This window comes from Phocoena phocoena, chromosome 16 (genome assembly GCF_963924675.1).
Source record: "Phocoena phocoena chromosome 16, mPhoPho1.1, whole genome shotgun sequence".
Lineage (NCBI taxonomy): Eukaryota > Metazoa > Chordata > Mammalia > Artiodactyla > Phocoenidae > Phocoena > Phocoena phocoena.
This window is the reverse complement of record NC_089234.1, coordinates 31,476,485-31,537,432: the sequence shown is the minus strand read 5'-3', so window position 1 is coordinate 31,537,432 and position 60,948 is coordinate 31,476,485. Positions and strand designations below refer to the sequence as shown.

Here is a 60,948-nt window from a genome sequence, read left to right as displayed (position 1 = left end):
GGGGGGAGCTCGTTGTCCTTCTATTCCAACATCTTAATCTCGGGCCACACTGATATGCTTTAAATTTAAAACCTTTACAACTGGATAATGATCAGAGCTTTATGGGGAGTGTTAGGCCTCTTTCACTGTAGAGGACTTTGCAAAATGTCCTCTCATGTCTTAGCAAGAGCAAAGAACCTAAAATGTTAAAGTCAGAAGCAATCTCAGTCATCACTCAGTTCATTTTATAGATGACGAGGGCAGTGACCTGCCTTAAGGCCACTCCACTAAAAAGCAACAAATCAAGAACCAAGAACCAGAGCCCAGGGCTTCTGACTTCAAGTCATTTGCATCCAGTCGAATATGATGTAGACATTGAAAGGAATTCTGGAGGTTCCGTTATGGAATGTTCACCAGAATATATCGTATGACAAAAGCTAGGGACACAACACGGTGTAATGTGTTACCATTTGTGACAAAATGGGGCAAGGAGATAATGTACATGCATGGTTTATAAATATCTGGATATCCCTGGAAGGAAAGAAAAGCAAATAGTAATAATGTTGCCTCTAGGAAGAACTGGGATCAAGGGAGGGAGGGAGAAATGCTAGTCACCGGATACAGTCTTCTACTGTTTGAATGGTTTACCTTTTGCATGCATTCATTTGAATAATGAGTGAACTGTTTAAATAAACAATTTAAAATCAGTAGCTTTTCACTGTCTAAAGTTCAGGGAGTTACAAAAACTCTGCAGACTCTGGTACCCGCTCATCTCTTGCCAAGCCCATCTTGTGCCTTATGCTGCAGGCACATGGGTTCCTTGCAGTTTCCTTACTCTGCTCATTAAGTAGAAGTTCTGCCTTTTTAACTGCTTTCAAGACTTCCTATCTCCTCTACACTCCAGGCATACCCTGTCCTTCATGTTCATTCCAAACATGCCTTTTCCTTAGGGCCTTTGCATTTACTGTTCTCTCTGCCTGGAACACTCAGCCTCCAGATATCTGCATGCTCCCTAACCTCCCTCGGGACTTGGCATACCCTACTTATCATAAAACAATATCCACCCACTGTCACTTTCGTTTCTCTTTTTTATGTTTATTTTTCTTCATAGCACTTGTCACTATGTGACTTTGTTTGTTGTTGCTGTTCACTTATTCTCATTAGAATATAAACTGTATTCTATATAGGGAGCAGACTCTATTTTATTTAGGAATTAAGTAAATACCTAAATTGTATCCAGCTTGCCCTAAAGGAATTAATGAAGAAATGTAATAAACCTGAATTTTGCATTTTAGGGACACATTGGGAAAATTATATATATATATATATATATACTCTCTCACACACAGACACACGCACATACACGCTAAAATGAATACACATACACATTCCAGTCCTTTTATCATATCCAGAAATCCAGAAATTGTGAGAATGATTTCTGAACACATATCTCCCAGTGAAAAACAGCTTGAAAGTAGAAGCCATGAAAGACAGCCTACTTATTAAACTGATGATTATAGTCTGTGACCCATTCTTCTGAAAGTGTTCTTAAATAGGCTCCAGACATTTAAGTTACTGGGAAGCCAAATTATTGTCATAAAGTTGCTTAGGGCAATGAATTGGAACCTGAGGAGGTAGGTACTATTTAAATGCCATTATAAATGGCATGGAGCTTTTAGCCTGATGTGGCCATCTCCTCTCTAGGAAACTAAGATAGGCCAAGGCAGCCTCTCCCCGAATGATGCTGGGCTAGACTGGGCTCTGCCAACTTCTGCTTCTGAGTTTTCCTTGTCTTGCCATTGGTTCCTGAAGCCCCACTCTCCTGAGCATAAGCATTGTGTCACGTGGCTCACATACATATTTGTAGCTGTTCTTCACGTATATGAAGAGGTCATAACTAAAACTCAGATTCATTCAACATACATTCATTACTTAATTGTAGATCTCTATCATGCATCTTTTGGGACAAAGGATTCCAAGTAAAAGGGTTAGGGTTTCATGATTTATTTTTTAATATTAAAGAGGTTGATGTACATTCTCAGAAGTGAGGAACACTGTCCTGGTCTGACCATCTACTTCTGTTGTGATATTCCACTAAACAAGTTAAAGTACAGTTGATTAGATGTCACACTTAAGGTCTTACATCACCTTAACTGGAGTTTTTCCACAGTTTTTTTTTTTTTTTTTCCTGATTTACGACCACAGATGGTTAATTACATCCGCTACAGATTTGACAAGCTAGGTTACTAAAGGTAATCTTCACCGCCTTCATTCAAAGCTTTGGGAATCTCTAAAGCAAAGGAAATAAGGAGGACGAAGAGATTAATTAGGTTTCTAGAAGGAATAGGTTTCGAGGTGGAACTTGAGACAGAATTTCACAAAGAAAGCAACTTTAGGGGCTTCGGAAACGGGTAAAGCACAAATGGAGGGACTGATAATCCCATCCCTCGCATGTGCGGGGCTGTTGTAACGCGAGATGAGGCCGACTCAATCCACTCCGAGAAGGGTTTATAAAACGCCAATTTGAGGCATCGGAACTTTCCTCCTCCGCATCGGGGAGCCATCGAAGGTTCTCAGCAGGTGAGAGGCATGACCGGATTGGCCAACGGAAGGATGATCAGCATTTTAATTTCTCCGGCGCTCTCTTCAGACCTCTGCCCGCACCTCAGGCCGGCTTTGCGGTAGGTGGTGTTGGGGCTCTCGGGCAAAGCGAAGCGCAGGGCAGCGTAGCGCAGACCGGCTATGCTGCCGCGTCAGGCTGGGGCCGCCAAGCCGCTGCCGGGCGTTGCACCTGGGCCCGGCCCGGCCGCCCATTGGACGGCTCCGGATGACCCGGCTGTATCGCGAGACGAGATTGGCAGTAGCGGGGCCGCATGTGCCCCCGCGCTGGCTTTGTACGCGGAGCCGCCTGCCGGTCCTTTAACAATGGGCGGCGCGAGCGCCCCGGCGCTGGGCCGGAGCTGAGGCCGGCGCTTCGCGGCCGACTGTCCGCAGCATGAGCGGGGCCGGCGTCCCCCGCACGCTGGCGGGGCTGGGCCTGTGAGGGCCGCGGTTCCGGGTAAGGGAGGCCGCCGTGGGAACCGGCAGGCCTGGGCTGGCGGCGGGGCACCGGACCCGCCCGGCCCGGCCTTTTGTTCGCCTTTCTGGGGCCGCGCGATCCCGTGCGCTCCTCTGGATGAGGAGGCGGCGGCCTGAGTGCGCGCTGGGGTCGGCCGGGCCTCGAGGAAGTTCCCGGGGAGGAGGGCGCCCCCGACTGTCTGCGGCGGGCACCCGGAGCCGCGCGGGCGTTTGTCTCCGGGTTTCTCGGCGGGAGGTTTTCACCTCAGGGGGGCTCACCTCAGGGGGGCTGTGACTGGTGTCAAGTCTCCTCTTCTCAGGGCCGGCTGGAGAATTAAAGCCGGGGCTCGGGGAGCCCGAAGCCGGGCCTCCAGTCCGGCTTTTCTGAGCACGCGTCCGGGTCCGCGCCTTGGGAACTAGGGCCCAAGTTGGTCCCAGTTTGCCCGGCGCCCGGTCCGGCCGTTATCCAAACAAGCCGGCTTCTCCTGACCGGTGGCTCGGGCCTTACGTGCGGCGTCAGGGAATTGGTTTGGATCGGTGCTGGTTTTAGGACGAGTCAGGTGAAGATGAACAGTCGCCCAGGGTGGCCTGAGGTCACACGCCTCGGGGAGGGGGCGCGGAGGGGCGCGTGGAGGGAGCTGGCAGTGACCGCGTCTGGGGTGTGTCTTACAGACTGAAGTTGCCGCGTCTGGCCAGGCGCGCCGCCCGGTCCCATGGAGCTGGAGGGTCAGTGGTGGCGGGGACAGCTGGCTGCAGATATCCATCAAGCTCTTCGATACAAGGTAACCGCGATGCCCCGACCTTTCCATTCGGTGTCTTATGCCAGTTAGTATGAATCTCGGCTCCCTGGAAAGCCCAGTCCGGGTCTTTAGCCACTAGTTTCCAGACCAGAAAAGGTGAGTTTGCCTATTTGCTCAAAGTTAATTAACTTCTTGGCTTCTTCCCTGGGTTGTAGCAAAAGAACCTGAAACTTGAATGAGGAGGGGGTGGGGCGTGGTAGTCGGGAGAGGGAAGGTGTGAAGGGACATTCTGATGTCCTTGTTTCCAGATGGAACACGGATTTGATACTGTATTTAAAAAGATAAGTGTGCTTGGCTTTTAATTGGGCAGAGCAGCCCTCCTTTATTCTATAGTTGCTGTTGCATGCAGCTGTCTGTTACGTCACATTTGTACAACAGTAAATTCCCCAGCCTTTCCACTAACTTGCTGTGAGACTTTGGACAAGTTACTTAATTTTCTGCTTCTCAATTTCCTCATCTGTTAAATGAATAACAGAACGTGCTTTATGGGACGACTGTGAAGATTAAAATGAGGTAATACTGTAGATGTGCTCAGAACAGTGCTTGGCATATATAATAAGTACTAAGGAAGTGATAACTATTTGTTATTCTCTACCCCCGAAACCCCAAGACTTGGGGGGTGTTCAAAAAGCCTTAAGGTAGGAGTTAGCTGCTCCTTCAGCTAATATCAAAGGCCAGGAGTAGACCTGGGGAAAAAGTACACCTTTTTTGGGGAAAAAGTACACCTTTCTGGCACAATGCAAATTTTGTTTATTGTTGCTCCTAAGTAACTATTTTATTCTGTATGTCACATCTCAGCGAAATGTGTCAGCTCTGCATCTTTGATAACCAGAAGAGAGACCAGATCCAAAATTAACTCTAACTTAACTTAATTTCACTATGGATAGAGAGAGCCACTCATTATGTATAGAAAATTGGAAAGAAGCGAAACAGCTGACTCTTTAATAAAAAGGCTGCTCACTGTTGGAGCTGAGAGATCCTGGGATGATAATGAACTTGTATCTTGATTTTTTTTTAACCAGGTTAAGTAGATTAGAAAACCCAATTCTGACTTAAATTGTTACAGTTGTACCCTTTTCTGAAGTTTGAGTTCTAAATGCTGCTTATTAATTCTGACATTCAGTCTCTTAGACACTAAATACACCTCAGCCCCCTAAGAGGCTGTTTGTACTACAGAAAAGTCTCAACTATGGCATGGTTCTCTGGAATGTTAAGAAGAGAGTTGCGGGTTTTCCACTTTGAAAATTGTCCAAATACCTTTGTTTTTTTATTTTTTTTTCAGATGTTGTCTTTCAGTTTTAAATGCTCTGATTTTCTAAGTGTCAGCTCTTTATTCCTCTGGTATGTGGTGAAAATAATATTTGATGTTGATACATATGTTTTGTAATGACATGAAACTTAAAAGATTTTTCTTGGTGATTTCCATGGTTTTCGATTCTTACATTTTATGAGTAATTTTAATCCTGAGTGATTACCTGAATTAATTTTGTTAGTTGAGGTTGGAAATGGATTTTTTTTCCAGCAGATTTGTTGAATGTTTTTGTGTATTGAGCTCTGGGGAGGATCCAAGGAATAAGACACAACCTGTACTAAACTTACTTACAAACTATCAGAGGACGAGATAGCACAGGGCCTGAAAGAATGCTACTGAAAGTTGTCTTGGGCCACCTGCGGCATGCTACTGTGGGTTGTCTTTATTTTATCTTTAAGCATTGTGTAAGCCACATTCTTGCTATTTGACACAATGGCCACACTTTATAATTTGTTAATCAGTAAAACTTGAACCTGTGGAACTGGAGAGACCACTGTTTATAGTATACTGAAGTCAAGGAAAGTTAAAATGAACTTTTCTCACAGAGAATACATGTTAATTCCAGGCTATTAATTAGGTGATTTGGTTGGGTAATCATATGCTTATTCAACATATTTGCATGCCTACAGTGTGCAAGGTGCTATGCCAGGGGTTGGAATGATAATAGTGAATGAGACAGACATGATCCCTACCTTTATGGAGTCTAATCTCATACAATTTAGAGCATCTGAATTTAGGTCTTCCTTAGGGCAGTTGCCATTCAGGCACAATGGAAGGTATCTGTGTTTAGACCCAAGGTCTGTGGAGGAATAATTGGTGTGACCAGCCTTGCATCTACTAGGGAAGAGTAAAAATTACAACAAATGAAAATCCTCTTTAACCCCAAATGCCAGCTGTATTGTTTTTGTAAAATACAATCACTTCTCCCCCCCACCACCCCCAACAAAGCAGCTGTCCTCTTATACCCTGTGTCTTCTCTTTCTTCTCATTGTTTTGCTATGTATACTAGTGTCTTAGGATGCTTGGGGAAGTATTTTCAGGAGCCTTTATGACAGATGGGAACAATGCTAATTTTGTGAGAAGCATCAAGAAAATATCCCACAGAGTTGTGAGTATTCCTTCTATGCCTTTATTTCCAGCCTGACTGGACAGTTAACCCATTCTGGGAAGGGGATGGCATTTAGGGTGGTGAGCTAGTGGGGACCTGAGATTGGAGATGGAGATGACATGTTTAGGTCTCTCTGTGCTTTGGTCCTGTGGGATCCTGAGAAGCAGACAGGAACAAGAGTATTCAATTCTAGGGGATCAGGAATAGACATTAGAAAAAACTCATAAGCTGAGAAAAGCATAGGTCATTTTCTCATGCAAATAACTGCACTACGTGGACAAGGAACTAAATCTGACAGCCATATGATAAGCCCTTGTACTTTACCATTTAAAATAATATAAAGAGAATGTATTGGACACATTGTTAACAGTCTCCTAGTGATGGCCCTTGGATTCTTGCCTTTGTTGTCTTCATTTGGCAAAGTTAACATTGTTAAAAATAAAGTCCACAAGTGTCTCTTCCAGCTAAGTTTCCCAGTGCATCTTTTTTTTTTTTTTGTACGCGGGCCTCTCACTGTTGTGGCCTCTCCCGTTGCGGAGCACAGGCTCCGGACGCGCAGGCCCAGCGGCCACGGCCCACAGGCCTAGCCACTCCGCGGCACGTGGGATCCTCCCAGACCGGGGCACGAACCCGCGTCCCCTGCAACTGCAGGCGGACTCTCAACCACTGCGCCACCAGGAAAGCCCTCCCAGTGCATCTTTAAGGCCTTGTTCAGGCCTCTTTTACAGAAAGCCTGCCCTGGTTTTGTTTTTTCCTAACATCCCACCCCGTGAGCTGGGTTAGTGTTCTATAATACCCTGTCATTACTATATTATATTCTAATAATCTCTGTATTTTGGTTCACCTGCTGGAGAGAGGCTTGAAACTGTATTCCGGCTTTTATCCCTGAGGTTAAGCACAGTATCTGCTACATGGGAGATGCTCAATAAATGTCACATGATGACAGCTAAGAAAGTTGAAATTTGAAATGGTAACTCATTTACACCATTGTAAAAATCTACAGAAATGGTAAAAAAGAAGAGAAAAATCCTGGAGACTACATGAGAAATTCACATGTTCCCTTTATTTAGAGAAATTAGTATTTTTTCTCTTCAAAGAGTTGAGCAAGCCTAAGCCAATGTGTTTTCTTTTTCTTCAATAGCATTTGTTGATTCTTTTTTCACTTACACAAAAATTAAAAACATAAAATAGCCCATTAGCCTATCTCCCAAGTAACTCCTACTAATATAATTTTAAGTGATACATGCATATGGGTTTAAAAATTTGGGGATAGTATCTGGTGTTTTATTTATTTGTTTATTTACTTTGGCTGTGCTGGGTCTTCGTTGCGGTGCACGGGCTTCTCTAGTTGCGGCACACAGGCTTAGTTGCAGTATGTGGGATCTTAGTTCCCCTACCAGGGATCGAACCCGTGCCCCCTGCATTGGGAGCGCAGAGTCTTAACCACTGGACCACCAGGGAAGACCCAGTATTGGGTTTAAAATGAGCTTTCCCCAACCCTTACTATTCCCTGATTCCCTAAGGTTACCAGCATTATTGGTTTTTTTCCTGAAAAGATACCCAATAAATTAGTATATTTGCAAATATAATTTTTTTGTTGTTGATACAAGAGGTTGTAATACATATTCACTGTTCTGTACCTTCATCCCACCCCACCCTCACTCAGTTTGTCAGAATTTTCCATATCAACACATATAGGTCTACTGCCCTTTATTTTAATGTCCACATTGAATCAATGTCCCTTAAGTTTATTTAATTAGTTCCTTGTTGCTAGACATCAAGCTTTTTAAAAAAAATTATGCTTATTTTGAGACCCCCTATACCCTTTACCCAGTCCTCCCTCCCCATCTCCCCCCCCTCCCCCCATGGTAACCATCTTGCAAAACTATGGTGCAATTATCACAGCCAGGATAGTATTGATATTGATACAGTCAAGGTACAGAACATATTCTGTACATTTATCACCACAGGGATCTCCCATGTTACCCTTTTATAGGCACACCCTCTTTCCTCCCATCCTCATCCTCCCTTAACCTCTGGCAACCACTGATCTGTTCTTTATTTTTATAATTTTGTTATTTCAAGAATGTTACATAAGTGGAATTATGCACTATGTGATCTTTGGGGATTGGCTTTATCCACTCAAAATAATTCTCTGGAGATCCATGCAAGTTTTTGACATTAACCTTTTTATTCTACCATTTTGCTATTAAAAAGAGTGCTGCAAAGGACCTCCTTATATGTAGGATAAACTCCTAGGCCTGGTGTTGTTAGCTTAAGGGGTATCTACAGTCTGCATTTTCAAAAATTTATATTACCTAGTTCTCCTTCAGAAGGTTATATCAATTGTCAGTGTCACCAATAATATATGGGAGTTCCTATATCCACTCTTGATAGCATAAGCAAAAAGTTAATAAAATGTAATCTGGTAAGTGAAAAACTATATAGTTATCCCTCAGTATCCATGGGGAATTGGTTCCCGGATCCCTGCGGATACTGAAATCTGAGGATGCTCAAGTCCCTTATATAAAATGGAGTAATATTTGTGTATATCCTACACACATCCTCCTGTATACTTTAAATCATCTCTAGATGACTTAATCATCCATGTTGTAGCATATATCGGAATTTCATTCCTTTTTAAGGCTGAATAATATTCCATTGTATGTATATATTGCATTTTGTTTATCCATTCATTTGTTGATGAACACTTGGGTTGTTTGTTTCCACTTTTTGGCTGTTGTGGACAATGCTGCTATGAACATGGATGTACAAATATCTGTTTGAGTCCCTACTTTAACTTCTTTTGTGTATATACCTAAAAGTAGAATTGCTGGATCATATGGTAGTTCTACATTTAATTTTTTTTGAGGAATTGCAATACTGTTGTTCACAGTGACTGCACAATTTTATAATTCCTGCCCATACACAAGGGTTCCAATTATTCTATATCCTTGTTGACACTTGTTAGTTTCTGTTTTCTAGATTTTGTTTTTTGGGTTTTTTTGACAATAGCAATCCTAATTGGTATGAAATGGTATCTCATAATGGTTTTTATTTGCATTTCCCTAATGATGAGTGATTTTGAGCATCTTTTTATGTGCTTATTGGCCATCTGTATGTCTTCTTTGGAGAAATGTTTAGTCAAGTCCTTTGCCCATTTTTTAATTGAGTTGTTTTTTTTGTTGAGTTGTATATATAAAAGAGTCCTTTATTTAATCTGGATATTAACACCTTACCAGATATATGATTTGCAAATAGTTTCTCCCATTCTGTGTGTTGCCTTTTCACTCTGTTGATAGTGTCCTTTGATGCACAAAAGTTTTTATTTGATGAAGTCTAATTTGTCTTTTTTTTTTTTCCTGTGCTTTTAGGGTCATATCCATGTTCCTTCCTTCCATTGTGATACCTTTTGGGTTTAGTGTGGCATTATGCTGAGCTCGTAAAATGAATTTAGAACCCTTCCATCTTCCTCTGTGTTCTAGAAATACTTCAATAGTATAGAAATTTTCTAATTTTTAAAAAATGAGAAGCCTGATTAGAAGATACTAGTGGATGTATACTAGTCTGTACCTTCCGCATCCCTGCATGTATAATACAGTATGCATCATACGAGGAACATACCTGTTACCTTCTAACCAAAAGCTTTGAGCTTCTTGTAGGGGGTGTGTATGTATGGTTTGGTTGGTGTTTTGGTAATGCTGCTTTCCTGAAAACACCTGGTAGGGAAAACAGGATTCCCTTATTAAAAATCTTGTTAGAATACATTTATTCCATAATGCAAGAAACACCTATAACTGGTTATGTCAGATGTGGTTAAGAATAAGGAGAAAAGTTTGGTTTTAAATCTTAAATGCCATTCATTATCCTGCCACTCATCTTTTTCATTTTTGTGTTTTACTCAAGAAAAGTGTGTTTTAGGCACTTGTATCAGTAATATATTGGGGGAAAAGTGTCACCTTTGCACTGTGGGAATAATTCTTCTATATGCTATGTTAGACTAAATGTTGTTCCTCTTGATTTAGGAGCTGAAGTTACCTTCCTACAAAGGCCAGTCCCCTCAACTAAGTCTTAGAAGGTATTTTGCTGACTTGATTGCCATTGTGAGCAATCGTTTCACCCTGTGCCCTTCTGCCCGACATCTTGCTGTCTATTTGCTGGACCTGTTTATGGATCGGTATGACATCTCTATCCAGCAGCTGCATTTAGTTGCACTTTCCTGTCTGCTTCTAGCAAGTAAGTATGAATCTGATATACATGACTGGAAAATTCCATTGTTTATAATAAAATAAGTTTATATAGAACTCAGTGAAATATCACCAGATTCCTTTCATTCCAGTTTACTAGTATCGGAAAGTTTATGTTGAAAATGCTTTTTGGCATAGTAGTTCTTAACCAGACATATTAAAAAGTGGCTCTGGAGTCTTAAAAGCATGTGTGCCTGGTCCTACATCCTAAAGATTCTGATACAGATGTCTAAGCCATTCCAGATCTACCGACTCAGAATCTACATCATGGGGCCTGGATATTTTTTAACTTTTTAAAAGTTCCAAAGGTGATTCTGATGTACTTTTCCAGTTAAGAACCATTGTCTTAAAGCAGCAGTTCTCAACCAAGAGCAGTTGTGCCTTATGGGGAGTATTTGGCAATGTGTGGAGACAGTTCTGGCTGTCGTCACAACCTGGGCGGAAGGTAAACATCTGCAATTCACAGGACAGCCCCGCACAACAAAGAATTATCTAGCCCAAAATGTCAGTGGAGCTTAGGTTGAGAAACTCTAAAAGGTACCATACTCTCCCGTTGTTAGAATACCTTCTACTGGGTACGTAATGAGTTGGATTAACGAACTGAAGATTCATGTGCAACTGCTATAAATGTGAAAACATCTGCTTTTGCAGTAGGCAAAAACTATGTAGTAAGCTGTAAGGTAGAATCTGATAATGAGCCTTTTGGTGCCTTTCTCTTAACATCTTCCTGTAACACATTTCATTGTTTGTTAGTACCTTGAGAGAAAGAGGGTGAGTAAAGGCATTGAAACTGAAAGTTTTCTTCTTTTAGTAATGTGAAAAGATGGTATTTGATATTGAAGTTGAATCCACTATGTAGTTTTTATATTATTCATGTCATTACAATAGAAATTTAAGTCCCACTTAAAGTAGCATGTAGAAACACTGACTGCCTTCACCTCTAACCTCCACTTGAGGGTTTAGGATCCAGTGTGATTGCTGTCTAAGGAACATTCCTCCTCTACCCTGCCACCAGAATTCTTTCTAAAACACCTTTGCACTTTGACTGCAAATAAACCTAAACCAAATGCAGGCCTGTGTGGTATCATTTATGAAACCAATCTCTCCTCAGATTTTCTTTTCCTGCCCTTATTTTTCCTTTCATCTGATGACCTCAACCTCTTATCTCCTTGAGCAGGTCTTTTTGTAAGTTATTTCAGCTCCTTTGTGGATCAGACTGAATATAAATAAACATAGCCCACTGATGACTTTCCACTGCCTGTGGGTTGAAGTGGAAACTCCTTATTGTAACATTTAGAACCTTTCATCTGGACCCAGCCACCTTTCTAGACTTGTCTTCCAACCCTGTCCCCATGTAACTTAAGTCAAATTCTTACCAGAATAGTATATTTCCTGAATATCTATATTTCTCTCTTAATCTATTATCCTCTGAGATCCAGACACATCACCTGCTCTCTCCCCACCATCCAGAAAGCCAGAGGTAATGCTTGTACATTTATAAGTAACCTTTAATTTAACCTTTAATTAGGGTTTCATCCTCATAAGCAATCATGTGTACAGTTCTGTATATGTTTCATCACTAGCTATGAAGCCCTTTGTGGTTTAATAGTTTGCATAGGATTGGAAAAACCCATACTTGACATGTCAAATGTGTGAGTATCCACATGGAATGGCTTCCTGTTATCCCGAGAACGTTAGTTTATTATAGGATCAGTTTATAGTAGAGAGACACTGGAAGTCAAACATGCAAGTTAGGTTATTTTAAAAACTTGGGATCATTAATGAAAAATTGCCTGCTATGGTTATCACTGTCCTTTTACCACTACCAAGCCCTACCTGGTCTATGCCTATGGACTGTGAAATTATGAGTGATGCATAGTCAGTTCGTAGACTGACTTACATTTGTGACTAAAATTACTAGTAACTTACTAAGTTACTTGGGGATTATAAACTAGATATTCATAAACTACATGTCACTACCAAAGTTCACCGAGGTCTCTAGTTGAATGACAACTCTGGCCACCATGCAGTGCTTGACATTGGTGTCAGGTTTCTGCAATTTCCACAGTTTGGGGAAAGGATACTTTATTTGTGCACCATCTTAGATTGGTTGGAATGGAGTTTTCAGTTGTTCTTGTTTTTAAATTATCTATTACTGTTAGTTTAACGTCGTGATCAATTTATTTTATTGAAGGTTATTTGATTTAATCCGTGTAGTAGTATGTAGTTCTTTTGGCTCATTTTCCAGGAACTAGGATTTGCATTTGCTGGGTTCAAATGTGAACTGTTTACCACCTGTTACTAAAAGAGTCAGATACCTCCTCCCTTTGTTCTACTGACCCCACCCCTTTTTCCCTGAGAGAGAATCCTTTTACATTGTTCCTCTTCCACTGGAGAGTGGGAAAGTGTGAGATAGGTGTCCCCCAGGGTCTCTGCTCCTCCCAAGTAGGCACTGGTCAAACGAGTTCAAGCTATCAGCTCTTCACTAGGGTCAGGAATCAAAGAGACTGGCCTTTAGTAGCCCACTGCAGTCTCTCCTCCCTCCCGTCTAACTTTACTACAACAGAAGTGCTTAGGATGCTTATAAACTAGTAGCCTGTTTTCAGTATCTAATGTCTGTTTTAAATTTGTGGAGTTCATTCTAGTGTTTCTTACACTCTGTCATCTTATATTTGGATTCCGATGTCAGCTCTCCAAATAGTTATCATAAACTTTATTCAAATAGTGCTTCTCTCCTCACAGAATGGATGTCCCCCTCCCCTAGCTGCTCCCTGCTTTGGGATGGGCAGCCTTTTGTGTAAAAGTGAAAAACAACTTACAGCTGACAGGACTGGGTGACAGCTGTATTTCAATTATTAAATAGGTCGGAAGGCTTTTGGGAGTTTGGCTAAAAATGGAGCACAGCTTGTAAGTTCAGGTACTAATGCATATCCTGCTGCCTGGGTGTACATACTATTAGAGGTAGGAAGAAAGGGCCTACAGATTGGGGAGAGGCGTGTAGTGTTTTAGAGCGGGGATTATAGGAAATCTATATGGATATAGGTTTGAATCTCGTCAGCAATATGAATTTCAACAACTTGAACTTGAGTCTCAAGTTACTTCTCTATAAAATAAAAATAGACACCTTACCAAGTTGTTGTGAGGATCAAGTGGGGTAATATGTTTAAAAGCATGTATGAAATTGACACATAAAAGTTAGCATTGTAATGATTAATTCCTCCATAAGTGTTCTATAATCTTCACTGGCTCCCTAGCCCCAAAGGTTTTGGCTCATTCCAGAAAAGACTGATTTATCCTGGGAAATTCTCAAACTCTAACTCTTTGACATGTACACCCTGGCTTCCCTTGCCTTCTGTGATCAGCATTGAACTCGTAGAGAGCGTGGAAACAGTCTTAAACATGAGGCTTTTGATAATTTGCTCAAGGTATTGTGTAACTAAGATTTTGGAGTCAAGATGAAGCCAAAATGAGATTATAGGCTTTTAATAGTAAAAATTTGTGACAAGAACTTGTTTCTCCTTGCTCACCAATACTGGGTTGACAAAGCTTTTTACTATTTGATGGGTGAAAAACTGTATTTCACAGATGATTTTGTTGATATATCAATTTTTAGTGAGATGAGAACCTTTTTTCTTTTTCCTATGAATTGTCTCTTCTGGTTCCTAACCCATTTTTTAATTAGATAGATAGTCTTATACATTTGTGAGAGTTCTTGGTAAATATTAAGGATGACTTTTTTCCTACTTAGTAATAAAAGACTAGAATGTGGGTTGGCAGAGATTACAGTGACATCTGATCCATGCCCTACTACCACATATCTGCCATTCACTCCTGGCTTTGAAAATGTGCTGGTTTCCATGGCTGATCTGAACATTTCCCATAAAGACAACCTGATGTTTTGTTTCTGTGGCCCCTAATTCTTTGTTTTCTGGGAAGTAGATGAGAATTTCCTGTGCCTTTATTTCCTGTTTGGGGGCCTTTATCAATATAATCACATGGCTTCTGGTATTTCCTTTCAATTGAAGAAACTGATCTTTGTGATCTGTGTGTGGTATTAACGGATAAGTAGATTTAAAATAGTCACACACATAGCGTTCAGCACAATAAAAACTGGATATGAATGCAGGTACTCATTGACGCTGTCACACATTTTGAAATCCTTTAATATCCATGTATCTGAGTGTATTACTATATATAATGAAAAGGTTCCCAAAAAACTTGAACATTAATTAAAATCCCAAGTATGGTTATTTATGCAGCATGCAGGTTATTTTTTATCTTTGCAAATCAAGATGCAAAGGCTTTCATGCTTGTAATAGCCAAGTACTTTATAAATATAAAAACCCCATGGATGCTTAATAATATAAAAGTTTGTCTATTCTGGTAGTTGTTGTCCCCATTTAACCTGGTGTAGTACTTTGGTCTAGAAGCACAGATTTGGGAATTCAGACATAAATAAGTCTTCCATTTTGGGTCTGACTCAATTGACTTTAAATGAATTGGCCAACCTTGCTACCTTGGTTTCTTGAGCTGTGAAATTGGTCATATACAACTGTTTTCTGTGTTGAAAGTTTCAAGGAGATAATATGAAACATTCTTGATCCTTGCATTAAACAGTGGATTGTGGTATATTAATTCCTTCAAAGGAACATCAAGCATGATATAAAAAAACTCATTAATATTTTACAATACTCCTTTGAAGTATACTGCCAGTATTGCTGCTTCTACACAAATAGAGTACTTTGAAAGTCTTAATGATTCATCCAGAGGGACTGAACTGAACTAAATTCCTAGGTCATTCTCCTTCTGAAGAATTCCATTTGGTTATACTGAGAACAGTGGGTTCATCTCCTATATTTATGCAGTGATCATGCTGGATGACTGTCATTAAGATCACTTTAGTGCTTTCAGCTGTACTAATAAATGCCTCTGGCAAAACTTGTGAAATTTATCTTTGTGTGATTTGATTTGAATTGGGAAGGACTATCTAGATTCTTGAAAAGTCCGAATTATGTAAGTTTTTTGGATCATCTCTTACCTGCAGCGATGTTAAGAGTAGTTTAAATCTAACAAAGTTCAAAATTTCTGGAGTGGGAGCGAAATTTTAAACTTCTTTGGGACTAGACTCTTCTTAAAGTTATGAGCTTAGAGTCTCTTGGCATAGGAGACAAAACCTTCTACTCTCGTTCACCCTCCCTAAGCAAAGACCAGGGTAGTTAGCAGTGCTTTTTCCCCAGCCCCTAAGGCAGGCTGACTTGAACAGACCTCACTGACTCCATTATGTGGAACATCTGGGCTGAGTGATTCTGGCCACTACCATTTGTTGTCAGAACTTCAATGTGTGGTGTAAACCCATTCCTTCTGGAAGAGAAACTTCACAGGGAAACTCATTTGGTTTCTTCCGGTTTGGTAGTCTTCATGGTCTTCCCCCCAAAATGTTTTTAAATGGATAAAATTGTAAGATTTCTAAAGAAATCAAATATATTTAAATAGTTATCAAAATAGTAGAACAAAAAATTTATATAGTAATGTATAACATATTCTAACTAATTATGAACAAGTGCAAAAGCTATTGTGAGAAATCTATAATAATTGCAATATAATATGACTATTTTATACCTTAATGTAAAATAGAACATAATGCTAGGAGGTAGAAAGCTTCAGTTTTAATTTCCCTTCTGTGGATAATCATGGAACAAAGACCCAAAGAGACTTGACGATAACTCTTTTGGTTCTGTTGCTGCATTTGGAAAATCATAATAGTACTTGATAGCTTGAGTTTTCTCCAGCCATAATTTTAGAAACATCTAAAGTGAATGATTTATATATAGTAAATGCTTGCTTGGAAATTAAAGTGTGAGGTGGTACATAATCCATAGAAAACTTATTCAGGGGCTGGAGAGGGCATTTTATTCCTCAGCTGTGCATATGGATGAGTATTTCGTGAAAAGAAGTTAATGCCTTCAAATAATGACGTTCAGCCATCAGAGCATCTTTACTCCTATTCTGCTTTGAGTAAGGGGATATAAAAGTGGTATAAAATATCCTCCCTTTTCTTAATAACAGACTTGGCTAGGTTTTTGTTTTGAATTTAGAACAGGAGGAAAAGGGTTTTTTGTATAATGAGAATGCTTATGTTAGATATTCACCCAGTTTTTTTCCTCTAATCTATTTGTATCTCTCTGGAATTGAGATTATGCTGGAAATATGCTGAGATGAAACACTTGAAGCTTAGCTATTTTTGATTTTAGATAACTATGACATTAAATTCTTTAAACTTTCTTCTGTTCTAACATAATTTTCTTTTACCAACTACTGCCTGACCCCCAAAAGAAAGTTCCTGAAAAGATTCAGCTGGTGAGATGATGGAGTTATTTTTTCATTGGCACATAGGACTGTTTTCATTACACAGTAGGACATCTATCAAAATGTTTACACATTCCGGGTTTTTTTGGTTTTTTTTTAGGGGAGGGTGAAGGGTGGGGAACAGAGGCACTGGGAGAGAAAACATGTAGATATGAGAACCACAGAGTTCTGGCACAATTGTATCTGCCCAAAGTAGGGGAAATGTCTTTGGATCTAAATCTTTGCACTAGGACAGCAGATCCCATTTAAGTGACTAGACTTATACTGATCACTCGCCTAACATTTTCTCTCTCGCTCTTATCTTCCTTTGCTTATAAGGTAAATTTGAAGAAAAAGAAGATAGTGTGCCTAAGCTGGAGCAGCTCAACAGCCTGGGTTGTATGACTAATATGAATCTAGTATTAACAAAACAAAATTTGCTACATATGGAACTATTATTATTAGAAACCTTTCAGTGGAACCTCTGCCTTCCAACAGCTGCCCATTTCATTGAGTATTATCTCTCCGAAGCCGTGCATGAAACCGATCTTCATGACGGCTGGCCAATGATTTGCTTGGAAAAAACTAAACTCTACATGGCCAAGTATGCAGATTACTTCCTGGAAGTATCTTTGCAAGGTGAGTCATTGTGGATGCCAGTAAGTGACTTGTGAGCTTGTGACTTGCGCATTCTGTTGCTTAGGTTCATTTTTGATGTCTCCACAGATTATGCCTTTCTAAATTATGCACCTTCTTTAGTAGCTGCAGCATGTGTGGCTTCTTCAAGGATTATACTTCGTCTTTCTCCAACGTGGCCTACCAGACTGCATCGTCTTACTGCTTACTCCTGGGATTTTTTAGTTCAGTGCATTGAACGGCTATTGATGTAAGCCTCTTTGTTCTTGTGTTTGTAATTTCTTATTAACATTCTTCATGTATAAGGGGCCCTGGGAACAAGTTCTCAAAGGCCCAGAGCTTTTAGGATACTGGCTCTGACAGCTGCCTGCTGCCATGGGCAAGCCCCTGTATGAGCAGTACTTGGTGGAAGGGGAATTCCTTTTGGCTGTTATCCAGGTAGAGGTTGCCATTGCTAGTATGATTCGGGTACATAATAAGGAAAGGGGGTGCTCTTGCGTGAGCCCACCACTCTGAGATCATCCAGGCAAATCTTGCCTCATTCCCACATCTTTGAATTGTGGGACCATCAGGACGTCACCAAAGTGGCAGTCATATTTAAGTACTTATTGTGGCCATAGCTCCCAAGCTGAAAATAGCCCTTAAAGCTACCAGCAGCCAGTTCTCAAGGGCTCTACCAAGGAAAGGAGCTTTTAGAAAGCTAAGAGTGAGATCTTTCTGTTGTTGAAATTATGGTTGCAGTGACTGCTACCTGGGCAGTGGGGCAGTCCAGTGAGTCAGCTGTTAAGGAGTTGGGGGTGGTGCATGGCTTTCCTGCAAATTTTTCTCAAGTTAACATTATTAACAGTTTCCTTTCCATGTTGCAGCGCTCATGACAATGATGTGAAAGAAGCAAACAAACAGAGAGGACAGGCAGGACCTCAGCCAGCACAACTAAGTGTGTTCCAGACAGCCTCCCAGCCCTCTCGGGCAGTTCACTTTCAGCAGCCTCAGTATCTCCATCAGACGCATCAGACCTCGCTGCAGTATCGCCATCCTGTATCGGAACAACCAAGCTGTCAGCAGATTGTATCTACCACACACACCTCATCTTACACACTACCGACATGTCCTGCTGGCTTCCAAACTAGTGTTCAGGGCCTTGGGCACATGCAGACTGGTGTTGGGATGTCACTGGCAATACCAGTAGAAGTTAAGCCCTGTCTGAATGTTTCTTATAACCGGAGTTATCAGATAAATGAACATTACCCTTGCATTACTCCATGCTTTGAAAGGTGATTTTATGAGAAGGTAAGACTGGTAACCCAGACTGTTTGTGACTCAAAGCTCTGGGGCAAGCTTTTTGTAAACTTCTCTTCAAAAGGAAAGGGATCCAAATGGCATCAGAACTCTTCCGACACCAGCACCAGGAAGACTGAATATCCCTTCCAATGCACCATGAATATCTGGGAGGACTAAGCTAACACTGCAAACACTTTAACAGTGTGTATGTCAAATGCTGTTAAAATACATCCTTATATGACACAAATTTTAAAGCCCCAACTGATGGTCCAAATATTTCAAAAACATTCAACACAACAGAAAACTTGGACAGACTTCAATTTGCCATTTTGTGATTTGACCTGTGGTGGCCTCTGGGCCTAATGTTGGCTTATATGTCAGAAACTAATGTTTATCTGTGGACTTGCCAAACAGTCTTCTTATGAAGGAAAGTTACAGTATTAATTTTTGAAGAGGTCCTTTTTTTTATTCTGCAGTTTTGAGTTATATTTTTGATCTACAAATGAATTTCTGACTAAGTTTAAACTCATGAATTGCTATGCTATACCAGTCTGTGCAGTTAAAAAAATTTTTTTTAGATATTCTATATAACTTCCTTATCACAGGTAGTATAGGTATCTGGATTTATGTACTAAAATTAAGGGTGGAGTAGCTCTCTTACCTTAAAAAATCATGGTCATAAATTTTTTGTTGTTTTTTCCCCTAAAGATCAGCCTCAAATCTTTAGATTTAAACACATTTAACTCAGGGAATTTGAACTACTTGGAAACTCTTAACTGTAATGCAACATGCTTTGGGAATGTTATAGTATGAACTACCTTAATAACATAGGTTAGTATACTCCTGCTAGAATGTGTTTTCAAACGAGAACATAATTGTATCCTAGAATGAATGAAGTGGTGGTTCCTATCATTCATAATGCATATATAAGTTTTGCATTTCTCAGTGCAATCAATGATTTATACTCAGATTTGATATTATTCTAAAAAAGTTTTTTCAAGGGAAGGCAAAACTGTAAAATGTCAGTACTAGAATAAAGTCCCATAGGTTTATTTTGAAGTGGAACATGGCCAGGGTAGTTCTCAGGTTGTGCTAGAGCAGCACTTTGTTACATGGAAGACAGGTTTTATAAGCAACCTTTGAATCCAGCTAGTCAAGAGTAAGCAGGCAAAGGTGACTTTCATTAGATTGGCCCCACGACTGCCCTGGGACATTTCACTGTACTGGTGATGAGTGAAAACAGCAATAAGTCATTACAGCAAGGGCAATTTGGGGGTAAAGAGTTTGGAGGGAATAAACTGAAAAAGTAAAAAGAAATCATTGTAATAACTGAAACTGTATACATTGTGCTCTTAACTGTGGGAGAAGAGATATTTGGTGGAGGGAAGCTTTCTGATTTAAAAATTAGTAAGTTGTGTCTTTCTGTTTGTGTTTTTTTAAAGGTAGCACTTGAATAGAAGGGAAACTGCATGGCAGGTATGTAACTGCCACAATATGCATTGAAGACAAACTTATTATAAAGATGTTGTGGGTATGCAGCAGGAGTCTCAGTAATCAAGCCAATGGCTTTTGTTAGGAAGGGAAGGGACTCAACACAGCAGCGGATCGATCCAGATGGCTCCAGTAGATGAATGTGGGTGGGTGGCTTCTGTCAGCATGAATTCTTAGAGAATATCCTTTCCTTTAAAGAAAGGTAACTTTTAGAGTACATAAGTACATAGGGCATGATGTGGAGTTATTAGTCTGGTAGATAAAATGAAAAACCACTCAGGTAAGAACACTCACTCATGGCAGTTTTCAAGCATGAAAATTGTTTTCTGAAAGTATCACCACTTTCTCTTTACAGAAGGCTGCTAATTGGATTTTGGTAGTTCTTACCTCAAGAGAACTTGAATTATTTGGGGGAAGGTGGGTTCAAAAGAGAATATATCATTCACATTCAGAACCTAGCAACCTGGACCAATTTTCAGTATTTTAACTACCTCAATAATACTATGAATGTAAGATACTGGGACAGAGATCCCAACTTGAAACAACAACTGGTGCCTATGGTAATTTAATGTCTTGTCAAATGCTTTTACTGACTGGTTTAAATGTCATTCTTGTTATAGAATATGCATTTTTAAGAATCCTATAATAACACTTTCCCAGTTTATATTTAAAAAAGCTAAAGAACACTGGATTAATTTGGGGGGGGGGGCGGTGTAGAGTAAAATAAATAATTGGTTCCTGTCGCTGCATACCCAGGGTGGGGTGGGATGGGGTGGTTGGAGAACCAGAATTATTTTTAAAACATTAGGTTTCAATATAAATACAACTCACAACTGCTAGCTTCAGGGGGTGTGGGTGGGGGAGTGGTGTGGGTTTTGTTTTGTTTAATTTATTGATTAGTCTTTAAAGTAGGTTTTTTTGTTTTTTGAGATTACCGGACCATCATTAAATGTGTACTGTGAAGAAATTAATGATATGCATAAAGGGCTTTACCAAAGTCCACTAAATAAACACTAAAGTACGGACTGCAAACCAAAATGTATCTGTTATGACATTAATTGCAAATAGCGAGTATGGTGCTGAAGTCCACGCCAATGGAATTAGATGAGTGCTATGCACTTAATTTTAAAATAAAACTAGTTTTTGGTAAAATGGTTTTGGTGTTTTGTTTTAAATATAAATATGGATATCTGCAGCTTCATTAAACCATATCATGTAAGTCAGACTTGGAATCATACTTACTAAGAAAAGGCTATCCAGATGGAGAATATAACCATAGTAGTGGGAAACATTTGTCCATTCATTATGTATTCCATACTGAGCACCAAAGCCAACAAAAAGTATATTTGACACCGCCTTTTTGGACATTTGAACATAAAATCAGTTGTTAGTAATGTTAGAATTGCAGCATATAAATTAGGAAACGATGCAAGCTGCAGAAAATCTGAAGTCTGATTTCAAAAGTAGGGATGCAGAAACTGGTCAAAGGTGTCAAAGGTGTGAGAGGGTCAACAGTAATAGTCTTCATTTAAGCATCATTTGCTACTTAATTCAACTGAAAATTTAGCAGATAAAATTTGTTTTGAAGAGTAAAATTTTTTAACAGGTTTGTACATGTGGGTTAGGAATTTATATCCCTCAGAAGTATTTTTTTAATTAGTTCTGTGTACTGTCGCTTACTCACACCTCAAGAGAGTCAGTTAATACTCACTGTTCTTTAAGGCTGAATTTAAGAAAAAGAGCAACAAGCATTCCAAACCAGGGGAGGTAGCTGTACACTGAAGTAATTCTGAGCCCCGTGTGATAAGCTTATGTTCATCAATAACTGGCCTTCTCAAGCACATAGTGATAGACTTACCACCTCTCTAGCCTCAAGCAGCTTACATTTAGCTTGATATAACTAGCTCACTTGAAGTATTAGAATGGTTATAGTCTGGAACTAAGTTTAAAATTATCTTGGTTAAGGGATCACTCAACTTTAATTTTAAAATCTCAGATTAAAAAAAAAATTTTTTTTAATTAATAAGTACAGTCAGTTGAAAACATCCAGACCAGGCTCCTGCTCCCTATGAAGATGCCTCTCATCCCTAACCCACTGCCACTTTTTTTTAAATTAAAATTTTCTATGACATTTTTTTTTAAGAGCAGTTTTGGCTTCACAGCAAAACTGAAAGGAAGATGCAGAGATTTCTCCCTGCCCCACACATGCACAGCCTCCCCCATTACCAACATCCCCCACCAGAGTGGGACACTTGTTACAGCTGATGAGCCTACACTGAGACACAATCACCCAAAGTCCATAGTCTACATTATGGTTCACTCTTGGTGCACATTCTATTACCACCATTATAAATGTATAAAGGTGCAATGGCATACAATTATAAATGTATAATGGCATCTATCCATCGTGTATTTTCACTACTAAAAGTCTGTGCTCCACCTATTCGTTCTTCCTCATGCCATTCCCCACCCCCTACCCACTGGCAACCACTGATCTTTTTATTGTCTCGGGACTTTTGCGTTTTCCAGAATGTCACATAGTTGGGATCATTACAGTATGTAGCCTTTTCAGATTGGCTTCTTTCACTTAGTAATACGTATTTAAGTTTCCTTCATGTCTTCCCATGGCTTGGTAGCTCGTTTTAGTGCTGAATAATATTCCACTGTCTGGGTGGATCAAAGTTATTTATCCACTCACCTACCAAAGGACATCCTGGTTGCTTCCAAGTTTCAGAAATTATGAATAAAGCTGCTATAAACATCCATGTGCAGGTTTTACTGTAGACATAAGTTTTCAGCTCCAAGGAGTGAAACTGCTGGATCATAGGGTAAGAGTATGTTTAGTTTGTAAGAAACTACCAAACTGTATTCCAAAGTGGCTGTAGCATTCCCACCAGCAATGAATGAGCTCTCTTGCTCCACAACCTTGCCAGCATTTGGTGTTGTCAATGTTCCAAATTTTGGTCATTCTAACAGGTGGGCTTTAATTTGCATTTCCCTGATGACAAATGATGTGGAATATCTTTTCATATGCTTATTTGACATATGTATATTCTTCTTTGGTGAAGTATCTGTTAAGGTCTTTAGCCCATTTTTTAAATCAGGTTGTTGTATATTTTGGAGAATAGTCCTTTATTAGATGTATTTTGCAAATATTTTCTCCCAGTCTGTCTTTTGCAGAGCAAAAGTTTTTAATTTTAATGAAGTCTAGCTTACCAATCTATCATCATTTAGGAAAGAGAATTACAGATACTGAAAGTCTGGCTAAATAAATAGATCATTGAGGGTATTGTATAACCGGGGTATTACAAATGTAAATAACTATGGGAACAAAAATAGAAACCTCACAGAAACCTACACACAGAAAACAAAGCAAGGAGTTTATATAGTAAAATACTTTAAAAGGTATACAGAAACTATAACAATATGACACAACTAAGACCATATATATCCAATTAATAAATGTAAATGAGCTAAATTCAACTATTCAGAGAAAAAATTTCAGACTGAATCACAAAGCAAAACTCAAATCTGTGCTACATAAAAGACCTACAACAAAAATGAAATGATTCAGAAGGGTTGAAGATAGAAGGATGAGTAAAGAGATACTAGAAACAAACAAGTAGCAACATCTTAGTAATAGATATGGCTGGATTCAGTCCCAAATTAAACCAGACTGGGGGGGGGCTACTCTGTAATGCTAAAGGTTACAATTCACAATAAAAATGAACAGTTATGAATATCTGTGGATCAAATAACCTTGCAACAATATTACATAAAATCTACAGAGGATATAAGGAAAAATAAAAGAAAAACATAGGTAGTAGGAAACTATAATTCATCTCTCTCGGTCCATGAGAGGTCAGTAATTAAAAAAATAAGATATAGAAAATCTTAACATATTGTGGTATACTTAATTGACATATATTGAGAAATTCTGAGAAGGGAAATGGTATAGACCTGGCATAACTAAGGCGGATAGGATAACAAAGGACACTGACAGAGCCTGTCACCTATGCCAACAGCAAAACTCTCGGTCTTCCAAAGAGGCTTAGACAACTGACACTGCTTTTTTTTTGACTCATCAAGGTGTCTAAAATCAGAATTTAGGTCCCAGCCAGCAGAGACCTTAACTGGTCTCTGCTGGCTGCCAGCTAATCTGCAGCTCACCCCCAAAAAACAAAATCCATGGTTTCCAAACTACACAAATTCCCATTTTTGCTTTTGCTAGATGAAATTAATCCATTACTGGTTTCCCTTGTGTACAAGTAAATAGTGTACTAATAATTAACTATACCTAAGTTTTCTTTGATAATATTAAGCTCTAATGTGAAGTTTCACAAAACTTGACTATGTATTAACCCATATAGAAAACAATTTCAAAAAGTAAAGTTAATGTAGAAAACATACTCTCACGAAAGTGCAATGAACAAAAAATATATAATAGGACCTCCCAAAAAATCTCAAACAATTCTTGGATTAAATAAGAAATCCAAACCAAAATTTCAAGAGTATGTACAAAATCACTATTGTGAAAATTCTACACACCAGGAACTCCAGAATAAACCTAAAACAGTGCTCAGAAGAAAATTAACATCCAACTGAAAAAGTATGAGAAATAACAAGTAAACCAAACAAAAAGAGAAGGAAAGAAATGCAGAAGTTAATGGATTATTTAAGAGAAAAACAAAGAAACTAATACATACATGCATGCAATGCAGCTGGACAAAAGAAAATACAGTTTAAAAATTGGAAAGGAGGAGGTAAAATTAGCAATATTTGCAGACATGATTGAACACCTGGAAACTCCAAGATAACTGAAAAACTAATACAGAGAATAAGTGATTCAATACATTGTCTGGGTACATAATTAAAATAGCTTTTATGTATACAAACAACCACCAGTGAGATTTACTGAAAGATATACTCAATTACAATGGCCACCAAAAGAAGGTAAAACGCCTAGCAATAAATATAAGAAATGTGCAAGATCTACATGAAGAAAACTTTAAAATACTTGTGAGTGACACATAAGAATACTTGAACAAGACATACCATACACTGGGGTAAGGAGAATCGACATGATAAAGATGTCATTTCTCCTTAAGTTAATCCATAAATTTAACAATCTCACAGGCTTATTTTTTTAAATGAACTGAACAAGTAAGAATAACCAGGAAATTTCTGAGAAAGGGATAATGAAAGGAGATAAGCCCTCTAACATATTAAAATACATTATGAACATGCAATAAACAAAACACTATGGTACCGACAAATGAGTTGACAGATAATTCAATGAAACAGAATAGAAATTCCAAAAATAAACCTAAATATATATGGGATTGAATATGTGATAAAGGTAGCACCTCAAGTCAGTGGAGGAAAACATGGATTATTCAATAAATTGAGTTGGGTCAATGGGTAGTCACCCGGGGAAAATAAAACTGATCCCCATCTCAAAACATATAAGAAATCTAGAAGCTATAAAATTTAACTATATAAATTAAAACTTTTTTCTGCATGGCAAAAATCACCATAATCAAAGTTAAAAGACAAATAATCACATGGGTCAAGTATTTGCAACTGATCTCTAGGCAAGGGCTAATTTTCTTAACATACAAAGAGGGAAAGATATAAACAGGCAGTTCCCAGAAAAAGAAATACAAATGTCTCTAAAGGAAAGATGTTTAACCTCATTTTGAAGTTTGATGACAGTGTTGGTAAGGGGGTAGGCTTTATCTTACATGACTTATGGTAGTGTCTGATTAAATAAAATTCTATGAAGGGCAAATTGGCAATGTGTATCAAAATGCAAAAATATTTTAACTCAGAAATTCCACTTCTAGGAATTTATCCTACAGGTAGAGTTACATACATGTGAAATGAGCTAGGCACAAATTATTTTACTATTTTTGATAAGAGCAAAAGATTCATAATCAACTTAAATATTCATCAATAAAGGACTTTGTTTTACTATCATAAATGCATTTAAAAGAACAAAGTTGAAAGAAATTAAAGATGATACCAACAGATGGAGAGATATACCATGTTCTTGGATTGGAAGAATCAATATTGTGAAAATGACTATACTACCCAAAGCAATCCACAGATTCAATGCAATCCCTACCAAATTACCAATGGCATTTTTTACGTAACTAGAACAAGTCATCTTAAAATTTGTATGGAGACACAAAAGACCCCGAATAGCCAAAGCAGTCTTGAAGGAAAAAAAGGAGCTGGAGAAATCAGACTCCAGCTTTGTAGTATGACTTCAGACTATACTACAAAGCTACAGTAATCAAGATAATATGGTACTGGCACAAAAACAGAAACATAGATCAATGGAACAAGATAGAAAGCCCAGAGATAAACCCACACACCTATGGTCAACTAATCTATGACAAAGGAGGCAAAGATATACGATGGAGAAAAGACAGTCTCTTCAATAAGTGGTGCTGGGAAAACCGGACAGCTACATGTAAAAGAATGAAATTAGAACACTCCCTAACACCATACACAAAAATAAACTCAAAATGGATTTGAGACCGAAATGTAAGACCAGACACTGTAAAACTCTTAGAGGAAAACATAGGAAGAACACTCTTTGACATAAATCACTGCAAGATCTTTTTTGATCCACCTCCTAGAGTAATGGAAACAAAAACAAAAATAAACAAATGGGACCTAATTAAATTTAAAAGCTTTTGCACAGCAAAGGAAACCATAAACAAGACGAAAAGACAACCCTCAGAGTGGGAGAAAATATTTGCAAACGAATCAACGGACAAAGGATTAATCTCCAAAATATATAAACAGCTTATGAAGCTCAATATTAAAGGAACAAACAAGCCAATCCAGAAATGGGCAGAAGACCTAAATAGACATTTCTCCAAAGAAGACATAAAGATGGCCAAGAAGCACATGAAAAGCTGCTCAACATCACTAATTATTAGAGAAATGCAAATCAAAACTACAATGAGGTATCACCTCACACCAGTTAGAATGGGCATCATCAGAAAATCTACAAACAACAAATGCTGGAGAGGGTGTGCAGAAAAGGGAACCCTCTTTCACTTTTGGTGGGAATGTAAATTGATACAGCTACTATGGAGAACAGTATGGAGGTTCCTTAAAAAACTAAAAATAGAATTATCATATAATCCAGCAGTCCCACTACTGGGCATATACCCAGAGAAAACCATAATTCAAAAAGACACATGCACCCCAATGTTCATTGCAGCACTATTTACAATAGCCAGGTCATGGAAGCAACCTAAATGCTCATAGACAGACAAATGGATAAAGAAGTTGTGGTACATATATACAGTGGAATATTACTCAACCATAAAAAGGAACGAAATTGAGTCATTTGTTGAGACATGGATGGATCTAAAGACTGTCATACAGAGTGAAGTAAGTCAGAAAGAGAAAAACAAATATCGTATATTAACACATGTATGTGGAACCTAGAAAAATGGTACAGATGAACTGGTTTACAGGGCAGAAGTTGAGACACAGATGTGGAGAAGAGACGTATGGACACCAAGGGGGGAAAATTGCAGTGGGGTGGGGACGGTGGTGTGCTGAATTGGGCGACTGGGATTGACATGTATACACTGCTGTGTATAAGATTGATGACTAATAAGAACCTGCAGTATAAAAAAACAAACAAACAAAAAAACCCAACTAATACTAAACTTTCTTTGGGTTATTTGTATGGAAATATGTTAATATAAATGTTTCAGACATTACATGAAATCTCTAAAAATCTTATATGTTCTGGTATAATGTTATAAGTCATAATTCTAGTTATTACTTTAAAATGTATATCTCAGAAATAACAACAACAAAAATAGAACAAAGTATTTCTCTATATAAACTGATGTGGACAATCTCCAAGATATATCAAAGAGTGTAGAGTATGCTACCATTACACCAATGCTCACAGGATCACATGAGGTTTCTGTTTGTTAATGTTCACTGCTTTTTTTTCTGATTGGTCAACATAGAAAATTTGGAAAATGAAAAATATAAAGCAAAATGGCATAATTAATAACCTCCTTTTGGTATCCTTCCTGTACACACATATACACTTACATGGTTTGCATACTGAATATTTAATTCTTTTTGTATTTCATAATACATCTGCAATGATTTTTTTATGAAATTAAAATATACTCAAAGTATATCCAAATATATTTTAGAAGAATTGTTGGTGCTAAATTATGTGAATACAATATATTTTAATCATTTCCCAATGTTTTGAAACAATTAAAAACGCTCTAATGAACATGTATTTTACCACTTTCCTACAATGGATATTATTATCAAATTTTTTCATCTTCGTAAATATAACAGATGAAGATATCTCATTTTTGTTTTCATTAAATTCTGAATGCAGTTGAAAAGCTTTGAGTAAGTTTATTGGCCACTTATAATTCTTCTATGAAATACCTATGCCATTCTTCTATGGAATGTCGATTCATTTGCCGATTTCTCTTCAGTTGTTCTAATTTTGTTTTAAAAAGCATTTCATATAGTCAGGAATTAGCCTGCTAGCTATTTTACCTGTTACAAATATTTTTACCAGTTAAAATTTTCTTTTAAAGTTAACTTGCTTATAGCGTTGGGGGTACATCTTCCTATTCCAAGAGTAAGATATACCTATCTATTTATTAAAATCTTTGATGACTCTCAGTACAATTTTAAAGTTTTCTTCAGACAGATCCTACAGATTTCTTGTTGTATTTACCTCTGTGTATCTCACCTTTTAAAAAAAATTATCACAATTGTGAATGGGAATCAAAAACTTGCATTTTTAAAAGGCAATACAGAGTATTCTGGTACAGATAGTCTTGAGACTGTACTTTGAAAAACTATGCTTCATATAATGCAGAAACAAGGTACTTCTGTTGTACATGCGTTTCTTTTCCTAAAGGCTCCCAAGACACCAGGTGACATCTTTTCACCATAGAAGGCCACCTCATTGTAGAAGGGCAGGGCTAAGTGGCACGCGCTGCAGATTGCAGCCACGTCCTTGTATTGTCTGCAGATTATTCCTGTACCTACCTCCATTCCTAGATGTTAGGTTACTGGGCTAGCATCGCATCCAGGAAGGGTGACAACCATGGCTAAAGTCTGGATCTCTTATATGGTTAAGTGGCATCAGAACTGAGCTAGTGTCAACATATGTCCTCAAGTGCTCTTTGAAGGTTATTCTTAACACAATTGCTAGTACTCTTATTAAACACTACCAAACTACTAGGCTTCAGGCATTATGTGTGGCATTAGAGGGAATTCAAAGATGACTGCTCCAGAAGTCTTCATAAGCAAATGCCACCACTCATCTCCATCCCAACACACCAAAGGCAATAAAGTGCCTCAGCAAATGTTTTGTGTCTTTGCTTCTGGCGCAGGTGCCTCATGGATTTTAGATAGTAGGGAACTGGCTCGCTATAAACTGAGGTGATAGGACCATATCCTTCAATTTCACACCTCTCTCTCTTCTTTCACACACCAGAGGGAAATAGTGTTCATATCTTTAAGAGAATAAAGCCTCTACTGGTCCTATTATCAAGGCATCACAAAATGTCATCCTAGAAACCATGATCTCCAAGAAGTATTGAGAAACACATACTGAAAGGATTGTTTGGGTATGTGCCGCACATTAGCAATTAATACATTTAGGAAGACATGCTTTACAGAGATTCCTCCCAGCGAAGTGTGAAATGAGAGTAGTTGTTGGATTATTGAGAGGCTCAAAGCCTTCCCTTATTCACAAATCACTTTAGGGTATTCCACTGGGTATGTTTAACTAATTTAAAGAAAACTAATCTAATTTGATCATCTTAAAGGAAGTTTGTCAAAGGCTTTAACATAGTTATTGCTGAGCAGTGGGCCTGTGGATGATTTTTATTTTTTCCTCTGTAACTTTGTCTGTGTTCTTTTTCTACAGTAAATATGGATTACTTTTACAACTGGAGAAAATACATTTTGTTTATCTATCTTTTTAGGGAGAACAAAAAGCCTCTCAGATCAAGTAGACTGAGTTCTTCATTATGCCTCAAAGAGGTTCTAGATGAAAGCCTTAGAAAGTATTTCTGCAGGTTTCTTTTTAATAGGATCCCACTCTCAATGCCCAAAGATGTTTTACTTAGCAGCGAACAAATAAAGAACCAGCAGGCCTTCAAGAAAAGTCATTTATATATCAACTTCACAATAAATCAATTCACTCTATAACTACAGACACTCTAGGTCAGGGGTCCCCAACCCCCCAGGCTGAGGACTATCTCACAGGGCTGTTACGAAGATTAAAGGAGACAATCCAGGTAAACTTAGAAGAGCAACTGGAATACAGTAAGCACACAGTCCATGTTAGCGATTATTATCATTTCTGACCTTGGGTTGGGTTTTATTGGGTAGGTGCAACAGAAGGACAAGAGTGCAAGAATGTAGTGGTTGAAGTGATGGGAAGCGGAAAGCAGAAGAAACTGATAGAGAAAGAGTAGTGCAGTCAAGGGCTTGGAGTCCTTGAAGCTGAAGTACAGATGCACTAGAAGTCATTCAGTTAGAAAGTTGGGAGAATGGGCAGAAAGTTGAGTTTATTTTAAGCTTTTAAGGGTGAAGCTGACATAAATGATGACAAAGTCCAGGGAGTGAGTGGCGTTGCAAAAAGGTAAAGGTCATTGAATTTAAGGAAGTCAAGCAACTGAGGGGCCAGGATATTGCCTGGGTTACCCATACAGAATTTTTAGTCACCTGGCTTAAAGGTGGGACTTCGGGAAGTAAGGGAAACTGAAAGCCAGGTACCAAAAGTCTTTGGTGAATGAAAGGAAATGAAGGAGAAAGACATGAACATGAAGGGTCAGAAAGTGCTAGTGTGAGCATGTATAAAGATCAAAAATGGGAAGTGAGGAAGGCAGTGGCACCTCCTGACCCCAGCTGAAGCTAGTTGGTGGGAAAAGACCACAGACACAAGGCTGCTAAATATTCTGCAATGCTTATGAGAGTCCAGCGGTGATGAACTGTCCTATCCTATGTTAACGCTGTCCCTGTTGAGAAACACAGCCACCAAGTTGCTTAGAGGGCTTTCACAAAGGAGCCTGTCTCTTCAAGGTATCAAAGCTCTATGAAGCCCCTCCCCTCCCCTTTATTTAATATGCTCTCCAGATTCTGGGAAGAATCACTGCTGTCTCTCTCTACTCCATGCATACATACTTTCATCACAGTATGGATCATCCTTCATCAACAGTTATATGTTTAAACATCATTCTCATATAGGTATTCCCAGGCTGTGGCAAAGTGTAGTCATCTTTTCATGTCTATCTCTTAACCCTGTGTAAGCACTTCATAAATGTTGTTTCTTAAACAAAAGACTTCTCACAGTCACCAAAGTAGGAGGCAGAGCATAAAAATAATATTCTGCCAATTAAAATGGGCCATCAAGAATTTAAGCAATTAAATATAAAGATTGATTTTCTAATAAAGATTAGAAAGGAAATTTAATATTTCTTCACCAACTTGTAGGATAACATTTATGAACACTCCATATTAAAAGAAGTCATGGGGGGAGAACTTCAAGATGGCAGAGGAGTAACATGTGCAGATCACCTTCCTGCCCACAAATACATCAGAAATACATCTACATGTGGAACAACTCTTACAGAACACCTACTGAACACTGGCAGAAGACCTCAGACTCCCCAAAAGACGCCAGAGGGTGACCTACACGCAGAGGCGAGGCCAAATCCTAAGCTGGACCTCAGGAGCTGTGCGACCAAAGAAGAGAAAGGGAAATATCTCCCAGCAGCCTCAGGAGCAGTGGACTAAATCTCCACAATTAACTTGAAGTACCCTGCATCTCTGGAATACCTGAATAGACAACGAATCACCCCAAAACTGAGGAGGTGGACTTTGGGAGCAACTACAGACTTGGGGTTTGCTTTCTGCATCTAATTTGTTTCTGGTTTTATGTATATCTTAGTTCACTATTTAGAGTTTATTATCATTGGTAGATTTGTTTATTGGTTGCTCTCTTCCATTTTTTTTTTTTTTTTTTTTTTTTTGCGGTGCACGGGCCTCTCAGTGTTGTGGCCTCTCCCATTGCGGAGCACAGGCTCTGGACATGCAGGCCCAGTGGCCATGGCTCACGGGCCCAGCCACTCCACAGCATGTGGGATCTTCCCGGACTGGGGCATGAACCCGTGTCCCCTGCATTGGCAGACAGACTCTCAACCACTGTGCCACCAGGGAAGCCCTCTCTTCCATTTTTTAATATACACAGACATATATATTTTCTTCCTCCTTTTCTTTTTGTGTGTATGTGTGTGCTTCTTTGTGTGATTTTGTCTGTATAGCTTTGCTTTTACCATTTGTCCTAGGGTTCTGTTTTTTTTGTTGTTCTTCTTTTGTTTTGTTTCTTTAGTAAAGTTTTTAGCACTTGCTATCATTGGTGGATTTGTTTTTTGGTTTGGTTGCTCTCTTCTTTCTTTCTTTCTTTTTATTACTTAAAATTTTTTGTATTTTTAATAATTTTAAAATATTTTTTATTTTAATAACTTTATTTTATTTTTTTCTTTCTTTCTTTTTTTTCTCACTTTTTTTCCTGAGCTGTGTGGCTGACAGGGTCTTGGTGCTCTGGCTGGGTGGCAGGCCTCAGCCTCTGCAGTGGGAGAGCCGAGTTCAGCATACTGGTACACCAGAGACCTCCCAGCTCCATGTAATATCAAACAGCAAAAGCTCTCCCAGAGATCTCCATCTTAACACTGAGACCCAGCTCCACTCAATGACCAGCAGGCTACAGTGCTGGACACCCCATGCCAAACAACTAGCAAGACAGGAACACAACCCCACCCATTAGCAGAGAGGCTGCCTAAAATCATAATAAGGTCACACACACCCAAAAACACACCAGCAGACGTGGTCCTCCCCACCAGAAAGACAAGATCCAACCTCATCCACCAGAACACAGGCACCAGTCCCCTTCACCAGGAAGCCTACACAACCCACTGAACCAACCTTAGCCACTGGGGCAGACACCAAAAACAACAGGAACTACGAACCTGCAGCCTGCAAAAAGGAAACCCCAAACACAGTAAGATAAGCAAAATGAGAAGACAGAAAAACACACAGCAGATGAGGGAGCAAGATAAAAACCCACCAGACCTAACAAATAGAGGAAAGGCAGTCTACCTGAAAAAGAATTCAGAGTAATGATAGTAAAATAGTAAAAATGATCCAAAATCTTGGAACTAGAATGGAGAAAATACAAGAAATGTTTAACAAGGACCTAGAAGAACTAAAGAGCAAACAAACAACGATGAATAACACAATAAATGAAATTAAAACTTCTCCATAAGGAATCAATAGCAGAATAACTGAGGCAGAAGAACGGATAAGTGACCTGGAAGATAAAATAGTGGAAATAACTACCACAAAGCAGAATAAAGAAAAAAGAATGAAAAGAATTGAGGACAGTCTCAGAGACCTCTGGGACAACGTTAAACGTACCAACATTCGAATTATAGGGGTCCCAGAAGAAGAGAAAAAGAAAGGGACTGAGAAAATATTTGAAGAGATTATAGTTGAAAACTTCCCTAATATGGGAAAGGAAATAGTCAGTCAAGTCCAGGAAGCACAGAGAGTCCCATACAGGATAAATCCAAGGAGAAACAGGCCAAGACACATATTAATCACACTATCAAAAATTAAATACAAAGAAAAAGAATTAAAAGCAGCAAGGGAAAAGCAACAAATAACATACAAGGGAATCCTCATAAGGTTAACAGCTGATCTTTCAGCAGAAACTCTGCAAGCCAGAAGGGAGTGGCAGGACATATTTAAAGTGATGAAAGGGAAAAACCTACAACCAAGATTACTCTACCCAGCAAGGATCTCATTCAGATTCAACGGAGAATTTAAAACCTTTACAGACAAACAAAAGCTAAGAGAATTCAGCACCACCAAACCAGCTTCACAACAAATCCTAAAGGGACTTCTCTAGGCAGGAAACACAAGAGAAGCAAAAGACCTACAATAACAAAGCCAAAGCAATTAAGAAAATGGTGATAGGAACATACATATCGATAACTACCTTAAATGTAAATGGATTAAATGCTCCAACCAAAAGACATAGACTGGCTGAATGGATGGAAAAACAAGACCCATATATATGCTGTCTACAAGAGACCCACTTCAGACCTAGAGACACATACAGATTGAAAGTGAGGGGATGGACAAAGATATTCCATGCAAATGGAAATCAAAAGAAAGCTGGAGTTGCAATTCTCATATCAGACAAAATAGACTTAAAAACAAAGACTATTACAAGAAACAAAGAAGAACACTATATAATGATCAAGAGATCAATCCAAGAAGAAGATATAACAATTGTAAATATTTATGCACCCAACATAGGAGCACCTCAATACATAAGGCAAATGTTAACAGCCATAAAAGGGGAAATTGACAGTAACACAATCATAGTAGTGGACTTTAACACCCCACTTTCACCAACACACAGATCATCCAAAATGAAAATAAATAAGGAAACACAAGCTTTAAATGACACATTAAACAAGATGGACTTAATTGATATTTATAGGGCATTCCATCCAAAAACAACAGAATACACTTTCTTCTCAAATGCTGATGGAACATTCTCCAGGATAGATAATATCCTGGGTCACAAATCAAGCCTTGGTAAATTTAAGAAAAATGAAATCGTATCAAGTATCTTTCCCAACCACAATGCTATGAGACTAGATATCAATTACAGGAAAAAATCTTTAAAAAATACAAACACATGAAGGCTAAACAATACACTACAAAATAACTAAGAGGTCACTGAGGAAATCAAAACATACCTAGAAACAAATGACAATGAAAACACGATGACCCAAAGCCTACAGGATGCAGCAAAAGCAGTTCTAAGAGGGAAGTTTATAGCTATACAATCCTACCTCAAGAAACAAGAAACATCTGAAATAAACAACCTAACCTTACACATAAAGCAATTAGGGAAAGAAGAACAAAAAAACTCCAAAGTTAGCAGGAGGAAAAAAATCAAAGGTCAGATCAGAAGTAAATGAAAAAGAAATGAAGGAAACAATAGCAAAGATCAATAAAACTAAAAGCTGGTTCTTTGAGAAGATAAAATTTATAAACCATTAGCCAGACTCATCAAGAAAAAAAAGCAGAAGACTCAAATCAATAGAATTAGAAATGAAAAAGGAGAAGTAACAACTGACACTGCAGAAACACAAAGGATCATGAGAGATTACTACAAGCAACTATATGCCAATAAATTGGACAATCTGGAGGAAATGGACAAATTTTTAGAAAAGCACAACCTTCTGAGACTGAACCAAGAAGAAATAGAAAATATAAACAGTCCAATCACAAGCACTGAAATTGAGACTGTGACTAAAATTCTTCCAACAAACAAAAGCCCAGGACCAGATGGCTTCACAGGTGAATTCTATCAAACATTTAGAGAAAAGCTAACACCTATGCTTCTCAAACTCTTCCAAAATATAGCAGAGGGAGGAACACTCCCAAACTCATTATACGAGGCCACCATCACCCTGATACCAAAACCAGACAAAGATGTTACAAAGAAAGAAAACTACAGGCCAATATCACTGATGAACATAGATGCAAAAGTCCTCAACAAAATACTAGCAAACAGAATCCAACAGCACATTAAAAGGATCATACACCATGATCAAGTGGGGTTTATCCCAGGAATGCAAGGATTCTTCAATATAGGCAAATCAATCAATGTGATACACCATAGTAACAAACTGAAGGAGAAAAACCATATGATCATCTGAATAGATTCAGAAAAAGCTTTTGACAAAATTCAACACCTATTTATGATAAAAACCCTCCAGAAAGTAGGCATAGAGGGAACTTACCTCAACATAATAAAGGCCATATATGACAAACCCAAGGGCAACATCGTTCTCAATGGTGAAAAACTGAAACGATTTCATCTAATATCAGGAACAATACAAGGAAGTTTTAGCCACAGCAATCAGAGAAGAAAAATTAAAGGAATCCAAATTGGAAAAACAGAAGTAAAGCTGCCACTGTTTGCAGATGACATGATACTATACATAGAGAATCCTAAAGATGCTACCAGAAAACTACTAGAGATAATCAATGAATTTGGTAAAGTAGCAGGATAAAAAATTAATGCACAGAAATCTCTTGCATCCCTATACACTAATGATGAAAAATCTCAAAGAGAAATTAAGGAATCACTCCCATCTACCAGCGCAACAAAAACAATAAAATACCTAGTAATAAACCTACCTAAGGAGACAAAAGACCTGTATGCAGAAAACTATAAGACACTGATGAAAGAAATTAAAGATGATACAAATAGATGGAGAGATATACCATGCTTTTGGATTGGAAGAATCAACATTGTGAAAATGATTATACTACCCAAAGCAATCTACAGATTCAATGTAATCCCTATCAAACTACCAATGGCATTTCTCATAGAACTAGAACAAAAAATTTCACAATTTGTATGGAAGCACAAAAGACACTGAATAGCAAAAGCAATCTTGAGAAAGAAAAACAGAGCTGGAGGAATCAGGCTCCCAGACTTCAGAATATGCTACAAAGCTACAGTAATCAAGACAGTATGGTACTGACACAAAAACAGAAATACAGATCAATGGAACAGGATAGAAATCCCAGAGATAAAACCACACACATATGGTTGCCTTATTTTTGATAAGGGAGTCAAGAATATACCATGGAGAAAAGACAGCCTCTTCAATAAGTGGTGCTGGGAAAACTGGACAGCTACATGTAAAAGAATGAAATTAGAACACTCCCTAACACCATACACAAAAATAAACTCCAAATGGATTAAAGACCTAAATGTAAGCCAGACACTATAAAACTCTTAGAGGAAAACACAGGCAGAACACTATGACATAAATCACAGCAAGATCCTTTTTGACCCACCTCCTAGAGAAATGGAAATAAAAACAAAAATAAACAAATGGGACCTAATGAAACTTAAAAGCTTTTGCACAGCAAAGGAAACCATAAATAAGGTGAAAAGACAACCCACAGAATGGGAGAAAGTATTTGCAAATGAAGCAACTGACAAAGGATTAATCTCCAAAATTTATAAGCAGCTCATGCAGCTCAATATCAAAAAAACAACCACCCAATCCAAAAGTGGCAGAACACCTAAATAGACATTTCTCTGAAGAAGATATACAGATTGCCAACAAATACATTGCTCAACATCACTAATCATTGCAGAAATGCAAATCAAAACTCCATTGAGGTATCACCTCACACCAGTCAGAATGGCCATCACCAAAAAATCTACGAACAATAAATGGTGTAGAGGGTGTGGAGAAAAGGGGACCCTGTTGCACTGTTAGTGGGAATGTAAATTCGTACAGCCACTATGGAGAACAGTATGGAGGTTCCTTAAAAAACTAAAAATAGAACTACCATATGACCCAGCAATCCCACTACTGGGCATGTACCCTGAGAAAACCATAATTCAAAGAGTCATGTACCATAATGTTCACTGCAGCTCTATTTACAATAGCCAGCACATGGAAGCAAACTAAGTGTCCATCGAGAGATGAATGGATAAAGAAGATGTGGCACATATATACAATGGAATATTACTCAGCCATAAAAAGAAACGAAATTGAGTTATTTGTAGTGAGGTGGGTGGACCTAGAGTCTGTCATATAAAGTGAAGTCAGAAAGAGGAAAACAAATACCGTATGCTAACACATATATATGGAATCTAATAAAAGAAAATGGTTATGAAGAACATAGGGGCAGGACAGGAATAATGATGCAGACGTAGAGAATGGACTTGAAGACACGGGGATGGGGAAGGGTAAGCTGGGACGAAGTGACAGAGTGGCATGGACATATATACACTACCAAAAGTAAAATAGATAGCTAGTGGGAAGCAGCCACATAGCACAGGGTGATTAGCTCGGTGCTTCGTGACCGCCTAGAGGGGTGGAATAGGGAGGGTGAGAGGGAGAGCAAGAGGGTGGAGATATGGGGATATATGTATATGTATAGCTGATTCACTTTGTTATAAAGCAGAAACTAACACTCCATTGTAAAGCAATTATACTCCAATAAAGATGTTTAAAAAAAAAGTTAAAAAAAAGAAAGAAGTCATGGATGAGACCTCAAAGGAAAAAAATCAAGATCTGAGGAATAAGGTTGTTAGGGAACTTGTAAACTCCTTTACCCTCAATATACCAAACTAAAACCAGATATCTTAAATTAACAACATTGGGGCTTCCCTGGTGGCGCAGTGGTTAGGAATCTGCCTGCCAATGCAGCGAACACTGGTTCGAGCCTTGGTCCGGGAAGATCCCACATGCCACGAAGCAGCTAAGCCCATGTGCCACAACTACTGAGACTGCGCCCTAGAGCCAGCAGGCCACTACTACTGAAGCCCACGTGCCACAACTACTGAAGCCTGCGTGCCTAGAGCCCATGCTCTGCAACGAGACGCCACCGCAGTGAGAAGCCCGCGCACCACAACGAAGAGTAGCCCCCGCTCGCAGCAATTAGAGAAAGCCCGTGCACAGCAACGAAGACCCAATGCAGCCAAAAATAAATACATTTATATTAAAAAATTAGCAACATTGCATTTATATTCCTTGCCCTAAAGAGTAAACGTAATGCTTATAAATTCACATTTGATGAAGGTAAATAATATGAGGGTTTAAAATTTTTGTTTCTAGTCCTCCTTTCAAGCGTCCCATGCCTTTCTGAGTTTATTATTTTGTTTCAGTGAGATTCTCGCCAAATGACAAATTTTCCAAATTATCTACATTTGATATAAATTCTTCTTTTACTGTGACTTATTTATAGGAAAATCAAAAGATGGAGAAAAAAAAGGTGTGGAAATAGTAGAAATTTTAAAGAAAAAAACTTTGAGGTAGTACAAAGCAATCATCAGGTACTTAAGAAATTCTTCAGTTGTTGAACTCAAGGAACATATTTGCTCCAGACTTAATGATAAATATCACTCCTCCTTGGAGCACTCGCCAAACCTTTAGAGGAATAAGCCTTTAATCAATAAGCATAAATTATTTTTAAAACCTCAAAAAAATGAATTGTTTTATTTGGGCCCATAAAAGAACTTCCTGTGGGCCCCTGGGCTTATTCTCCTTTGGGTTTGGGGATTCGGGAAAGTATACATTGATACGGTCTGTGAAAGGAAATAAGTACTAAGAGGGGTGAACATTATTCCCTCCTCATTATTACACAGGCAATAACTTATAAAGGAATAAAAACTGCATTTTCTGTGAAAAAGGGTCTTGAGAAAAGCAAACTGATAGTAGAAATTCAGAGAAGTTACTGGTTAATTTTCATTCAGTAATAATGTGCTGTAATGTGGTACAGAGTTTATTTTAGTGATAGAAATTTTAGTAGCTATGTAAATGACTTTATTCCTATTTAGGAGTATTAGTATTTAGTCTTTAAAAGTTAGGCATACAGGCATATAGGCCTTCCAGAATCCTGTGAGGAAAATTATAGCTATAGTCATATTTAAGAATTGAGGGAATTCCCTGACTGTACAGTGGTTAGGACTCGGTGCTTTCACTGCCAGGCCTGGGTTCAATCCCTGGTTGGGGAACTAAGATCCCACAAGCCACACAGTGGTGGGGACGGGATTGAAAGGATTTTGAACATTCTGGATCTATCCATCATGAATGTAAAGTAACTGCATGTATCTCATGTTTAGACAGACCACTGTGTATTTTGAGGGTAAGATATTGTTTGTTGACTTTTCCCAAATCCCTTTCATGATACCTCACATCTTGTTGGCCTTTCTGGCTACAGAAGAACACTTAGTTGATTATCTCCAGATAACAGTCTATACAACTGTATAATAATTCCTATGCCTTCTTCCTGGTTCTAACTGAAAGTGCAGGCATCATTAGACATACTATATAGTTGGGATAATTTCTTTAGTTACATTATTTTACACTTGCCCACCCCAAAACCTAAAACACTTTTCTGCCCATTCACATAGTTTCAAACTGTTGTGCAATTATAGTTTATTTTCATCATTCATAACTCAGACGCATTTGTACATTTGGAAGAATGGCATGCTTAATCACCTCCAGAATACTCATAAAAAGTTAATAAAGATATGAAATAACATTTTCCAACTTTCGTTTAATTGAAGATCTCTGTGATTCCTTTTTAAAAAGTCTCTATGTTGGCATTTCAATTTTTATCATCCTCTTCAAGGACCAAAACATACTACAAATTAACACAACACTGTGAATCAACTACACTTCAATAAAGTTTAAAAAAAATTTTTTTAAATGTACTCCACATTTGATGACAATCAACAACAGTAAGCAGAAAAGATGTTTAGAAAGAAACACCACTGTTTTTTAACAGTGCACTTTTGCATTCAAAAAAATGTTAGCAAAATATTTTTGCACTGTTGATACTATTATATTTTACGTCAACTTCAAGTAGAACACAATTTTTTAAAAAGTTGTATTTGCAATATGAAATGAAGATTTGCTTAATTCATTCAGTAAATATATATTGAGCATTTACTACATGCTAGGCATTGTTCTAGCTATTGGGGATTCAGAAGTAAAAAAGACAGACATGATTCTTACTTTTCCACTAGCAAGAAGCTTATGTTTTATCTTGAATCATTTACATTAAAAAATACATAAACCAGCAATAAAATGTTATTAAGTCACAGATGTCATAGAACTGAGGTTGAAAAGGAGCTCAGAGATCACCTATGGTCTGTCATCAATTCCAAGATGCACAGTATTTTACATTCTGACATATCTGAAATCAGCCACATCTTACAGTGTGGTCAGACCAGGCAGCAATAGAGTTGTCACTGCTAGCATGTGTGCATCAAAACTTATGGAATGAGTGTCAGGGGCTTGGAAGAAAATCCAGCAGATAATGGTGAAGGCACCCTTTTAAGGATTTTTGATGACTCAGGATTCAATAAAGTATAATAGTTCAAAGTGTTCATCTGTTACAGCAGAGGAAAATGAAATTCAGAGAGGTTAAATGACTTGCCCTAATTCACAAAGCAGAGTAGGCAGGACAAGAGTCCAGGTCTGAGTTCCAATCTCATTCTTCTTCTACCTAAGTCTTCAGTTAATGGAAGGAAAGCCTCTAGTACACGGCTCTAACTTTGGGACCAGGGGCAAAGATCTTAATCCCTCTTTGCCTCATTTCTCTGTCTGTAAAATAGGAAGTTTAAGAGACCTAATTAATATGTTACTTTAAGTATTAAAGTAACATATTACATGTTACTTTACATGTATAGGACTTAACACAGAGATTAGCAAATGGTAAGTGCTCCAAAAAAGTTAACTATTTGAGATCAAACTTTACATTTGGTAGAAAATAAACTGATCACGAATTATCCCACAAATACAGATCACTATATGAAGCTCACATCTAGTCATTTGGTTAAAGTTTCAGAAAACTAAATAGACTGGTCAAACGTTTGAACTGATTAGTGTAATAAAAATGTCCACCTTAACAATGCTTTTGTCCAGGTCCATGTGGTACTGTGCCAAGACCCCAGCAGACCTACCTGCAAGAAACCATACAAAAAGTAAGAATCTCCCCCTCCACCCCTGACCATCAAATTACCAGTACTCTAATGTGTACAAATGCACTTGTAAACACAACCTCAAAGAACACATAAACAAGGAAAAACATTTAAAATGTATAACAGAGCATTCATTTTTGGTTTCTTTAAAATACTACTACAACTGTATATATTAATACTAGTACAAGAACTACACGTTTGGAGCTTAAAATGCACCACAGAGAGACATGATTTGGCCAGAAGAGTGAGAGTAATAACTGTTATGATTTATATATTACTTTATATATTACAAAGCACTTTCTCATCCATTCTCAACTCAGTGCTTTGCACATAGTATGTAATTGTAAAAACAAATCCCAGGTGCTTTCTAACGTCATTTATTTTCCACTCAAACAACAGAATATTCAGAGAAGGGGTAAATGTTCACATTTCTTTTTTATTTTCTTCATTTTTAAGACTTTCTAGGTCAGCTCTTTTGAGAGTTTAAGTGAAAATCCAAATTACAACACATTACATTGAATCAACCTGCTTTAAATATTAGTTTCCATATTTTTGTTTCTATAAAAATAGTAATATTCTGTATGTCTTCACACATTATCAGCTCATTACCTATTTCAGACAAATAATGGTTTCAATTGAGATTTGGAATCCAACAGATATACAGTTAAGCATTTAGGAAGTAATTTTAACTTCTTAAAATTACTTAATAAGTAATTAAGCACTTAAGAAGTAATTTTAACTACTAGGAAATAATCAACTCACATTTGTTCCTGTTTCACCCGATGACAAAATCTATAGGGCACCCTGCAAGAGAACTAACTCAAATTAATATATCTAAACCTAGAATTACTGTTGCACGTTCAGAACCTTTTGGCAATTAAAGCCTTATCGTGAGGTACAATTCTGGCATCTTCATGTTTCATCATAACTGCACAGCAGCAAAGCTCAGTAAAAGAATGTTTTTGGTAAAATCTCGTAAGCAGTAGCATGTTATCCAAATTTAAACCTTAAAAGAAAACCACCACATGACTCAACATGCGAACTTTCCCTATTCTAAAACTTACTAACATTATTAGTTTGCTTGTATTTGGGACAAAAAAAAAACAACCCAATCACATACTGCATTATATCAATACATATCCTAGATGTTTTTGAAGATCAAAGTTGAGTAAAGTTGGGTCGGCAGGGAAGAGCTCTATGGCTTACTCGGAGCGCCCCTTGGTGAGAAGCATCTCAGCCTCTAGGGGCCAGGCTCCAGAGGGGGCGGCAGTTCGGGGCTGTACTCTAGGGCGCCCCCAGCCTGGCCGCCTCAGAGTCGCCAGCGCGCCCCACCTCTCTCTGTTCCAGACTCCGGCCCACCCGCTCCTCCCCGGCCAGCCACAGCACTGCCCCCTCAGCTCCTAAGCAGCTGGAAAAGCCCGGAACAGAAACCCGGCACACAAAGAAGTGCTGGGTAGGAAGCGAGGCTCCACCCTGCCAAGAGGAGCGACTCCTCTAGAAAAACTTGGCGGCAAGTTAACAGGAATCGCGGAGGCGCAGTTTCTAGGACCCTTTGGGACACCCTGCCGCCCAGCGATCTCATCTTTTGTCCTTTGACAGGCCTCCTTGAAGCCCCAAACTCTGAGGGCTTCCCGAGCAACTCTTAACTCGACCTCCATTGCGGTCCATCACTGATAGCAGCCATGATAACTGCATCCGGGTGTGTCGGGGAGCCGCGCGTAGGCTCTCCCGGAAGTGACGCTAGCGCGGAAGGATCGCGTTCGGCTGAGAGGGGCTGAGGTGAACAGACAGCCGAAAACCGGTGCGGAACGGAAGGTGTTCGTGGCGGGGCAAGGTCGGGGACTTTGTGACAGTCAGCTCCCTAAAATAGCTATCACGTGTCTGGCATTGTGCTTAACACCAGCATTGCCATACCACTTAATCCCTTCTTCAACAACAGTCCCAGGAGAAAGAAATTTTATCATTTCCATCTTATGTACGGGGAAGCTAAGGCTAAGAGAGGGCAAGTGATTTAAGCTCCTAGAGCTAGTATTTGGTGAAGCTGGTGTAACCCCGTCGTTTTCGCTGCAGAACCTGTGTTTGAAACCTCCTGCGTCGTGCTTCTATTTAGAAAAGTTCAAACCCCTGGTGCTTGTTATCCCGGTGAGCCACTTCTGCAAGGGCTGTTTACCTTCAGCTCTGCATCCTGGTGCCCTAGAAGTGGGGCCGAGCCACAGCCCTTGTGCATTTTACGGTGGGCACAAGGCCGAGCGAGTGCCCGGGTCACCATCGCTATCCCGATGACCTGAGATTTCTCTTGGTCTCCTATCCCTTGACCCTGCACCAGCCCTCACAGTGCAGGTTAACTGAGGAAACTGGCACTGGCTATTCGGCTCGGGGAAACATTTAAACTCCTGTCAGGTACTTGTAAATTCGGGACTGTTAAGACAACTGGAGGTCACCATCATCAAATGCAGTCTCTGACCTTAACAAAGGGCTTGACAAGTGTTATCTTGGACTTTCCACCAAGTCAATTATGTTTCTTCTGGTTTCTGTTTCTTTAGAATATGACTGAGAATCAATCCTTTGATCTTATGCCTACATAAACCCTCAAATAACAAAGTGTGAATAGCCACTAAGGTCATATTTTTGTAAAAACATTATGCATAGAAAAAAGCACCAACAAATACATCAAACTTAACAGTGATAGTACTTGAAGAGTGGCCATTGAATCCTTTCATTTCTTTTATATTCGTCTACTTTCTATTTTCCATATCTGCTATATCTTTTTAATATAGACAAATTGTCCACAGTAAAACCTTTTTAATTGCCTGACATTATAATGAAGACAAAGATATGTTGTCACATTTTGACAGATGACAGTCCTTGGTGCAAGTCACATAGTGGAATCCTGTTTGCCTGGAAGAGCATTGAGGTTTTATCAGGGTATTATCAAAATACAGTTTGGGTCAACAAGCCTCACAGGAAAAATGAAACAAATGAGTAAAAATTGATGTTTTTCAGGAACTGTTATATAAAAAATATACTACAATCAAAAGTTTTTCTTCTAAAGAAAAAAGAGAGGAAGGTATTTTGGGTTCTTGAAATTCTAGGGAACAAGTATAGAAAGCTATTTTTATTCTGCCTTCTTTGGGGTACAGATTTAAGCAATTTATCTTTTTTCAGACTATGCAAAATAAAGACTTCATTCTCTATTCTCTCCCTATATGGTGGAAAGATAGAAGAGAGAAATAAGAAGAAATCAGGGGAAGAAGAAAAGGTGGAGGAATAAAGGAAGAATCTGATATTGGCGTTGAGGTTACTTTGGAATTCCAAGGTGGCATGTAGCAACCGTCTCATCCGAGTCCTGGCACAAGCCCAGTTGCCCATCCAAAGGTAGATTCACATATACAGTGTCTCCACTCACACACTCAGCACCCACAATGATAACTGTGGCCAAAATTCACTTTGTACTTTTACAAATTAAACATATATTTTAACAAAACTGGGAGTCACTGAACAACAAGAAATATAAAGTCCCATCATTTTCCATGGTGCTCCCTCTTACCGTACCATTCATTCATCTCATGATTAATGGCCTAAATGGATATTGAATTGGAAGTTTTGCCTGCAGTATTACAGTGTAACAACTATGAAACACCAAAGTGAGGTGCTGACAGACGCATGTTTTTGAAGGAAATACCTTTGTGTTAGTCTGGGTCCTATGAGAGGTGGTTGCTAAGATGAAATTAAATGTGTAGCAGTTTTATTAGAGGAAACACTTGTGAGAGAGAATGGGGAGGGAGCCAGGGGAGGCTGGGAGAGCTATCCAACTGTGATGCAAGTCTGAAACTGAGTGAAGGAGAGAAGGAGGGAAGGTTGGTGGAAGTGTCCTAGACTTCTACACAGTCTGAGGAAGATTCAGCAAGGCTGTTGGGGGTCCATAAGCCAAAATCACTGTCAGAGGAGTCCTCCTAGGGAAGAGCCTGCCTTATTATCTGTGCTGCACTCAGTCATTGGCTAGAGTAGCCCATTGGAAGCTTGGCTTTTGGTGCAAATGTGGCAGAATCTAGGACTTTTGGTCAATTTTGCTCCCTCTATTTGGTCACCACAATCCAAGAACTAGTTTTTCAATTATTGGAACTTTTCACCAGTTTCAGGCCTAAAAGAAGATTTTTGAATGAGATGATTTCATGAGGAGGAGTTTTGGAGCGAGCCATTGTTATGCTTTCCCATGCCCCTTCACGTCTGGTGAGTGAGGCTTCAATGGCACTACTCAGAGAGCTTGATATATGTCCCCTGGCTTTTAAGAAGTACGATAGTGTCTGACTCACATCTGGGAAATCCTAAGGGTAGGAGAAATGGGTCAGTAAGAAGTTTGGGCACAGGAGCAAAGGAGAGTTGCTATGTTGGGATCAGCTGTCCCTCCCACCAGGGAAAATGATGTTTGAGTATTTCTCATGCACCAGATGTGGGGCACATGAGAGAAAGAGAGAGCTTGCCTGGAACCTTTTTGACTCTTTCCCAAGAGCCCTGCCTGGAAGGGAGATGGGGCACCAAAAGAGAGAATCTTTTTGGTGTGGATTATTAGAAAATTCAGAGCTGTAAATGGAGCAGTAACTGGGGGAATAGAATGCATCGCCCATCTAGGTTGACCAGCTTTTCTAAGTTTGCCTGGAACTCTCCCTGCTTTAGTATTAAAAATCGTGAGTCCCAGGAACCCCTCAGTCCCAGGCAATTCAGGATGATTGGTCATTCTACATGTCACAGAAGGAGTTGCAGTCAGAAGGCACCCTAGCAGGGAGCCTCCAAGAACCCAAAAAATTGCTCGTGAGAGTAAGAGTCAAGTTGAAATATCAAGCAGGTCCAGAGTATGTGAAGCCAGCTTATGACCAGGTCAGTGTTAAAGTGGTTTTTATCAGAGGACAGTTGGAAAATGATGCTGAAGCAGGATCTTCTTCTCCACACTATCCTTTTGGAGTATGTGTTAGTCTGCTCAGGCTGCCATAACAAAATACCACAGATTGAGTGGCTTAAGCCACAAAAATTAATTTTCTCACAATTCTGGAGGTCAGAAATTCAAGATCAAGGTTCTGGCTAATCCGTTTCTGGTGAGAACTCTCTTCCTGGCTTGCAGATGTTCGCCTTCTTGCTGCATCCTCACAGGGGCTTTCCTCACTCGTGTGTGTGTGTGTGTGTGTGTGTGTGTGTGTGTGTGTGTGTGTGTGGAGAGAGAGAGAGGTATGTCTCTGGTGTCTCTTCTTATAAGGACACTAATCCTATCAGATCAGGGCCCTACTCTTATGACCTTATTTAACCTTAATGACTTCCTCAGAGGCCTCATCTCCAAATACAACTGCAATGGGGGTTGGGGCTTCAACATATAAACTTTAGGGGGACAGAAACATTTATTTCGTAACAGAGTATGACTTGGAACACCGAGATACCTTTTTTAGTGGGGAGCATAAGAATATTAGGTCTGTCCCATGCCTCACACCCTTATGGAGAAGATATGCTATAGTGTATCTGTATCTTTTTGTGAACAACAGTAAACATTATATTTGGAGATCATTTATGACTCTTTTAGAGCTCTTCAGACATTATTTTAATCTTATCAAGGTAAAGATGGACCCACCCAGAGGACTGTTCTCTTCTGTCCTACAGAGCAGAGGAAGACACAAGCTAATGCTAACACTACCTGACCTGTAGAGAAACCCACAACAGACTGTGTAGACAGTGATCAGGACTTGGACTAAACAGAGATTTAGCAAACATTGGGACTGTTCTGTATGGTGCTGCTTGTATGTATGAAATTTGACATTTAAAAAAATGTTACATGAGAGAGAGAGAGAGAGAGAGAGAGAGAAAGAGAAGAGGAGAGAATTGGATGTCTATGTTCATAGAATTGAATGTTGGATAGCATCCACTTGAACCCCTCCAGGAAGCCTAGCTGTTTTTGTTTAATTCCTTAAGGGCTTTAGTAGTTGGAACTAGGTTCAGCTGTGAGCGCAGAGTAACAGAAGGCTCTAAAATGAAAGTTATTTAAACATGACATACATTTATTTTTTTCTTTCAAGAAATCTGGATGAAATCGGTCTGGGGTTAGTATGGTGATTCATGGGGTGAGGTTCCTGCTATCTTGTTGCCTACTATGTGTGGCTTTCATTTTCTAAATTCATTTCAGTGTCCAAGATGGCCACTAGAGCTCTGGCCATTGCAGTGAACAGGAAGGATGAAGCATTTGAAAAGCATAACTCTTCCACTTAAGGGCAATTCCCAAAAGTTGTACCCAAGCTTCTGCAAAAGAGGCTGGGAAAACGTAGGGTTTTTTGTTTTGTTTTTTTTTAATAAGCCAGTGACGAGCTAAAAAATTGGGGATTCTATCACTCTAGAACAGAGGTGCAGCAAACTATGGCCCACAGGTCAGCCGCCTGTTTTGTTTTCTTGGTTTTTTTTTTTTTTTGGCTGTACCGCGCAGCATGTGGGATCTTAGTTCCCTGACCAGGGATCGAACCCGTGCCCCCTGCAGTGGAAGCACGGAGTCTTAAACACTGGACTGCCAGGGAGGTCCCAGCCACCTGTTTTTATAAATACAATTTTACTGGAATACAGCCCTGCCCATTTTACCTATTGTCTATGGCTACATATTTGTAAATAGCTTTATTAACATATACTTCACATGCCATACAATTCACTCATTTAAAGTGTACGATTCAAAGGCTTTTATTATATTCACAGAATCATGCGTCTAAATCAATTTAGACCACAATTTAGAATATTTACATTACCTTGACAAGGAGCCCCATACCCCTTAGCTGTTGTCCTTGAATCTCCTGTTTCCTCTTCCCCCCAAGACCTAGGCAACCGATAATCTACTTTCTGTGTCTATAGATTTGTCTATTCTAGACTTTTCATATGAATGGAATCATACAATATGTGGTCCTTTACGACTGGCTTCTTTCACTTCGCATAATGTTTTCAGGGTTCATCCCAGTTGTAGCATGTATTAATACTTCATTTCTTTTTGTGGCCAAATAATATTCCATTGTAGGGATATGCTACATATTGTTTATCCATTCATCAGTTGATGGAAATTTGGATTGTTTCCACCTTTTGGCTACTGTGAATAAATCATCTATAAACATTCATCTACAAGTTTTTGTGTTGTATGTTTTCATTTCTCTTGGGTACATATCAAGGAGTGAAATTGCAGAGTAGTATGGTAACCGTTATGTTTAACCATTTGAGGAACGGCTAGATTACTTTCCAAAGTGGCTATACCACTTTACATTCCCATCAGCAGTGTATGAAGGTTTTGATTTCTCCACAGCCTTGTCATGCTTATCATCTCTTTTATTATAGTCACCCTAGTAGTTGTGTAAAGATATCTCACTGTGGCTTTGTTTTGCATTTCCCTAATAGCTAAAGATGTTAGCATCTTTTTATGAGCTTATTGGCCATTTGTATATTTTCTTTGGAGAAAAGTCTCTACAGATCCTTCTTCCATTTTTCAGTTGGGTTATTTGTATTTTTGTTATTGAATTGTAATAGTTCTTTATATATTATAGATATAAATCTCTTATCAGAAATATAATTTTCAAATATTTTCTTCCATTCTGCTGGGGTTTTTTGTTTGTTTTGCGTTATGCGGGCCTCTCACTGTTGTGGCCTCTCCCGTTGCGGAGCACAGGCTCCGGACGCACAGCCTCAGCGGCCATGGCTCACGGGGCCAGCCGCTCCGCAGCATGTGGGATCTTCCCGGACCAGGGCACGAACCCGTGTCCCCTGCATCAGCAGGCGGACTCTCAACCACTTCGCCACCAGGGAAGCCCCTGCTGGTTGTTTTTTTACTTTCTTTTTGGTACCCTTTGGATCACAAAAGTTTGTAATTTTGATGATGATCAGTTTATCTACCTTTCCTTTTGTTGCTTGTGCTTTTGGTGCTGTCTGTGGCTGCTTTTGTGCTACAATACCAGAGTTGAGAGTAGTTGTGACAGAGATCTGTAGAGTCCTATGGCCACATAGCAATCCTAAAATATTCCCTATTTGGTCCTTTAAGAAAAATTTGCCAACTCCTGCTCTAGAAATAGAGGGGAATGGATATATTGGGCAACTGCTCATAGCCCCTGTTGTGAGGAATGTATTTTGACTGTGGGAAACCTTTTCTAAAGCATCCTAGTATAGTAATGTGCTAAATATTTCAAGTACCTCTTTTCATCTTCTAATAAAAAACCCTATTTTGCTTCATAGCTGTTGAAAGGGTGCCAAACACTACAAACATTGTAGATCTCCTACAGCTTCACTCTTCTGCCAGAACTTTTAACCTCCTGTTTTATTATTGATAGAATTATTCTCTTTACCATGATAACAGCAGAGAGATGAATGAACTGATAAGTTAATTAGTACCAAAGTGGCATATTATCATTTCTGCTCACATGAGCACAACACCTGTTGAGCCCAAGCTCAAGGTTAAGAGGATCACACTGAATATTGGGAATGACTCCTGGGCTTATTGTAGTCCATTCCTGCCATTTCTAGAACTAGGACTGATTAGAGAGATGTTTGGATCTGAGCACATGTCACCTAACACACAGACCTACAGTTTTAAAGAAGCAAACCAGTAAGCAAAGAGAAAAACAAAGATCAGCAACAAAGAGAGAAGACCCTATTGTTATTGCAACTGTCCCCAGGGTTGGCTCTATACCTCCACCATCTGAGATTTGCTTATGTGAGCAAATATGTCCTTCTTTTCATTTACTAGTTTGCTTTGGATTTCTGATATTTGCAACCAAAAGAGCTTCAATTAATACAGAATGTGAAACTGCTAAAGCAGTTGTGCAGTCATGGTATTATTCATGCTAACAAGAGGTGGTTTTATAAATAAGCATCTGCAAAATACAATAAGCTGTTTAATATCAGTTGTTATAAAAGTAAATAGCAACTACCAATATCCATTTTCTCCTGTTCCTCCTGGGCACACAGCCAGACTATATTTCCCAACTTGACTTGTTTCTAGATGAGTTCATAAGTCACCAGTGGAATGTGGGAAGAAGTAATGTGTGTCATTTTTAGGTTGTGATGATTAAGAGTAGGTATTGGCTTCTTTATTTTCCCTCCTTTTCTTTTTCTGAAGTCCAGATGTGGAGAATTTGGAGGACTCTGAGCCCCTTGGTGGAGGTGGAGTCCCTAGATATAGGAAACCTAGGTCCCTGAGTGTCTGCATGGAACAGAGCCCCCTCCCCGTGTCTGTTAACCCACGTTGGACTGGGACATGAGAAAGCAATAATCCTTCATTTTGTTAAGACACTGAAATAAAACAAACAAACATAGCAGCTTTAAAGCACTTCCTTATGGATTTTTTTTTTTTTTTTTTTTTTTTTTTTTTGCGGTACGCGGGCCTCTCACTGTTGTGGCCTCTCCCGCTGCAGAGCACAGCCTCCGGACGCACAGGCTCAGTGGCCATGGCTCATGAGCCCAGCCGCTCCGCGGCATGTGGGATCTTCCCGGGCCAGGGCACGAACCCGTGTCCCCTGCATCGGCAGGCCGACTCTCAACCACTGCGCCACCAGGGAAGCCCTCCTTATGGATTTTGATGGGACTGACTTGTTTGGGCAAAAATATTGTGTAAAGATATCAACCATCTAAATAAATGTGATTAAGATTTAACCAAGGTTTATGAGAAATAATATAGTACTACAGCTGTTGGCAGTCCCTATTCAGAGTTACATACTAGTTCCCAGTTTGTGAAAGGGTTCTCAGCAATGCTTAAAGATGAGATGTTATCTACAGTCTGCGTGGACATAAAGACATGGATGATCTAGACAATAGTCAGTTACCCTGATGACAATGTGAAAGTTTTCACCGTGGATGTCCATCACTGGAGTCTTGCATCATTTACATTGTTCTAAATGTATTCTCTGAGGTAAGAGAACTCAGAGTACCAATCTGAATGCCGCATATGTGGTTCTTTACAAACCATCTCCCTTACTGCTTCCTCTTCTGCCTAGAACAAACAGATAAGTATACAGGCTCTATGGATAGTTCTATGAAGTCTTTGATGATAAGTCTTTGATGATAGTTCTATGAAGTCTTTGATGATAAGTCTTTGATGATAGTTCTATGAAGTCTTTCGTGAAGCTGAAGGGGGCAGCTTTCTCTATTGCTTAGCTACAATCGCCAGCTCTAGATTTGGGTAGCAGAAGTGTAGCAGTGACATAGAATGAAGCTGACATGCAAACAGTAACTGAGATAAAAGATTGATGGAAAAACATCTGAGAATTTTTATTTTTTTCAATTTATTTTATTGAAGTATAGTTGATTTACAATGTTTTTTTAAAATTCATTTTTTTTATTTATTTATTTTTGGCTGCGTTGGGTCTTTGTGGCTGCGCGCAGGCTTTCTCTAGTTGCAGCAAGTGGGGGCTACTCTCTGTTGCGGTGCGCAGGCTTCTCACTGCGGTGGCTTTTCTTGTTGCAGAGCACGGGCTCTAGGGATGCAGGCTTCAGTAGTTGTGGCTTGTGGGCTCTAGAGCGCAGGCTCAGTAGTTGTGGCGCATGGGCTTAGTTGCTCTGCGGCATGTGGGATCTTCCTGGACCAGGGCTCGAACCCGTGTCCCCTGCATTGGCAGGCGGATTCTTAACCACTGCACCACCAGGGAAGTCCTGATATACAATGTTGTGTTAACTTCTACTGTATAGCCAAGTGACTCAGTTATACATATATATATATATATATATATATATATATATATATATATATATATACACATTCTTTTTCATATTCTTTTCCATTATGGTTTATCACAGGATATTGAATATAGTTCCCTGCGCTACACAGTAGGACCTTGTTGTTTATCCATTCTACATATAATAGTTTGCATCTGCTCATCCCAAACTTCCAATCCTTCCCTCCCTCATCCTCCCTCCCCCTTGGCAACCAGCCACAAGTCTGTTCTGTACGTCTGTGAGTCTGTTTCTATTTCATAGATAAGTTCATTTATGTCATATTTTAGATTCCACATATAAGTGATATCATATGGTATTTGTCTTCCTCTTTCTGACTTACTTCATTTAGTATGATTATCTGTAGGTCCATCCATGTTGCTGCAAATGGCATTATTTCATTCTCTTTTCCGGCTGAGTAGTATTCCATTGTATATATGTACCACATCTACTTTATCCATTCCTCTGTCAATGGATGCTTAGGTTGTTTCCATGTCTTGGCTATTGTGAATAGTGCTGCAATGAACATCGAGGTGCATGTACCTTTTTGAATTAGAGTTTTCTCTGAATATATGCCCAGAAGTGGGATTGCAGGATCATATGGCAACTCTGGAACCTCCATACTGTTCTCCATAGTGGCTCCAATTTACATTCCCCCCAACAGTGTAGGAGGGTTCCCTTTTCTCCACATCTTCTCCAGCATTTGTTATTTGTAGACTTTTTAATGGTGGCCGTTCTGACTGGTGTGAGGTGGTACCTCATTGTAGTTTTGATTTGCATTTCAGATCTGAGAATTTTTATATCTCTGATTCTGGGAGTTTCTGAGACCCAGTAACATTCCTGCCCTTTCAGTAGTTGTATGTTTAACTCTTCCTTTCATTACAAAGGATATTACACCTTAGTATTTTTCCAATAAATTCATCTTTTTCAAGCTAGTTCATTTGTTTGAAACTAAAAGTGCATACATGATCGTTGCCAAAAATAAAAAGCAACTATTATGCAAAAAGTGGGGGATTTCTCTTTCCATCTCAGTATTCCCATCATACTGAGTTAACTACTCTTAACATATTTGCTTAATATCTTCCCGTATTTTTTTCTAGGCATGTTACACATATGAAATCATATCACCTTAGGAGTACTTTCATTTACATTTCACTGTTTCACTCAGCAATCTGTTGTGGAATTCTTTCTAGATTAAGATATATACAATATACTTCATGTTTTTAATAGGTATATAATATTCTGTTATATGGTTGTGCCCTCAGTTTATTTAATTTCTTGATAATGGATATTCAAAGGCTGTTCACAATTACATGCTATTACAAAACAAAGATATAAAATTCTTTCATTCATTTATTAATTCAGCAAAAATTTTGGTGCCCATACTAACTGCCAGGCACTTTTCTAGGCATGGTAATTTCTGGAGTTTCTATTTGTGGGAGGGGAAGAAATAAACAAGAAAACAACTAAATGTGAGCTAAATAATTTCACCTAGTGATAAGTTTTGTGAAGACAATGAAACATGGAGATTTGAAAGAGTGAAGAGTGTGTGTACAGAACTTCTTGAGATTGGGGGATGTGGGCAGTGTTTCCATGGCTGACCTTTGACCTAAATCCGGAGTGATACATAGGAAGCAGCCCTGTGAGACCACAGCAGATGGAACACCAAGAGCAAATATCCTAAGGCAGTAACATCTTGGCAGTTTAGAGGAAAAGAAATGAGGCCAATGTATCAGTTACAGTTCTCAGTGACAACCAGTAGAAACTAATGTAACAGTTTAAGGGGAAAAGGAATTTACTGAAAAATACTTGGCAGCTCACAGAATCTTTGGAATTACCAGAGAACCTATCTTAGAGATTGACTCAGCAAGACAAACTCCCCCAAATCCTACCACAGAACTGGTCTAGCGGGGGTGTCACTGCTGTGACTGCTGGTTATAGACTCTGTGGCTTGCACCAATGACAATATTGCTACTGCTGGCTCTGAAATTTCAATGTACCTGCTACCATTCCCACCCACCCCCCAGCCACCGCTCTTATTTGCAGCACCAGTTTCTAATTTAAAGCCAGTATAAGTTACTCGCTCACGTAGATCCTAAATATGTATCTTTGCACATTCGTGCTGTTATTTCTATAGTCTAAAGTTCTAGAGGAACTGTTGGGTTTAAAGGGAAGCACATCATGGACATATATACACTACCAAATGTAAAATAGATTGCTAGTGGGAAGCATCCGCATAGCACGGGGAGATCAGCTCGGTGCTTTGTGACCACCTAGAGGGGTGGGATAGGGAGGGTGGGAGACGCAAGAGGGAGGTAATATAGGGATATATCTATATGTATAGTTGATTCACTTAGTTATAAAGCAGAAAATAACACACCACTGTAAAGCAAGTATAATCCAATAAAGATATTTAAAAAAATAAAAATAAAAAAATAAAGGGAAGCACATCTAAATTTTTGACAGGTACTGCTAAATCACCCCTCCCTAAAATGTTGTAGTGATTTATACTCCTACAAACAGTTTATAAGTATGCCAATTTCCTCAAAGCCTTATAAATTCTAGATCTGTGTTTTACAGTAGTTTTGTAAATCTGGACTCACCTTGCTTGATTCTGGCCCCATGACTTAGTAATTGTGTGTCATTGGGCAAATTAGTCCATTCTCTGGGTTTCATTTACCTTGTAGTTATGATATGGAAATGATGACCATGTTGCTGAAACTCCTAGTTGTCCCTTGATACCAATTTCCCCTTCTACACTCACAGAACCCCAATTTTTAGTTAGACCCATAGCTGTCCAGGGTCAATACTAATTTACTAGTTTCTTTTAGTCATAACCAGCATCAAAACCTGCAGAATGGGTGTCAGCTGTGTGTAATAATATCCTGGAGGTAATAGTTAATCACTTTTTAAAGAAATGCTGGATCATAAACCTGTGTTATGGTACAGAGGGTGACACCCAACAGAAAAACTCAGATATTTATGCCTCCAAGTTAAAGTGATTGAGAACACACTCTGAATGTGAAGAAAATTTTAAAATACCTTGGATAATTTATTTTGCTTACATATTCCTTTTTATATATGCACAGAAGTAATATGTAATTAAGTTCATGTGTAAGTAAAGCAAAAAGTTCTATTTCAATAAGTACACAATAAAAATTCTAAGTGACAAGCATTGTCACAATTTTATTGGGGGAGTTTTTTTGTATTCTTAGATTCAATTAAGAAACAAACAGCAATGGTCTCAAATATCCATTCTTGCCTTCTTCTGCAGTATAGAACTCTCAAATTTAGTGGGTCACAGGCCTGCCAAAAACAAAAATTCAGCTTCCTAGCAATTGGGTCATATGACTTAGTTCTGTCCAATAAAGCATGAGCTGAAGAGATGTGTGCAAATCTCAAGGTTATGCCCTTAAAAGGAAAAGATGTGCCCTTTCCCTCTCCTTCTCCTTTCCTTGCTAATGGGAATCTAGATACAGTAGTGAGTCACCTTGGGCCATTAACCAAGGGTTTTTATTTGAGTAAAAGTCCTTCATCAGACCGTTGTTTTGCAAAGACTTTCTCCCAGACTATGGCTTATCATTTCATTCTCTTAACAGTGTATTTCACAAAGCAGAAGTTTTAAATTTTAATGAAGTCCAACTTACCAAGTTTTTCCTTTCATTGATCATGCTATTGGTGTTGTATCTAAAAACTCATTGCCAAACCCAGTGTCACCTACAATTTCCCCTGTGTTATCTTCTGGAATTATTATAGTATTGCGCTTTACATTTAGATCTATGATCCATTTCAGTTATAAGTTGTGAAAGGGGCAAGTCTGTGTCTAGATTCTTCTTCCTCTCTTCTTCCCTTCCTCTCTCTCTCTCTTTCCCTCCCTCCTTCCCTCTTTCCTTCCTTCCTCTCTCTCTCCATCTCTCACTCTCTCTTTCTTTCCTTCCTTCTTTCTTTCCATGTGGGTGTCCAGTTGTCCCAGCACCATTTGTTGAAAGACTACCTTTCTTTATTGAAGTGCCTTGCTCCTTTATCAATAATCAGTTGAATATATCTGTATGTATCTATTTCTGGACTCTCTGTTCTGTTACATTGCTCTGTTTGTCTATTCTTTTACCAATATTACACTGACTTTATTACCATGCCTTTATAGTTAAGTCTTGAAGTCATGTTGTGTCAATTCTCCTACTTGGTTTTTCCTCTTCAGTATTTTGTTAACTATTTTGGGTCTTTGACTTTCCAGTAAAACTTTAGTTTGTTGATATTCACAAAATAACTTTCTGGGTTTTTATTTCAATTGCACTGGATCTATAGATAAGATTGAAAATGTTTGGTTGAGAAGATGTTAAGATGTTAGTATATTTGGTTGGGAAGCCCAAACATCCTAACAATATAGAGTCTTCTTATCCATGAAGTGGGATATCTCTACATTTATTTAGATCTTACATTTATTCATCAGGTTTTAAAAATTTTCCTCATATAGATCTTATATTTATTTTGTTAGATTTGTTTCTAAGTACTTCATTTTTTGGTGCTAATGTAAATAGTATTTTGTTTTTAATTTCCAATTTCACTTGTTCATTATTGAAATAAGGAAAGCAATTTACCTTTGTATTATTAATGTTGTATCTTGAAACCTTGCTGTAGTCACTTAGTTCCAGTTTTTTAGATCAATTTTTTGGGATTTTCTACTTAGATAACTATTTCATCTCAGCCTAATTGTTGCTCTTTATTTCTAGCCCGCTTTATGTTTCCCCCCCTCCCCCTCTCCCTCCTCCTCCCCTCCTCCCCCTCTTCCTCCTCCTCCCCTCCTCCCCCTTCTTCTTCTTGTGTGAGTGTGTGTGTATTCTTCAGTTTGTCTAAACTGTCTCTAGGTATAGTAGTTTTTCTATTTATCTTACTTTGTATTTGCTGGACTTCCTGAATCTGAAGATTTGTGTCTTTTCATCAATTGCAGACATTTTTAGTGTTTATTTATTCAAATATTGCCTATCCTGCATTTTGTCTATCATTTTCTTCTGGAACTCTAATTAGACCTTTGCTGAAATTCTCGCTTCTTTGTATCTTAGTTCTTTTCATTGTTCTTTTCTCTCTGACAGTGCTGCATTCAGGAAATATCTTCAGATCTATCTTCCATTTTACCACTCACTTCTTCATGAGTTTCTAATACATAATTTAATATAATTCTTGAGTTTTAATTTTCAGTTGATATATTTTCATTTTCTGGAAATTCTACCTGGTACTTTGTAAATATCTCTGGTCAGTTTTGATAGGCTCTTGGCTTTTTTCTCTGAGGTAATTTGTCAGTTTTTAGAATAGATGAACATATTCATAACAGAAAGAATCAGTTCCACTGGGCTGAGGAGACAAACAACTGGAACTTGAGGGACAAAATTCCACAGCAGAGAGAATCAAAGGAAAGTGAGTCCAAAAACCTGTATGCCATCTTGCCTCAAGACAATTGCCAATTGTGGAGCTTTATATACACAGGATGATATTCCAAGAAATCCAGTATAAAGGAGTATCTTTGAGGCTAAAGAGCTTAACAGAGATTCAGCAACTTCAGTGTGCTAGGAAGACAGAGGATGGACTTAGACATTGGCAAAGGTAGAGAAACTATGTAAATTCCATGGACTTTTAGAAGAGACTACAGAAAAGCCATATCTTAGGAGTAAGGGCAAAAAGTAAATCATCTTTAACAAAGCCTAAAACCAAGCCTAGATAGGATTAAGATGATCTGTTGTACCATGCCTATTTGCCAGAAGAAAACTTAATTGGCTCAGGAAAGAGATAGTGTCATACATTTTTAATACATGATGTCTGGTATCCAGTAAAAATTATGAGGCATGCTATAAACAAAAAAAAAAAGGTCCAAATTACCAAAATCCAGATGGTGGAAAAAACAGATGTTGGAAATATCCCCACTGGTGGTTCATATATTGGAACCACCAGTGCATACCTATTCCTCATGCTTACCTAGTCCTGATGTAGATGTAAAATTTTGGACTTGATGTAATGGGATGAATCTTTTGAGGATGAGTGTGTTTTGCATATGAAAGGAACAGAGTGTAGAATGTGGTAGCCAACCACCAAGATGGGCTCCGGTTATTCTACTCTCTCAGTGTTAACACATTTGTGTAACCCCCCCCCCCCCCCCCCACTGAATACAGTTGGTCTCTGTAACCTATAGGATATTGTGGAAATGAGGGAGTGTAACTTCTGAGACTATGTCATAAAAAGCAATGTGGCTTTCATGCCAGACCTACCTAGTTAAGCTGCTTTTGGATCCCTCACACAAACTATATAAGATATTAAATATTTATTGGTTTTATCGGCTAAGCTTTGGGCAATTTTTTATGCATTTATAAATAGCTAATACATAAAAAATTTCCAAAACTGAGGGGTTTTTTTCATTAAAAAAAAACTGAAAATACAAGAAAGAAAATCATAGTAAGCACTTAAGAACCAAACTGCTGAAGTCCGAGACAAAGGGAAATTTTAAAGCAAAATTGTCTCCTTACAAAGATTTTAAGAACACGTTATTTTCCATGGAACAAAGATTGAATAGATAGCTGTGACTTTTCAATAGAAACAGTGGAAGCCAGAGACAACTTAAAGATATCTTCAAAATGATGTAAGAAAATAACTGCCAACCTATAATTAATTCCATACTAAACAAGATACACTTCAGTAATGAAGGTGAGATAAATACATCTTCAATGACACAAAAACTGAAAAAAATGAATCACCAGCAAACCCCCACTAAAAGACAAAAAAAGGGTATTCCTTTTAGGCAGAAGGAAAAGAATCCCAGCTGGAAGCTTGGAGTTGCAGCACATTATGAGGGTAAATAAATCTGAATCAATTATGTCTGTATAAAAAAGTAATAACAAAGTCTTTTGGCAGTTAGAATATATAGAGAATTAAAATACATGAACAACAATAGAATGTAAGTCAGGAGAGATGGAATTAAACTGAGTTAAAGTGCTTTGTTTTCATTGTCCAGGAAAAGGATGAAGTACTAATATATGTTAGACACTAATAAGTCAAGGGTCAATAAAATAGGCTACGGGTAAAGCACTTACAGAGAATTAAAGAATAAATAACTACCAAGTTGATAAAAGACAGAAAAGAATACTAAAACAACCGTTCAATACAAAAGGAGAAAAAAGACCACAGAAAATGTAGGACAAACAACAACAAAAACAGTAATACCATAGATTTAAGTTCACAAATGGCTAAGAGTATCCACAACAGTTTGAAAGAACAAGAGGAAAAAGGTGGGAAGACTTTCTCATCATATATCAAGACTTATATAAAGTTACAGTAATGAAGACAGTGTTCTATTGATTCAAGTATAGAGAAGTAGAACAATTGCCCAGAAGACACAGTCTGGAAATAGACCACATCTATGTGAACACTTGATTTATGAAAAGGGTGGTTCTGTAGAACAGTGATGGATGGACTGTGTTTTCAATAAATAATGTTGGGCAAATTGGATATCTTTAGGGCAAACAAATGAAGTAACGTCTACTTCTAAATGTGAAAAGTAAGCAATAATACTTCTAGAAGGTAATATATGAAAATATCTTCCTTCTTGGTGTGGGAACGTAATTCTTAAACAGCATTAAAAAAGGCACCAAGGGGCTTCCCTGGTGGCGTAGTGGTTGAGAGTCCGCCTGCCGATGCAGGGGACACGGGTTCGTGCCCCGGTCCGGGAAGATCCCACGTGCTGCAGAGCAGCTGGGCCCGTGAGCCACGGCCTCTGAGCCTGCGCGTCCGGAGCCTGTGCTCCGCAACGGGAGAGGCCACAACGGTGAGAGGCCCGCGTACCGCAAAAAAAAAAAAAAAAAGGCACCAAGTCTAAAAGGAAATATTAACAAGTTTAAAAGTTTTGTTTATCAAAAGATACCATTAAAGGAACTTCTATCATTTGTGACAACATGGACAGACCTAGAAGACATTATACAAAGGAGTATGATCACTTCATGCGTGATTCCTCTTATATGAGGAATCTAAAATAGTCAAACATATAGAAGTAGACAATAGAATGGTAGTTACCAGGGGATGGAGGGAGATACGGGGAGTTGTTGTTCAATAAGTATGAAGTTACAGTTATATAAGGTGACTAAGTTCAAGAGATCTGCTGTACACCAGTGCCTATAGTTAACGGTATAGTACTGTGAACTTAAACATTTGTTGAGGGCAGATCTCATGTTGTGTTCCTATCACAAAACACAACAAAACAAACTACAAAAGGATACACAAAAAATCTTTGGAGGTGATGGATATGTTTATGACTTTGACTGTGATGATGATAAATGAGTGTATGTATACATATGTCCAAAATCACCAAATTGTAT

The 60,948-nt window shown here is 38.7% G+C and overlaps 1 protein-coding gene across 3 annotated transcripts; it reads left to right on the top strand.

Moving 5' to 3' along the window:
- Positions 1–3,749: 3,749 nt before the first annotated feature.
- Positions 3,750–18,762, top strand: CCNJ (cyclin J). 3 transcript variants are annotated; one of them, XM_065894555.1, is made up of 5 exons: positions 3,750–3,818; positions 10,282–10,492; positions 17,188–17,487; positions 17,611–17,734; positions 18,351–18,762. In XM_065894555.1, the coding sequence occupies exons 1-5, from the start codon at positions 3,750–3,752 to the stop codon at positions 18,760–18,762; spliced, it is 1,116 nt and encodes a 371-aa protein (XP_065750627.1). The 3 variants fall into 3 exon arrangements, with proteins under 3 accessions (XP_065750627.1, XP_065750626.1, XP_065750625.1); XM_065894554.1 differs by having other exon boundaries at positions 17,608–17,734; XM_065894553.1 differs by having other exon boundaries at positions 17,575–17,734.
- The last annotated feature ends 42,186 nt before the right edge of the window (positions 18,763–60,948 follow it).

What these genes read in the sequence shown, in the direction of transcription:
- CCNJ (XM_065894553.1), top strand. Translation starts at nt 3,750, where the DNA reads ATGGAGCTGGAGGGTCAGTGGTGGCGGGGACAGCTGGCTGCAGATATC. An exon ending in TTCCTGTCTGCTTCTAGCAA is followed by an intron (nt 10,493 to 17,187) that starts GTAAGTATGAAT and finishes TTTGCTTATAAG; the next exon opens with GTAAATTTGAAGAAAAAGAA. An exon ending in CCTGGAAGTATCTTTGCAAG is followed by an intron (nt 17,488 to 17,574) that starts GTGAGTCATTGT and finishes ATGTCTCCACAG; the next exon opens with ATTATGCCTTTCTAAATTAT.